The sequence below is a fragment of the Lontra canadensis genome, unplaced genomic scaffold (genome assembly GCF_010015895.1).
Source record: "Lontra canadensis isolate GAN:19392208 unplaced genomic scaffold, GSC_riverotter_1.0 scaffold52, whole genome shotgun sequence".
Classification (NCBI taxonomy): Eukaryota; Metazoa; Chordata; class Mammalia; order Carnivora; family Mustelidae; genus Lontra; species Lontra canadensis.
This window is the reverse complement of record NW_022631046.1, coordinates 8359084-8421035: the sequence shown is the minus strand read 5'-3', so window position 1 is coordinate 8421035 and position 61952 is coordinate 8359084. Positions and strand designations below refer to the sequence as shown.

The 61952-nt window shown below is 44.3% G+C and overlaps 1 protein-coding gene across 5 annotated transcripts; it reads right to left on the bottom strand.

Annotated features, from left to right (window-relative positions):
- Positions 1-27089: 27089 nt before the first annotated feature.
- On the bottom strand, positions 27090-44789 carry SOCS2 (suppressor of cytokine signaling 2). Of its 5 annotated transcripts, none has more exons than XM_032874224.1 (3): positions 44770-44789; positions 30246-30585; positions 27090-28591 (listed from the first exon to the last, which is right to left on the bottom strand). In XM_032874224.1, the coding sequence occupies exons 2-3, from the start codon at positions 30382-30384 to the stop codon at positions 28134-28136; spliced, it is 597 nt and encodes a 198-aa protein (XP_032730115.1). In that variant the 5' UTR covers positions 30385-30585; positions 44770-44789; the 3' UTR covers positions 27090-28133. The 5 variants fall into 5 exon arrangements, with proteins under 5 accessions (XP_032730115.1, XP_032730113.1, XP_032730112.1 ...); XM_032874222.1 differs by lacking the exon at positions 44770-44789 and adding an exon at positions 32932-32950; XM_032874221.1 differs by lacking the exon at positions 44770-44789 and adding an exon at positions 31924-32275.
- Between the last annotated feature and the right edge of the window lie 17163 nt (positions 44790-61952).

Here is a 61952-nt window from a genome sequence, read left to right as displayed (position 1 = left end):
ACCTCTCTCTGTCAAGTAAATAAAATCTTTAAAAAAAAAAAAACAGATATTTGGCAAGGGGCAGACACAATATAAAGCTTGCAGTAAATGCTAGCTGTGATGATGATGGTGGCGGATACAAATTCTACCTCTATCACCCCTCAGAAGAGCACCACACAATTAGAACAAAATCCAGAGGTAAAAAATAGGAAGCATATCTCCTTTCCTATTCTTGATTCCATTCTCTGATTCAAGGGACAGTCGTACAGTAGATATGCTTACAAAGGACATCTACCCATGACAATTTCATGTAATGCCTCTTTGTTACTTACAAATGCGCCTGAGGGGAAGGAAGAACATTTCTAAGGGGCCAGCTTCTACTTAGTCAAATTGTCTCACCCTATGCATTATCCCGAAACCCTCCAAGAATCAACAATTGTTAGCATTTTCCATATTTGCTTTAGATTATTTTTTTTAAATAAAGCATCACAGATATGTTTGAAGCCCCTGACTTCACCCATCCAACTTCTCATATGTATTGACCCTTCATAAGTAGTTGAGTATCCTCCCCATTGTATATTTATGTCTTAATAAGTATATGTATCCATAATATATAGTACAGCTTTGGCTAATTTTTAATCTGATATATTATTTATACACTACATTAACATTTGGTAACTATCTCATTTGGTTGACTGAAAAACAATACTACAACCATCATCTTTGTTAAATGTGGGGGAAGCACTGGTATCATATTTTATTCTCCACGTTTTTCATGTGTTTGAAATACATTATAAACATAATTTTAAATAAAAAGTAAGAGAATTTAAATGAACTACTCAGAAGTTGTATTGACATATACCATCACTAAGTAAGACCACTTGGGTGGTGGGCAGGAGTGGTAGGAGTGGTCATTTCCTAAACATTCTACCCTGTATGTGTGATCAATCAATCTAAAAAAAAAAAATGCAAATATTCTAAGCTTACCCAGCTGATAGATATGGTCATACATGACTAATCACTTTACATGATTAGTATAGTATAACCTTCTAAAGTACCCAAGAATAAGTTTTCCTTAAAACACTCAAGTATGGGGGCACCTGGGTGGCTCAGTGGGTTAAAGCCTCTGCCTTCGGCTCAGGTCATGATCCCAGGGTTCTGGGATCGAGCCCCGCATCGGGCTCTCTGCTCAGTGGGGAGCCTGCTTCCTCCTCTATCTCTCTGCCTCCCTCTCTGCCTACTTCTGTCAAATAAATAAATAAAAATCTTAAAAAAAAAAAAAAACACTCAAGTATGTTTGCCAGGAATAACTACCTATAAAATAATTTGTCTGACAAAATGACTTCTTTATTATAATTATTACAGTTAATTTTGATAGGTGATCAATAAAACTCTTTTAAACATAAAAATACTGGATCAGGATAAAAGGAATAATTTCTTGTTGGTCTGAGGAATAAAAATGCAGATTATTGGAGGTATCAACTCTTTAAAATAGGCATTCCCATATTTCACTGATCTATGGCCTATTTGCGCAAGGATAGCATCTACCCCTCACACCTTCCCCACTATTAGAAGAGTCACTGTGACAAAAAATCAACTTCTTTTTGAGAATCTGTGTGTTCAGAAGAACAGAAAGAAGGGGATGTATTTAGAAACTGGCCCCTCTCCCACAGGCAGAGCCCCCCTAAGGCCACATGTGAGCCCTATTGTTCCACCTCCCAGGCCAGAGCGGACAACTAGGGTTGCTGACCTGACCTGGGCTGACTCTCTGACCCAGAATTGGGACTTGAAGTACGGAGTCAGGGCCTCTTGGTTATTTAAGTCGAGGACAGAGAATGTGGTGGGTTGTGAGGCAGTCGTGTACAGAGAAGCGGATGGAGCTGACCCACAGAGAAGGAAAAGACAATAAGAAGGTGCAGAAGCAGAGACAAGCAACCGTGGGTCCCAGAGAGGAGGTGCCCAGAAGGACAGCTGCCTTGGGACTAAAGGCATTCGGGTCTCTCCCAAAGCCCCCAGCACTCGATCCTTGGATTCCATGAGCTAACCTTGTATCCTCAGAGCAAAACTCTTGTCCTAGTTGTGTTATCTCACGTATGTATGGTATATGTATACACATACATAATATATACATATGTAATGTATGTACATCATATATATACAAATATAATTATTGTTCATTTATTTTTGCTTAAGCTAGTCTCAAGTAGGTTTCTGTTACTTGCAAGCAGAAGAGGCTTGGCTCTTACAACTCCCAGGGCAAGAGGCTTGGCTCTTACAACTCCCAGGGCAGGCATTCTGAGGCCACTGCCTGCTACCCGACCTCGCCATGTAATTAGTGGAGATTTTATACACATAGCCACCAATGAGGACTCACCAGGAAATGGCCAGCACCACAGTGTTTTCCCTATGAGAGCTGTCAAATCAGAAACAAGGAGACTGTCTCCATGTGGGTGTTCCCCGAACTTTCATTTGGTAACCAAACCAACACATTGTTTTCCATATGCCACTTACATAAGATCAACCAATGGAAGTCAGAAATTTTCCATGTGCAGCTACTCTGATAACGCACGCCAATCATCTCAGTAAACACAAGATCCTGAATTTGATTTTTCTATTAAAGCGGTCAACAAGGAACAGGCAGCCACATTTCGGGTTCCGCCCTTGGAGCTCGCTCACACTCGGGATGGTTTCACTGACCATTTTAAGACTCCGATCTCCACAGTTTCTGGGTGCCCTTTAAACTGTCAAGCAATTACCCCAAATAACAGTGTGTTGGAAAAATACCTAGGTTTCTCTGTTAGAAGAGAACATGATGGGAATAAGGTAACTTTGTAAATCTAACAGCTTAAAAAAAAAATAACAAAACAATAAGAAAAATGGCATTTAATATCTCCCATAGAGATGCACATAATTTCTGGATTATTTCACATGAATCCAATTATCGACTAAAGTTCTCTGAAGAACCTGGACCAGATCCCACACAGTTAACATCCCGCCACAGATGCCGTGAAGGAACATGAGAAGGCAGGAATAAGAAGGGGTCAGAAACATGAACCATGGCGTTGGGCTGGACTGACTGGGGTTCCGAATCAGGCCCTGCATCTCAAGGCCTGTGTAACTTAGGGCAGGTGGCCTGACTTTTCTGACTCTTGGTTTTCTCACCTGAAAACCAGGGGTAACAACAATGATTACTCTGCGAGGATGAAGCAAGCTAGTGTGTGTGAAGCACTTACACTCCCCACCCATCACCACTCCTGCAGACGTTAATGGTGGCCCGCATTGTCGTTGTTGAGGTGCTTGTGACCACGGGATGGCCTCTGAAGCTGAAGGCTGTCGACACTCAAAGGTCTGGATTTCGAGCTATTTTTGCAAGCAGTTAACTACTAAAAATAGGAGGCAGTGTTTACTCTCATAGCTTCGGGGAACAGCTATGACTTGGTCTCTGACCAAGTAGATTCGGCAGTAGCACAGGCGGACTGGTAACTGCTTCTCAGTTCAGACCACATCCTGACTGGACTTCACTCCAGGGAAGTTTGGACAACCCAGAAAAGCTGGCCCAGCAAATGTCTGTAGACCGGTCCCTGCGGAAGGCTTTCCAAGAGGAGTGGACCTGTTGCCCTTCCTGTTTCATACAGGAAAGTACAAACATGGCAGAAGCCCCAGGTGACAACCTGGTTGCCAGCTGTAGTTCAGGGACTTTCTGGGTCCTTATCTTATCACCACCGTCACCCTGCATAATGCCAGGGCCGTGACTTGGTGTATTACAGAATCCAGGGTCTGATTTAGAAAAGAGCCTCTTCTTTTCCTAGGAGCTGAGCAGTAAATGAGAGTTTTGTTATAACCCACCCTGTGGACTATTTTGATGATAATCTTAAGAGTTGAGGGCCATCCACACTTGAACTACTCCTGGTCTTAGCGACCCAGCAAACATCAGGGGCTCATCTCCCAAAATTATACCTCCCAAAGTCTCTTAAAGACTTACCATACGAACTTTGAATCGTAATTGGAAACTGGAGCCATTTCCTGGATTTGATGTTTCTGATTGTAGAAAATATGTTCTCGTTCCAAGATGCTGTATAGCTCACATGACTTTAGACACACACACACATACACATACACACACACAGTATCGTGTATGTGTTCTACTAATATTGAAAGTTGACATCATTTTCTTTTTTTTTCTTTTTGACCCGTATCTTGCAATCTGTGATATAGGTGGCATTTGTCTGAGTCTATAGTGGTTAACAGCAAGTGATGAATGATGTCTAATCTCTTAAAGATTTTTAAAATTATATTTTATTATTGTTATCAAAATTGTGCTGAAAATTTCCTAATATGTGTTGTGTAATGCATCAAGAATGAGTACCCATGCTTTATTTTCACCCACACAATAGATACAAAAGCACTGAATGGAATCAAAGATCCTACAGTTTGGAAGGGACTTAAGGAAATTATCTAAAATGCTGGCTAATTGAAAAACTAATAAGATAATTATTTATAGACAAAATTACTGTCCACAAAAAATTCTAAAAGAATCTTCAGACAAACTATCAGAATCACAAAGGTTGCTGGACACAAATGAATATTAAAAAATCAATAGCAGAAAAAAAAATCAATAACACCATATCCCAACAGAAAACTAACAAAGGTATAATTATGAAACAAAAACAAGATTCCATTAACTATAGCAACAAAGACTTGGGGAACTTATAAACATGTCTAACAAAGGAAATACAAGGTCATTATGGAATAAAGCTTGACTGATGCAGAAAAAAAGACCTGAATAAATGAAGCATCTACTTTGTTCAAGTATGAGATGAGAAGACTCAAAGATGGCAATTCTCTCCAAATTAATCTGCAAATTCACTGCAATTACATTAAAATCCATATGTTTTTCCCCATGGCATTTGACAAGTTGATCCACAAGTTAATATCAGAATAAAGAACCCAGATTGCCCAAGATGACTTAGAGGAGCAAAGGAAAACAGCTCAATGCTCCAGACAGCAAGGCTTATTCTAAAGCTACCGTTATTTCTGAAGGATGGCATTGGTGCACAGACAGAAAAGTAGAACAACAAAACAGAATAGAGAGCCCACAAGACCCACACTTACAGGAAAACTTGATGTACAACAGAGATAACATTACAAATCAGTGGGGAAAGAATAAGACTATTCAGTAAATGGTGTTAGATCAGTTCATTTTCCAATCGGAAAAAAAAAATTAAGATCTTATTTATTTATTTGACACAGAGAGAGATCACAAGTCAGCAGAGAGGCAGGCAGAAAGAGAGGGAGAAACAGGGTCTTCGCTGAGCAGGGAGCCCAGTGTGGGGCTCAATCCCAGGACCCTGAGATCATGAGCCACCCAGGTGTCCCAGAAAATTTTTTTTAGAAATCCATACTTCCCCTCATCCATAAACTTAATTTGCATGCCAATTCAGTAACTAAAATAGAAAGCTCAACTTTAATATTTTGATGAACTCTGGGTGGGAAAACATAAAACATAAAGATCAAGATTGGTAAATCTGACTGTGGTAAAAATTTAAATGTAAACCATCATTTAAAAAGGTAAACAGAAGGGTGCTAGGTAGCTCAGTTGGTTAAGCATCCAACTCTTGATTTCAGCTCAGGTCATGTCTCAGGGTTGTAAGATCAGATCCTGTGTTGGGCTCTGCACTCAGCATGGAGTCTTGAGATTTATCTCTCTCCCTCTCTCTCTGCCTCTCACCCCACTGGTGCGCTAGCTCTCTTTCTCTCTCAAATAAATAAATAAAATTGTTAAAAAATAAAAATTAAAAAGTAAACAGATGAGCTAAAACTTGGAAGAAAATATTTTAATGCATAAAACCCAAAAGGGGTGCCTGGGTGGCTCTGTTGGTCGGGCAGCCAACTCTTGATTTCAGCCCAGGTCATAATTTCAGGGTTGTGGGTTCGAGCCCCAGGCCTGGCTCCATGCTTAGTGGGAAGCCTGCTTCTCTCTCTCTCTCTCCCTCTGCTCCTCACCCCACTCTCATGCTCTCTCTCTCTCTGTCTCTCTCTGTCTCTCAAATAAATATATAAATCTTTAAAAACAAAACAAACGTAAGAAAGGTGTTTTCAATGCATAAAATCTAACAAGGGATTATTATCCAAAATATATAAGAACTCCTACCCATCAACAAGAGAAAACCAAACAGTGCAGTGGGAAAGTAGGCATAGGATAGGAAGAAGGAATTCCCAGAAAAGAAACATAGGACCAAAAAACATAGTCACTAGTGGTCAAGAAATGCAAACTATGACAACAGTGGCCCTCCATTTCATATCCAGTTGTTAAAAGCACAATACCAAATGTTGAAGATGTGGGGAAATGGAAATGCTCATACACAGGTAGTGACTATAAACTGATATAACCTCTTTGGAGAACAATTTTGTACAAAATTGACAATGGGCATGCCCAGACAGCTCAGCAATTCTATCGCCATTTTTGTATCCCAGAGAAAGTCTGGTATCTTACCCATAAGAACCCATACTTGAGGATGCTTTTGGCAGAACTGTGTTTGGAGAAACAGATACACTTTAAAGTCTACTAACAAAAGAATAAACAGTGAGTCTGGTATACTCATAGAATGGGATATACATAGTGGTTAAAATGAATTAACTTGGGGTGCGTGGGTGGTTCAGTGGGTTAAGCCTCTGCCTTCAGCTCAGGTCATGATCCCTGGGTCCTGGGATCGAGCCCTGCATTGGGCTCCCTGCTCAGCGGGGAGCCTGCTTCCTCCTCTCTCTCTCTCTCTGCCTGCCTCTCTGCCTACCTGTGATCTCTGTCAAATAAATAAATAAAATCTTTAAAAAAAATGAATTAACTTTATCTATAAGTATCAACATAAGTAAATCTTGAAACACAGTGTTGAATCCTAAAGGCAAACTGCAGAAGGATTAGGTGATACCAAGCCTTGTCATCTTTTTTTTTTTTTTTAAGAGTTTATTTATTTGACACAGAGAGAGAGAGAGAGAACTCACAAGTAGGCAGAGAGGCAGGCAGAGAGAGAGGGGGAAGCAGGCTCCCCGCTGAGCAGAGAGCCCGATGCAGGGTCAATTCCAGGACCCTGAGATCATGATCTGAGCCAAAGGCAGAGGCTTATCCTGCTGAGCCACCCAGGCACCCCAAGCCTTGTCATCTTATTAGAAGGTATCAGATTCCTTCCAACTTATCTCTTCCCTGAAATACTGCAACAGCCCAATGGCTTACCCATTTGTGTCCCTTCTTAAGCCATCTTCCCCTTGGCAACTCTGGCACATTACTGCTTATACCTTTCATTGGCTTCCCACAACAGCCTTAATAAAATCCAAATTCCTTATTAAGGTCTCCTTGGCCTTTCCCAATCCCCTCTACCCAATCCCTACCTCCTACCCTTTGATGCCCCCTCCCTCCATGCCCCCTAGTGTTCACATCACCCCAGCCTCTGTGTGAGTCTTGGTCTTCCACGGACACTTGGAGCTCATTCTTATGTGAGGGCAAAAGCACTTGTTTGATGTTCCTTCTGTTTGACTTGTTGTTTCTTACCATTTAGGTTTTGATTTTAAATGCAGTATCTTCAGCAAAGCCTTTCCTCAGTGCCCTACCAGCCCCTTCATTCCCCTAACCCTGCCAATCTGAACCACAATATCCTATTTCATCATTTTCATACATTTACAGATACTCTCATTTATTCATAGTTATATATTTAGGAAAAGGGTTTTGCCTTATTCACCATCATATTCCAAGGGACTAGAACAGTGCGCACCACATAGTAGGCACTCAATAAATATTTGTTGATTTGTTTATGTCAATATTTAAAACACACAAAACTATGCTATAGGATGTTACAGGCACCTAGTTATATAGAAAAAGAGAAAACCAAGGACAATCACTGAGGTAGAATTTATTTCTGGGAAGGGGTCAAAAGGACAGAGAGTGGGACAAAGTAGCTTTAAAATCAATCCAATTTTTTTTTAAGTCACAAAAGAAATATAACAACACTTACTAAATCTGCATCATGTTAAATCTGAGTAGTAGTTATATAAGTATCGTGCTTTTCTAATCAAGATATTTCACAACACAATCGTGCTTCAAAGAGATATGAAATGACAAAGTGAAAAGAGATAGAGAACAAATTAGTAGTCATCAGGGTTTAGGAAGGAAGCATAGGGGCAGTGCCCATACATGGGAGCTCTTGGTGGTAACTGAGAAGTTCTATATCCTCCTCCTGCTCGAGCTTACAACCTCCAGGTAATAAAATGGCACAGAATCATACAAATACTTTATACCAACGTCAATTTTGTGGCCTGCATGTGCTAGTTACATAAGATGTAATCACTGGGGGAAACAGGGTGAAGGGTATACAGGTCCTCTCTGTCCCTCTCTGTATGATCTTCACAACCTGCAGTGAATCCATAGTTTTTGTTTTGTTTTGTTTTAAGATTTTATTTATTTATTTGTCGGAAAGAGACAGAGCACAAGCAGAGGGAGGGTCAGAGGAAAAAGCAGGCTCCCTCCTGAGCAAGGAGCCTGATTTTGGGGGGGCCAAGGGGATCATGACCTGAGCCAAAGACAGACACTTAACCAACTGAGCCACCCAGGCACCGTCATAGTTATTTTTTATAAAAAGAGAACTATGCAGCTCACCTTACCTAATACCATTTCTATCTGACAGATGAGACAAGTAACGCCCTGAAAAAGAGAAGCCATTTTTGGTAGGTGGTGCATGGGACACAGGACAGGGAGGCCTACAGAACTTGCAGTTTTCTTTGAACAATCAAGTCATCAAATGCATGGGTCTAGATCCCTTGACAGCCCTTCCTTAGGACTCTGAGAGTACATTGACTTCCCAGTGAGGGACTCGGGCTGTAGAGCATACCTGCAGATCCCAGATATTAAAATCGGATAAACCTGCCTCAAATCCCAACCCTACCACTTATGAAGGGATGGCTTCTACTTCCAACTCTTTGAGCCTCGGTTTCCTCATCTGCAAAATAGGGACAATGTGAATACATGCCACACAGGGCCTTTAAATCGAGTAACACATGCAAAGCGCTTGCATAAAACTTGGCACGTAGAATGGGAAGAGTGCAATTAAAAGTCAAGAAACACATCCTATTAACTGTGAAATAGGGACGCCTGGGTGGCTCAGTTGGTTAAGCGTCTGCCTTCAGCTCAGGTCATGGTCCCAGGGTCCTGGATGGAGTCCTACATCGGGCTCCTTGCTCAGCGGGGAGCCTGCCTCTCCCTCTGCCTGCTGCTCCCCCTGCTTGTGCACTCTAGCTCTCTCTCTCTGACAAATAAATAAAATCTTAAAAAATAATAATAATAATTCCAAATACGTTCACTATTTGTCCCAGGGTCCCACCTTTGCATGGTACTGTCCAACCATATAACCAGTTTTTGTGTTGGGTCAAGTGAGAAGGTTCCTACTGTGAAATAGTAAATTATGGCTCAGTGGAGGGAAGGGGATGAAGATGAGAATGAGGCAAATTCCCTTCACTGCTTATGTCTCCTCTTTGTTATTAGAAAGTGGTTGGGAGACCCAACCAGAGGAAAGGAAAAGAAAAGAACACAAAATAAAATGATTTATTTGATTGGTGTGAAGCCACCGACTACAATAAGATAGAATCACGCGTTCAACGCCAAAAGAATACAGACTCTATTAGACTGACCAGACATGGAGCTCAGAACTGCCATATGCTTCAAGTTCCCAAAGGCTAGACAGCAAGACTCTAGACTGTGGTTGTTTAAAGTTAAAAAGAAAAATGAGGGCCCTTCTTTTCTTTTGGTCAGGAACTAACTAAATGTAAAACTCCTGAAAAGCGAGGGAGTCTCTGCGAGGAGAGACGTTGGGCTCCGTTTTCAGTTGGCCGAAGAAAGGCATTCCAGCTCCAGACGTGCACACACACATAGGCAAGAAACTGGAGACTCAGTTTATTCTCAAAAGGTACATTAAAGTTGACAACAAACCCACTTGAAATTCTGAAATCAGGGCAACAAAGAATTGTAGAAAGAATCGGTCTCTCAAATGAATTTATAGTGACAAGGTCTGTGCTGTGTCTGAAGAAATAACCTAAATCAGGTGGCTGGAAAAGGGAACAATCTAAAATGCAACTCACTTTTAGAACTAAATCACAGAAATTTGTAAAAACTCTCTGAGGTTTTCCTAAAGGGACTTGGAATCAGTAAAATATGGGCCTAGTATAAAAAGAGAAAAAAAAAAGGTTGAGCATGTTTTTCTTTTCAGGAATGAGTGAGATCCCAAAAGCAAAGCCACCCCCTCACAAACGCCTCTAAATCTGTAATACTTATGACAAGAAGTGCTTGTTTCATTTTGACAAGATTTTAAGCACACTAGTAAATCTGAGTTTAATGCCCATCCAATATTTTGCGAAAGTAATGAAGTCAAGGTAGTAAAAGAACTCTCAATAAATCTCTACTTTTAAAGCATTACTGACAAGAAGAATTGGTACCCTGTGTTTCTGGCTGGCTTATTCAATTTGACATAGTAGCAGAATGTAGTAAAAGTTGCTTGAAGTACTGGTTACATAATGGTGAGATTCTTTTTTAATTTTTATTTAAAACACAAAGATTAACGACCTACAAGCATTAATTTTCCCCTTAACTCCCGGTGTTCAAGAGCTCGTATTCCTCCACTAACTCTCTTATGTAACATTCTTTCTAGCAATGTGAGCAAATACGTATTCATATTATCAGCCATCAGAGCAACAGAATTCTCTACAATGAATTAATTTCATATTAACTACAAAAAAAAAACACAAAAAAACAAAAAAACCAGAATTACTTTTAAGCTAGTAAGGTGAATAAAAGGAACCAGAATATTTCTTCTCATGGAAAAGAAAAATGGAAAAATCATATCCACTCCATTAGTATTTTATAAATTAAAGGACAGAGTTGGTAAAGAATAGCTTCTAAAGTCTTAAAGGACTTAAAAAGTTATAAGAGCTGGACAGTAAAAAATATAATAGCTAAGAAACATCTTTGTTTCACTTTTAAGCCTTTTTACAGAATATGTAGAAAGCTGTAAAAATGAAAGTACTGTAATATTGAAGGTCAGTTTTCATCAAAATGAGAGGAGCTTCAGGGTTTAGCTAAAATTTCCTATCTTAACAGTACCTGCATCTCTCCTTAAATTTAAAAATTTTAACTTGAATTACCTTCAGAATTCATAGTATAAAAATGTATGTATGAGAAAATGGTGAAAGCATCTGATCTTAGAAACCAATTTATTTTTCCCTTCTTATTTCAAAAACAATTTATTTCCAAATTTCCAAAGCAAATAATCTCCCAGGTGCTTCCTGCCAGTTGTAAAGAACATTCTATTTAGGGACAACATTGGAACAACACATTTCACCTCCTCTCTCTTCCGGCTGGCTTCCAATGTGTTGCTGGGAAATTAAGAGTTTAGAATTAAGGGTTTTAATTAGGCAAGCTTTCTATGCCTGTTGGTTTATTTCCTTTATTTTAAGGCATTAGTCTCTGCATGGTGTAGTGGAGTTGCGTACAGAACCACAGAGGGTCAGAAATGGGAATTATTTTTATTTCGTTCAGTTTGTTTGTTTTTCCTTTTTGCTGACACCTAGATCCTATTCTCATGTAACTGTGTTTTTGTTTAAGATGACTTTGGAGGGCAAGGGAGCAGGGTTTTAAAGGGGTCATTTTCCAAATAAGCAGGTCATTTGTGAAACAAAACACGTGTGAAAGTTCTGTGATTCCCAAAGAGTCGGCTATAATGGACAAGGTATTTTGGGGTGCTACTGTGACTTACACAGCAACTTAACAGCCACTCGAACCACAAGTGTTTTGAAATGTGACTTGCATCTTGGTATCTGGTTATACCTTGTTTTCACCTGTAATAGATTTTAACTATAAAAACCTTAAATTAAAAAGAAGAAAATGAGCTGTTTCTGGGTCAGTGGACGGCTTTAAGCATTCGAAGTCGTAAGCAGATTAACTGTCCCATGGGGGGGGGGTGGTTAGTCTCCAGATATGGAGACAAATCACTGTGGTTAGAACCACAAGCAAAATTATTTCCCTATCCAGAACTAGGAAACCAATTAGTTGTCCATAGACCTGGCCACCCCCTCTGGTATTAGTGAGTGGGTATGAGAGGGTAAGCGGTTGATCGGAAAAGAAACAAATACAAAACAAGAAAGCAGGAAGAGAGAACACAGATGCCAGAGGAGAGAGAGTAGGGATGACAGGCTCCTTTCAGGAGGAACTTCGTACCATGGCTCTGCTTAATCAATGTCCTTTGAACAGAACTAATGGAAGATGATATTATTACACTTTTTTTTTAAAAAAGGGGGGGTGTTTCTGATTCTGCCCTACGATTTCTAGAGACAGTCCGTTGATTTAACTGAAGCCACAGTCAAAGCATGAAGCCATGTGCCTGCCCCCTTGCTCTGATGTCTCTGGTGGGGCTGTGCTCAGGCTGTGCCTGAGCTTCTCAGACTGGGTGCTGCGCCAGGCCTCTGGCTGGTTCTAAAGGCCCCAGGGCAGGGCACTTAACATACCCCTTCCATTCATTTCTGGAATGGAAATTTAACTTCCAGGTCATTTAATTAGCAAATGAACAAGCTCATTTGGTCTCAATACTAAACATGCTGTTTAAAAATTAACAGTATTGAAAGGAAAACCTTCAACTATGCTTACAACTTAGAAGACGGTCATTTTTTTAAGGCTGAAATATTAATCGGTGCAATGCTTTTGGAATTGGATTTGGAAATATCTACTAAGATGTTAATGCGCATATGCTTGGACCCTAAAATTCCACTGCTTGAAACGTACTCAACATATATATTCCCATAAGCACACAGCAATGTTGGCACAGAGATTTTTTTTTCCTGCATCATTGTAACAGCAGAAAACCGGAAACAACCTAAATTTTGCCTGTTGGAAAGGGATTCGATTCAATCAGTGAAGGTGGCTTTAGAGATGGAATCCTATAGATGTTGAAAAGAACGTGGGTGAGCTTTTTGTTACATAAAGATACATAAAGCTATATAGATATGGAGAGATCCCAGATATTAAAATAAAAATACTAGATTGCAGAGCAGAATGCATAGTATACTATTTGTCCTTAAAAAAAAAAAAAAAAGATTTAAATATGTGCCTAGTCTGTGTTTTAAAATTCTGGAAGAACAAAAAAGAAACTTTTAACAATACTGACCTCTGGATAGGAGGTTGACAATTTTATTTTTCATTCCCTATGCTTCTGAACCGTTTCAATTTCTAATCATGGTAATAATAACCACGTTGCTAGTTTTAGAATAATTAAAAACTAGCTAATCATATAAGCTTATATTAAACCCACATTAGCAAGACCCAAACGGATGCTCCTGGAGGAGACAATCCACGGAAGCCACATTCTCATGTATATCGGGATGGCTAAGCCTGAGGAACAGATGTTAACCCATTAGATGCACAGCAAAATGTGAAACACAGTCGTTTCCTCTCAGTTCCCGGCTCAGCTGGTGTATTTCCAATACTGAGCGTGATGACATCGGTCTGTGTCTAAAGGGCTCCTTTGTCTCAACGCTGCATGGACGGACAGGTTGGGAGGGGAGCTACCCGGCCACAGCCACCACGGAGCTCGTCGCTCAAGCAGGGCTGGACACAAAGAACTTTTTCTATATCACCCAGTGGCCCGAGATCCCTTCCGCGGTCACAGCCTGTGTGCACGTGTCGCAGACCTTAAGAGCCAGCCCCTGAGCAGCTCTGTTAGAAAACTCCCAAGTAGACGGAAGGCAAACCATTACAAGTAAGCTTCCTCCTCCCGCAGACAGGCAGAGAGACAGACACACACACACACTTTCTTCTCCAGACTCCCGTCTTTTTCTCCTTCCTCTGACTGTTCCTAGAAATACCTACAGGGCTATTTCGTTTCTGGTCTTGTATATAGAAATCAAAATCAGCTTGTGTCCAGTCTCTCGGAGCAAGTCTTGGTTTCTAACCCCATTTATCAACCATACAAGTTCTCTATTCTGACAGTGCATTAACCTACTCAATAAATGCCTTGGGAAAAGTTGGGTTTGAAGGTCTGTCACTTAAATATGTCTTCCAAATATAAAATTTTCCTCCACTGTAATTACATTTCAATAATGCATTAAAAAAAAAAAGTCACTTTGCTCACAGAGCTTTCTGAGGCTTAACTACAGTGCCAACAAGTAAAAACTTGCTCTCCAGCCAGTCAGTGTTAAGGGAGAAGCCAGTAAGTTTAAAGAAAAGTTAACTCCTTGTATTCTCAGGTAATCTCTCTTACTTCTTCGCTAATAGTCTCTAACTTGTCTTTCAAATATTTATAATACAAATGAAGAAAAGGCATACAAATTGGGAGGCTAACTTTTCCAGAATGTACTTTTTCTCCCAAACCCTGCCCACCCTCCCTCCAAAAAACAGTAAGAAGAAACAAACAAATCTCAAGGTTAACCCCAAAGTAGTCTCTCTAATTACTGGGTTGAGAAATGTTACATAGAAAATAAGGGGGAAGTGTACCTTTTTCTAAAAATTTGGGGGCTCATCTAGTGTCAGTAGTTAAAGCTGTATTTTAGTGCATCAGTGGCTCTTAAAAAGTCCAGATAGTTGCTTATTTTTGCCGTAAATCCCTATTAACAATCCAGGACTTTGTCAACCTTTTCGGCTTTGGCACTAATGGAAGGCGCTATTAACAGCCCTCAAAACTAAAGTTCCTTTATTTCTTCTGCCACTTGAGAAAAAGTTCTGCCACAAAATTCTAATAACACTAAGTTCCTACAAATCAACTTGGAAACGTCTAAATGTGTTTTTCCTAGAAAAAGTGCCAGACATCAATTTTATCTGGCAACCATCAAAACACATCAGACCACAAAACTATACATTCCTGGACCTCACAAGAAGCATGACAAGGCATTTCGGCCAGCCAACCAAGGGTTTAGCCACAAACTCTATCTGCAGTCTACAACATGGGCAACAACTGAAATTCACCTCTGCTACCAAGCCAATGAACACCACTCCTACCCCCGCGGTCCCCTACAAGGGAAGGGATGGAAATTTCAAATCCACCGTCTCCATTTCTGGTTTGAGATTACAAAGGATTATTCGACTCACCATCATGCTAACCTCACTTCCACAGAAACAACCAGAAAGCCCCAGTAATGGAATTTTTATTTGCACATTCCGTGTTATTTTATATGAAGACAAATGACAGAAAACATGGGAATTTAGGTAAAACACCAATTTCCTAGAATGTCACGGTTGGGAGTATGGCATAATTGATGTACATGCTGACCTCAAAAGAGGAAATACCTTTGGAATCTATCAGTCATTTATTCAACACCTAAAATGAAAAACACAGTGGGGATTACAAGGCAGCTTCCCGCATGGAATTTGCCATCTAGGGAAGAGAACACGAGGCGAGTTCAAAACAGTAGGATTGGCAGGTAGAGAGGAGGGGGACTGAGAGATAGTTATTTTTCATGATGTCTTTCCATACTGCTTTATTTTTTTAAAACCTCGATACATGAATGACATTATTAAAGGCTTAAGAGCTGAACAACATTAGCGATGAGAAGGAAGAGACAGTTATGACAAGCAGTAGGAAGAATTCTGCTCTAGCCAGAAACCTGATGGGGAGTAGGGGACATGCAGATCTCCCTCTGCCTTATGTCCCAGATCTATCAACAAGTGCTGGCTCTCTCTAGAATCTCCCATAAATTCTTCCTCCTCATCTTCCTCCCCACCACTACCTTAGGCTGGACCACCTGCTCACAATCCCCTTCCTCTAGTACTTGAGTTCTGACCTTTTTTTTTTTTTAAGGATTTTTTTTTAGAAGATTTTATTTATTTATTTGACACACAGAGAGAGATCACAAGTAGGCAGAGAGGTAGGCAGAGAGAGAGGGCGAAGCAGACTCCCTGCCAACCAGAGAGCCTAATGTGGGGTTCGATCCCAGGATCCTGAGATCATGACCTGAGCCGAAGGCAGAGGCTTTAACCCACTGAGCCACCCAGGCATTCCACCTAGATTTATATTTGAAAGAAAAGCTTGATTTCAGTTAGATATTAATGACAAAAACAATGTAATTTTTTTTTCCTATCCAAGTTCGCAGATCCCAAGCATTCTTTCTAGGGATCTGTTGGAAACCCAGGGGCTGGATTAAGAAGCCCCAATCTAGGGTCACATCTCAAGACCAGCATCCGCACTGCCATCAAATCTGAGGCTATCATTCTCCAGGTCAAAAGTCTTCCATAGCTCCCCTCACTTCCTGGGGACAATGCAAACACTTCTGAAAGGCAAACAAAACCCTTGGAGCTCTGTTCTCTGCTCACCAACTTGGACTTATCCCCCAACTCCTGGAATTCCCTCACCCTGCTTCTAGCTCAGACCAACTCATGCTGTCAGCACCAGTCAAAAGCTGCTCCCTCCCTCTCTGCTGCCTTCTGTGATGCCTTCAAGCAGACAGAGCATTTCTTCTCTGCTTCTGCTGCCTGTTGGACATACCTCACTATAGGGATTCTCTTACTGTACTTTGGTCAATGACATGTGTCCCGCCACACCCAGAATCCCTTTGAGGCAGTGACTGTTTTTGAACTTTCGGCTGCATTGCCTTGTGCCTGTCACGTGCTCAGTAAATATCTGATGACAGACTGAGTGAATGAAGGACTAGATAAATGACATAAACATGAAGAGGGAGAAGTCAAAGACAATGGCACAGTTTCTGATTTGGGTTAATGTAGAAAAAAATGGAGAACGAAGGGAAAATTGTGTTCAAGAAGTTTTAAATTATGTACAAATTGTAAGTTTTTCAAAGATATTAACTCATGAATGCAGCAGAGCAGAACTGCCTGTGAAAACCCAGCTTTATTCTAGTATTCCTACTACACATAAATATGCTACAGAAAAAGACCCAAACTAGGAATAGGATGCGTTCTAAAACAAGGTTTGCAAATCCATTGTTCGAAATTTAGAATACAGTTTCCCTCGAAAGCGAGTTAAAATTAGTAAGATGTCCAATTTATCTCACAAAATCCATGTGCATTGTCATGTGCCTGACTGTCTCTATGTTCGGCTGAAAATTGGGAGAAAGTAAAACTGTCCAATGCTGTTACCATATAGCCAATTAAACAGAACAGTAAGCAGAAGAAGCGAATGGGCACATAATTTATCCAGAATATTGATATTGGAGAAAAGACAGGTTTAATTATAGCAGGGTGAGGAAGCCCGGAGAGATATTTATGAAGATCAGAAGGAACTTCTGGTTATTTCAGAAGCTTTTGAGGTAAGTAGCCCTAGCTCTTGAATATGTATAATTTCACTTCAAGACTTACACGACTGTTTCCCTTTGGCTCTCACAAAGGAAAGAGAGAAGCTGTTTTGCAGTACTTGAAAGTAAGTTTTGGAAGACAAAGGGGAAGGAGGAATGCAATTCAAGAGGCTATGTGTGTCCTACAAAGGTTACCTGAGGTCGAATTAGCCAAAATATTAAAAAAAAAAAAAAAAAAAAAAAAAAAGGAAGCTAGCTTTATGGGGCATGGTATAAGTGGGGACTATTCCTGCTGCTCTCTGAATGTTTCTGGTTTTCTCCGAACCCTTCCTGGGGACTGGGGAGGCAGGGCTGCCTGGCCCCCTGGTGTGTGGGCTGTACCATTTTGCAGAGAGCTGGCCAGTGGGTGGAGAGAAGTGACCGGGCTTGGATTTCTCCTTCCCCACTGGCTAGGCACCTCAGCCACGTTTTAGGAGGTGCCTGCTTTGGCAGCCTGGGTTCTAAAACGACTTAGGGGAATCCCCCCCACAGCTCCCCTCCCCACCTCCCGCCGTCCCCTGCCCTGTGACATCTGGCAGGTATGTATGGGCAGAGAAATCTGTTAGGATAGAAGCTGTTGCTGTTTTCCACCACAGAGAGCGTGGGGCCCTTTGTTCTGTAGCGTAACCTCGTTTATTATGAGCGACACATTACTCATCTTGTTTACCTCCAGAGAAAAGAAGAGAATGACAGGGATGACACATTGGCTGCCTTGGACAGAGACCTAAAGGAGAACAGAGGAAGGGAGAAGAGGAGTCCGTTGGATGGAAGGGATCTTCCCCGGTGGGTGCTCAGGACTTGGGCCCATCTCGTTTGACTTTCAAAATTAAAGACCCTATAATTACCTGTCGGGCAGATGGGGTCCTTGCCTTCTTGCTATTAACTGCATATGACTAGAAGGTACATGGGTACATGGCCTTGCATACATCATTGAGCTCACGCTAGCTGGAGCCCTCAGAGCTTAAAGGCATTTGCAAGTTTGAGAAAGAGGATGCAAGAGTGAAAAAAAGCTTGGATTTGGGAGTCATACTGGCTGGAGTTCAAATCTCAGCTCTCCCTCTTAAGTCACTAAATCCCTCTATGTGTCCACCCCCTTATCTCTAAAATGGAGGTGAAAACAGAACCTACTTCAAAGGTTTGTTGGGCCGCCAAATGAGGTCCTATTTGTAAAGTGTCAAGGGCAGCATCTGGCATTACTAAATGTTCTAGCTTTTTCCAGTCCCCTGGAAGCCCAAGATCAGGCTTGTTATTGAAGGGCCGCCTCACAGGCATGCCCTGAGCTTAACCAACCCCCATGGCCTACCAAGTGCAGCTCCAAGCTGGATCTCGTGGGAGGGCTCAACCATGACTGAGTTCCCCCAGGTACTTCCGCCAGTAACAGCTGCACACCTCCAAAGGTGTGCCCCGCTTTAAAACAGATCCAGGAAAATCCAAATACGCAAGGTGGATAGATTGGGGCAGGATCAATCATGCTCCAAGATTCTTTTCTTTCTTTTTTTTTCAAGATTCTTTTCATTTTACCAAAGAATCCAAGATTCCAATAATCTTTTGCAGGTTTTTTCTTTTTCTTCTTCTTCCTTTTTTTTTTTTTTAATTAACTGCTTGACAAAGAAAAGGAAAACAATAAAGCTCTGTGGTTTTCTTGTCCACTGAGGATCAATCACAAATGAGAATAATCTATAACCTATGTAGGTGGGGAAAATGACTTGTGAAAGTGCGACCAGTGCCCACGATTTTCTAGGAGCCCATGTCTAACCTTGCTCAGGGAGCAAAGACAGCCCTCCCGGTCCCTTGATAAAGAAAATGTATCCAAAGAGTTAATGTGAGAAGAGATGACACATCAGATTCCCGTTTCTCCATCACAACCAAGATCTGAAACCCCAAACTCGAACTCCTCGATTACAGGGTCACCCTCAAAGATCCGCAGCTGGGGGGAAACACAAAATTCTTCTAACTAACCAGGATGAAAATGCAATCAATGGACTCCAGCTGTGAAAACGTCCACAGTTAAAAGGGAATTATTTTTCTCAAAATAAATGAAAATGTATTATGGCATAGAGGTAAGATCCACACTATAAGTTTATGTTGTAACTGAGACTCCACAAAAATGCGGAGACTGCCTCTCCCGGGGCCACCCCCATCCCAGTGGGAGAGAGATTGTGCGCACATCTGCGCACTTGGGGTACTTCATTGGAAGGGATCAAAAAAGCAGGAAGGTGCCAAGCTTCTCCTTTTACAGATAACAGAGGCCCTAAGAGATTCGGTGCCTGTCCCCATGTCAAACGATCAGAAATGGACCCGAAGTTTTCCCAGTCCTGAAAGAAGATGTCGGCTACCTGCATTTTGACCTGAGCCCATACTTTCTAATGGATTACATTCTTTCCAGCTTATCTGTGAACTCAGGCAAAAGACCCTGCAGGCAAAGCATCCCATGATGGGAACCAAAACTTCCCCTGAAGGAATCAGGACTGCCCCGAAGCTAGCAAGACTCTGAGTGACTGACCCCAAGACAATGATTGGCCTTTAGCTGCTCACAGGTCTGTACCTACCGACTTTTCTCCCACATTTCCTCACAGAAACCTTCGAGTGTTCCAGGCACTTTGGAGGCCATCTTTGAGATGTTAGTCTGATGTCCTTCTGGTGTGGGCCTCCCTTAAGTAAATCTCTTCCTTGTTCCACCACCCCTCCTCTCTTTGCCTTTGGATTTTGTCAGTGGCGGGTGGCTGAACCTAGTGTGTTTGGGACCCCCTGACCAGGTGCTCCCACACCCCTATGCCCCAATTACAGTTGTAGTTCAAGTTTCTGCTCCTCACCACCACTTCCTCCTTTCCTGAGAATGGAATCAGCCAAGTCCCCCAGCTTGCCCGGTGTGGAAGCCAGCCTTCCAAGGGAGGCATCCACATGCAGGACCTAAAGCCCCAGACTCCAGGGCAAATGTGAGCCTGCACATGGGGCAGGGGGCCAACATCTGCAGCCCTCCCCATCTCCTCCCAGTCTTGTTTCCTCCTCTCCCCACTCCTAGCAGCTCACACCTACCCAGTCTCCTTAACTCCACTCTTGCTTTGTCCAGAACATTTTCCAAAGGGGCTCCAGAAGCATGACATAAAACACAAACCTAGTTTAGTTACTGCCCCTTTCAAAAGCTTTTATCCACGGCCCTCCAGATAAATCCCAAGTTATTAAGATCTGCAAGATCTAGCCTGATTCACCCCTACCCTCCTGTCCAACCTCTCAGAGAAACCACTCCCTCACTGAGGAAGTCTGAAGGCTCCCTGCTACCTTTCAATGAGCAGACACAAGGCACCTTCCCCTGAGGTCTTCTCCAACCCCGCAAGGCAGGGTGATGACACCTGGTCCACAGATAACTATTATTGCCCTTGACATGGCATTTTACAGTAAACCGTTCAAAGAATTTAAGCTCCTGTGGAACGTGGGATCCTGAGACACAGACCTTGGTTCAAACCATGACTTCACCAGTTTTTGGTTAAGCTATTTTCTTTCTCCAAGCCTCAGTTTCATTTGAAATAAATGGGGAAATACATACCTTGCCAGTGTGTTGCAAGGGTTAAATGGAATAACAAGGCAAGCCGTAGAACATTCTAGAACATACGAGATTGTTTGCTAAGGATTATTCCTCTCCTCTCCATCTCTCCTCCTGGGTATCAGAGCTCAATCACACAAGAACAGTTTTTTACTCTTTTGTATTCCTCCTGAATAATATAGCGGGCATGCAATAAATGTTGGCAGAATAAAGGGGAGAGGGAGGAAAGAGGGCTGAAAAGGGAGGGAGGGAAGAAAGAAGGAAGGAAATTCAATGAAATGAAATGAATGAATGAATGAAGCTAGAAGCGAAAAAGAGACACTGATCTGTTAGAGCTAAAAGAGCTATTTTATACATTAGTCATAGGACTTTAAGAATGTCCTGTTCCTCCCTACACCCTCCTAACTCTGCAAGGATAGCGGCAGGCACTACTGTGTCGCTAGGAAAAGATACTGAATCAAGAGACTAGCCAATCTACCAGGAAACAATGAAGTTCAATATAGGATTGGCAAACATATTCTTTTTAAAAGATTCCATTTATTTATTTGAAAAAGAGAAAGCTTAAGCATGATGTGGGGGAGGAGGCAAAGGGAGAAGCAGACTCTCCCGCTGAGCAGGGAGCCCCATACTGGACTTGATCCCAGGACCCTGAGATCATAACCTGAGCCAAAGGCAGACGCTTAATGGACTGAGCCACCCAGGTGCCCCACACATATTTTTTTAAAACACATTCCTCAATTTGTTCATTCCCGTTCTGCTCTAAACACTGGAACTCTTACAAAGGAGGATACAAATAAACTGATCTTACTCTAGTGAGGTCTCATTTATAGAGGACAGAGAATACCTCCATCAGTGATGTTGTTAAACCAATCACGGGGGAGGGGGAGCCCAATTTGTTGTATCTGCCAATTTCTGCAGCGTAACCCACTGAGGCTGATTTCAATCTGCCAATGATTTACTCATAAGGGTAGAGCTCACAGAATCCCTAAGTACAGTGGACCAGCCCCCCTCTTCTCCCTTTGGGATGCATTCCCAGACCCCCAGTGGATGCCTGAAACAGGGATAATGCTAAACCCCACCTATGCTAGGTTTTTTCCTACACATACATACCTACGATAAAGTTTGATGAGAAGTCAGGCACAGTAAGAGATGAACAATAAGGATAACAGAGTGACAACAATATTCTGTAATAAAAGTTGATGTGAACACGGTCTCTCTCTCTCAAAATATCTCATGTACTCACCCTTCTGGTGATGATGGGAGATGATAAAATGCTGACGTGAGCAGAGGAAGCAAAGCAAATGACACGGGCATTGAGGTCATGTTAGGTTACCAGGGACCTTCTGACCCCATGTCAGAACAAGGCTCATCTGCCTTGGGGACCGCAAGGGGTCATGGGTAACAACCACAGCCCACAGCTAAGTGCTGGATAAGCAGGCACGACTGGATTTAACACCAGGCTCTCAGGAGCCCCGGGGCGGGCCACTGATTCTCCAGCCCCCTTGCCTTCCTCGCGCCTTAGCCACCCTTGCTCATTAACAGCCTCACAGCCTAATGGCTGAGGAGCATAACAGGAGAGATCAGAGAAGCAGCTGATTTTTCTGTCAGTGGTTCTAGCAAAGCAGACTGAACGGGGAGGAAGTAGACACTATAAGCTAGAACGCGTTTATGGGTTTCTATTATCCCCATTCTCTCTGCCCCATATTACTGCAAGTAAGTGAAAGCAGATGCCCTAATCAAATGTGCAAAACACAAACACGCTTTCTGACCAAATACCGACTCAAAGGCCACAACCTGGAAATAGAAAGAAGGAGAAGACAGCTATTTCGGAAGCCTCAGAAAGGTCAAATTCATCAAGATGGCACAGGAGATGTTAACATGGGACTTTCTCTGGGAAGAAACAACATGGAAAATATTTTTTTCTGAATGTTAAAGATCACAGCAGCCTTCTGGACCCAAATCTAAACAGGAAAAAGCGTACCAAACTAACAAGGGAAAAAACGTTTGGCAAAACATATATTTTTGTCTTAACGCGGTTGGAGACCGGGGAGACTTAGAAAAGTTTTATGAAGTTCTGGGATGAAGTCTCACCCTCTCTTCCACAGGAAAGGGGCTCCTTGGGTGGTATTTATGCTTAGACAGAAGGGGAAGGCGGCCTCGCACTCTGGATTGCCCTCCCCTTCCCTGGGTTTCTAACAGAGGACACCCCACGGAATACTTCACAAAAATGTGCTCCTGATCTCTACGGCAAGGCAGTGTTCCTCCAAGCGAGGGACAGAGTTCAGAGTTAAGAGTTGTCTATAAAAGCGGTTTTCTTTTTATGGCTCAGTAAATGTTTGTTGATATGAACCCCATTCTCTGTGACCACACTTGAAGATCCAGTCTGATCCAAAGCTCCTGAAGGCGTAGGAAGGAATCTCTAGGTCTGCTCCAAGATTTCAGCTTCCTTACTACCTAGGCATTTGGGATTTCGGGGCTTTTGGCGTCCTAGGGTTGCGACAGCTGGTACTCTACTTTAGTAGTAAAGTTAAGGAGCCTGAACTCAAGCCACATAGAAGAGACAGTAGAAGAAAATCAAAATGTGAAGGTGAGAATATGAGGAAAAAATAGGCCGACACAGGAGGAGAGAAACAAAATGACCACAGACTCATTCTTACAGAGGTGAGGAGGGAGGGAGGGAGGGCATTTCCCTTGCATTCAAACAAAGGGAAGTTTAACAATGAAGGAGCTCCACTACTGACTTTAAAAACAAACACACACACAATGCCCATAACAAAAGTGTGGCATCTGGGGCTCCCTACTTGTTTCACAACCTGAAAGGAATCAGAGATTGGGAACAGATTTAATCTTCAGGTATTCTAAATCACCAGATTACCCAACTCAAGGAGAATATAATTGCCCTCTTTCACTGGAGTAAATAAGGCTAGGCAGGGCTGAGTCAGATGAGCTAAAAGACACATTTATGACACAAGGGGGAGAGAGTCAGGCAGGAATTCACCGTGCCATCATGCCCGGGAACAGGGGGAAAGAAGAAGGGGTTCTACCAGTGAGGATTGGTGGGGGGTCACTGGGCACCCACAGCTGCATGAGAATCCCCTGTACAGAAGGCAGAAAGGAGATCACAACACAGCATGGATGACAGGTTTTAGATTTTAAAACCACAAACAGATTAGAAGCGTAGAGGGGTTAAAATCAATGCCGCACTCTAATGTGGGTCGAGACATCATGAAACTCCGCAGAAGCTTTCCCCAGGGTTGGGGTGGAAGGAGCCAAGAACTGGTATTATCTCACACAGCATTCCGAAGGCCTGTTCTAAATTTTCAGAGGAAGAAAAATGTGATGTTAAAAGCACTGGAGGGGGGGCGCCTGGGTGGCTCAGTGGGTGAAGTGTCTGCCTTGGGCTCAGGCTGTGATCTAGGGGTCCTGGGATTGAGCCCTGCATCAGGGCTCCCTGCTCAGTGGGGAGTCTGCCTCTGCCTCCTCTCCCCTGCTCACGCTCTCTAATAAATAAAATCTTAAATATATATTTTAAAAAGGCACTGTAGGGCTTGCAAGGTAGCAAAGAATACTGAGATTCACGCACAGGGTAGAAGGATGCAGCTTTTACAAATACGTAAGCCAAGGTTAAACTATCTAGGCTCCAACACCAGCCCCTGCCACTGAGTTGCTAAACTCTGTGTTGTGTGTGTGTGTGTGTGTGTGTGTGTGTGTGCGTGTGTGCGCGTTAGGGACAATCTCCTGACCTCCCTGAGTCTGAAAAGCCTTCTTTGGGAAAACGTCAGAACTAAAATATAGGATCTGAAAAGTGACTTCAAGCTTTAAAATTCTAGGAAATAAAAAATTGGGTGAGGCGACAGGCCTCTTAGTAAATGAAAGGCCTGGAACGAATGACAACGCTTTTTTGCTTTGAAGCATTAGAACCCAGACCCGACCCTGACCACGGAGACAAGACAGGCCTCGGCCCAGCTGTTCGATGGAACCACAGTCACTCAACCCCCACCAGCCTGTGCCTAAACCGACAACCGAGAAGGGCACGGCGTGGTCTCAGGACATTCCATCCCTTGGATTATTTGATGACGTCTCTGTCTCCTACCCTCCTACCAGGGTACAATTTTCTAAAAGCAGAAAAAAGTCCTTCCCAAGAAAATAAACACTCCAAACAACTGTCCCATTCTGTTACCTATTTGGATTACATAATTACTATGAAGTCAAGACTTTCTTACTGACATGCCAAAAAAGAACTCAGCTCATAAGCTAAACTGCCTTTTCTTCACTGTCCAAAGCTCTAAAAAAAAAAAACCCAAGTCCCTAAAAAGCAGACCCTGGACCCCACTACGATGAAAAAAAAAAAAACAAACAAACAAAAAAACTCCACTACCTCAAATCCACTGAGTGGAAACTCACATCAAAATATTTTAAGTCCATGGAGATAAGTAAGTTCTGTCTACTCTATTCTTTTAATGGTAACAACCATAATACATACCCTAATCCCCCAAAGTGCCCTCCAGAGGGAAAGAATACTGGCGATTTTTCCTGGGTCTGTTGAGGATAATTTACTCAAGTGTACATCCTAACTTCTTGGTTCGACTGTCGAATGGGGCTAGCAACAATTGGTAACTGGCAGCGTTTTCCGGCAACAAAGTAAGACAGTTAACCCTCTCCTGACTTACCCCCACACCAGGAAGAAAACCCCACCAGGCCAAGTTGATGGGAATCCCGCAGAGTACATTAACTAAGGTACCCATACTCTTCCCGGTTGAGGCAGCCGTAAAAAGGAACTGAGGGTTCCTTTTACAGCCTGTTCTCCTGTTCTAACTTGTTCGTCTGGATCGATGTAGAAACAGCAGCAATTTGCTCTTCATAATTCCTCTCCAGGAATAGAAAGGGCTAGGATGTTCCTGGAATACCTCCCCACTACAAATCAGAAGGTGTACCTCCTGTGATCACTGAACTTTGCTCATTCCGTCAGGGTGAAGATTAGATGAGATAATGCATGTGAAATGCTGACCGAGAACTTGACACACAAAATGCTCGATACATAAACAATAAAGCTCGATACATAAACATAAACGATGTTTGTAATTACCACAACAACAGCAACAACACAGCGAAACAACCCCACACTCCCCTGTCCTAAAAAAAACTGTCTCCTGATGCTTATCAACTTACTTGGAACAGGGAAGATTGAAATGTAAGGTAATCGTTCCACAGCCCAACCCAGAGATAGGGTTTGCTATCTTCTGGTTTGCTCATAACTAGCCACCTGCTAGTTAGGAGACCTACGAAGACCTTGCCATGGTCCCGTGAGTACTCATACCCCACTAGTCCGTCCAACTCTCATCAGTGACAAGGATCAGAGAGTCTGAATCAATGAGAACAGAAATGCAAAAGACCTTAAAGAAATTCCAAAGGCCCTGGCACCAATCCTGTGGAGAGGTTTTGCCAGAAAAGTCAGACACCCCATACTGAACAACAGGGCAAATTAGGCACAGAATCTGAAGACCCTAATGAAAAGGTCCCCATCACCGACCAGACCCCAGAAATATCCCTCTTCTTTACATTTTTGGCTACAAATAAATCCTTCCAATGGCACACCTAGCAATCTTTTGTTTTTGGCTCTGCTGCTTGGACATGCATAGTTATGTTTTCCTTACAGGCACAAAACCATTTTTCAAAAACTTCATGAAAATATTAATATTTTCATGATTTGGGGATAAGCAGATTTTACTATAATTTACACCGAATTTTCTAATTCACTTTGGGGCACACACATGATCTGCAAACATTCACTTTCCCAATGACGCACCAGAGTATGTAACTACGCAGGACATTTTTTTTTCAAACGTGGCAAAATGAATACTTTCTGGAAATAGCTTCACCTGCAACAGTCATGAGACGGTGTGACAAAAAAATAAATAGCCATAAAATTTCTAATTTTGATTTTGTATTAGGCCTACTCAACCCATAAAATAATAGGATGTGTCACAATTTTTGTAGGTTTCTAAACCATGTTTTTGGAAGCACCCAGGGCATTAGTGTGATGCCTATTCAATGTGTAAAAGACCAGGCCAAGACAGGACAATTCTTGTACTTTCTAAACCGTCCTTTCCAAAATGCAAAATGCGGCCCATAACTCTAGAGAAAGGTAAATCATGTTCTACACCTTGCTAAATATTTGGTTGATTTCACGTGACCTAGGTTTTCTTGGCAACTATTACCATGAACGTGTCCGTTCTCTACAATTCAAAGCAATAAGTGCAACTTGTAAAAGTCAAGGTTTTTCTTTTTATTTAATACATTCTAATCAAATAGTAACAGCAGTAAATAAACACTTTTGAAAAAAAACAGGCAGGTATCCCCCTATATCTGGAAGAGAATTAAGTCAAAATATTCTACATGGTAGAAGGGAGACAACCGCTAATGTCCATGGTTAGACAATTCAAGGACAACTTGAAAATTTCTACAGCCATTTCCAAAAAGTCAATGGCAACAGGTGGGGGACACAGCTACTTGAAAGGATCAAATGTCTGTATCTACATGGTTTTGTTTTCAGGGATTGAGTTGCACCTGTAGAGCACGACATTCTTGTCTTTAGCCTTAAAGGAAAAGACCAAGTCTTTTCCATGTGCACCAGTTGGAAATAGTTCTGAGATAAGGCTCCCTTAAAACAGATTATACTACAGTACTCATTCACATGAGAGAGTTCATACATGTAGTAAGAAGTCAAATACAGGATTTCATGGTCATTTTTTTGGTTGATTCGGTTAATTGCATAAAATGAAGGATAAATACTCACAAGCGTATCTGTTTAACAAAACTCCTAGGTACATCAAGAACGCAAAAAGAGAAAATGGCCTAACGGAGACTCTGACCACCGGGCATCTAAAATTGAAGCTAAGCCTGTGTCAGCTGGAGTTCCTTCCACTGCTTCCTTCCGTCCTCCTGCATCCCCTTCTCTCCTTGCTACGGGGGCGTGGACCTTTGACCTACTAGAGAGGAACCTCAGAAAGGTGAGGTCTTCCGAGAAAACGTTCCTTTCAGCCTTTACTCGGGACATTGGATTCTAATGGAAAAGGATTAACGGGTGGGTCTTGGTCAGCCTTTACAAAGGTCAGCATCACTCCTGTGAAAATCTCTGGGGGAACTTTAAAAACCTAGCTACCTCCGCACCCATTTAAATTAGATGGACTTCAGTTGTTCTGAGAATCCCGAGGAGTTATCCAGAGCACTCACTCAAGTTTTGGTTCTCTTTGACATAGCTGCATTCGGAGAGACTCTAGACGAGGCAAGGTTAGAAAGACAGAAACACTTATACCTGGAATTTATACTCTTCCAAGTAATCTTTTAGTCTCGTTGGTAAAGGCAGTCCCCAGATGGTACCGGTACATTTGTTAATGGTGAGTCTACAGAGATGTTGGAGCGGCCGCACGGCTGTGTAGAGCGGTTTGGTCAGGTAAAGGTGGACGGTGCCGTTCCGGGGAGCTTCCGGGCCCGTCCGCTTATCCTTGCACATCTGAACATAGTAGTCAATCAGATGAACCACACTGTCAAATTGTTTAAGCTTGGACTTGACACATATGATAGAGTCCAATCTGAATTTCCCATCTTGGTATTCAATTCGCAGATTAGTTGGTCCAGCTGATGTCTTAACAGATATTGTTAGTAGGTAGTCTGAATGCGAGCTATCTCTAATCAAGAAAGTTCCTTCGGGTGCCTCTTTTAATTTCTCTTTGGCTTCATTAACAGTCATACTTCCCCAGTACCAACCTGGGGTTTTTGTTCGAAAAGAAAAAGGAGAGAGGGTGAAATAGTTATTATAAGGAATTTTTTAAAAATAGGGTCAATACTCGGCAACAGTTTCTCTAGCTCTAAGTAGAAATGGGTGAGGGAAAGTTTCCCAGAGACTAACACTTGGGGGAGAAATTTAATGAGAAGGTGGGTCCATTTTACCTTATGAACCCACACTGAGAGTCCGTTTTCAGTTTTAAAAAGTTAGCTTTCTGTTCTTTACATTCTCTGAGCATTTTTCTCCTCGTGAAACAAAACATTTGCAATGATGACAAAGCAGGATGCTTCTAGCACTATTCAAGTGAAATCAAAGTAACTTAGAAATAAATCAGAAGTTAGAAATAAAAGTCATGCCCTTACAAAAGTGGAAGGCCCGACTCCAGTAATTCCGACAGGGTAAAAACTGAAAGAACTTTTTGGAAGGTTGGTGTCCACCGCCCCCTCTCCCCGTATCTGTTCTGGGCTGCATCTCGGTTCAAAGCCCCTGGAAAGCACTGCTATTTACGTCTTTTCAAAGTGCAGACCCCGTACGACAGCTTCTGCTTGTTGCTTTGATTAAAACTGCCTTACCAGGCATTAAGAAATGAGGGAAACCCCAACTGATAATTAGTACTTCAAGTTTACAATGGGCAACTCTTTCTCGGACTTTGCCCTAATCCAAATCACAACCGTCAGTCTCCCCAGCATTCTCGATTTGATCTGCTGCGCCACCTCAGGGTCCACCCCGCTTTCAACAGGGACTTCGAGACACTCTGCATAAGAAGTCTGACAGTGTGCTCCCCACCCCCGCCCCCAGAAAACTGCTCAGATACTTGCAATCCCCCGGGCCCCCGCGGAGGGAAAGCCGGTGGTCGCACTCAAAGACCGGAACTGCAGGTGACTTTTCCCTATTCCCAGGGCCACCAAAACTTCAACTTTGCCCCAAACGGAAGCTTTGAGGATCCAGATTTTGAAAGCTTGCGTAGTTTGCCAAATCTTTTCTTTCAGACCTGAGCGAGCCCCGCATAGCGCAGGACTGCCTTTGAAACCAGCAACTCCCTGGGCGAGCGTCTGCTGAAGGCCGCGCTCTGCGCAGTGGCTCCGCGGGCCGCTTTCCTCCCGGCTCTACGGCAGCCGCCTGCACGGCAATCTGTCGGTCCTTGGAAATTGGCAGCCAAGATCCCGAGCAGCCGGGGCTGCTCCGTTCGGGAGCCGGATGCAGCTGGAGCGGCGGGCAGCGCAGCGCCCACTCGCCGCCCTCGTTCCCCGCGGAAAGGGAGGCGCCTGGCACTTTCTCCCGCCAGGGTTCAAGCCCGTGCACCGACCCCGGAGCGGTCGCAGCAAACAAAGGTTCCAGAGCCCTATGAGACTATTTCCAAGAAGCCCTTCTCGCGGTCTGCCCTTCCCTAGGCCTCCGAGTCCCTCGAGAACCACTTTTCTTTCGCATTCCCCAGGACCCTGGGCGGTGCGTGCATCCTCTCCGCGGATCCCCTGCCCCGAGGCGGGAACGGGAACCGAGGGGCGCTAGTTCCATCCCATTCTTTGCCCCCATCGCGGCCCCGCTTCCAAGCCGCGCTCCCCGCCAGCAAAGCCTGCAACCGCGTCTTTGGGGAAGCACCCCTCTCACACGCGTGGAGGCTGATCGGCTCCCTACCTGTTTGACTGAGCTCCCGTAGGGCCTTCGCCAAACGCGCCGCCTCGGGGGACGGCTCCTCCGCGGATCCCGCGGTCCCCCACTGGTTCTGCGTCCCTTCCGCGCCATTTCCGGAGGGCTCGAGGCACCGCAGGGTCATGGGAGAGGGATCACCGCAGCAAAGACAGGTGGCCACCCGCGATGGGGTCAGAGGGGGCAAGCGTCCTTCTTGGAAGTCAGGGTCTGCGGGGTATCCGAAATGGTGGAGGAGGAGGGGATTGGGGTGCTTGGGGTTCTTCCTCCCCAGGTCCCAGTGGACGGATGGCAAAGTACCCCGCAGGCGCGGTCACCCAGAGTTTGCCTGCAAAAAGAAAGTATGGGGTTGGGTCAGTCCAAATTGGACCCCTGCGGCTGGGGTGTGGGTGGGGAAATAGAGACGTGGAAAATCCCGGGGACGACTCCGCGTCTATGGCCCTGCACCATTTAACCCCAAGCATCCAGGGACTGCCCCGGCCCAGCTGTAGAGAAAGGACAGAGAGCAGGGATCCAAGACGCAGGAGTTGCGGAGGGAGAGGGAGTAGGGAAGGACAGGATGAGGGTGGGGAACAGGGTGTCTACCAGCCCGGGGCTACTGGCCGAAATCGCAGACTAGCAGAGCAGAGTCACCTGTGGGTAAGGTGGTAAATACGCCCTAGTCAAGGACAAACAGAAAAATTGTAAAGGAAAGAACAGGAGACATCCCCACATTTGCACTCCTGTATCTCACACTCTGTACAGCCCAGGGGCTCCGGGACGAAGCACCCTGAGCCGCCAACCCGCGGAGCCAAGGTGCGGAAGCTGCCGCACCCTGGCCCGGAGGCTGCCTAGCTCCCCCTCCACCAGCTTACCAGCGCCCGCGTGGGGCGGAGGTGGGGGGCGCCGCCGCGCGCAGTGGCGGCCGCTCTCGGGGCCGGGAGGCGGCGGCTACTATTGCTGCCGCCGCCGCCGGCGCTGTCGAGGAATCGACCCAAGCGCTCAACCCTCGCGGGGGCTCGGAGCTGAAACCCCGGCCGGGGCAGAAGAGGCGGCAGGGAGCGCCGCTGGACGTGTAAGACCACGATCGCCGAGCCCTTACCTCGGCCGCCGCCTCCACACCAGGCAGCCTCCCCAGCGGACATGGGGCGGGGGACCCGGGAGAGGAAGGGTGTCTGCCCGAGTTTCCCCTGTTGACTTTTAATTTGGGAACGAGATGCCTGGGGATGCGCTCTGCGGCAGCCAGAGTTCTCTGCGCGGAGAGCAAACAAAAGCGCCAGGGATCATAGCCTGGAACCCCCGGGCTCCGAAATCCCCCACCCTGGGCAGCTGCTGGCTTTCCCTCCGGCGGCGACTAAGGGGGTGGGAAGAAGAGAGGGAGGAGGAAGGAGCTAGGGCGGGAGGCAGGCGGGCGGGGAGGAGCGGCAGATCAGGTTATTAAGAGGATTATTAATTTGGATGGCAGTTTGGAGCGGGGGAGGAAACTCCGGAGACTTCCCGACGCCTAGAAGGAGCCTAAGCAAGCAGGCAGTAGCGCCCGGCCGCGGGACAGAGCCGAGGCTCCGACTGAGTCCCCGGCGGTTTGGAACTGCGGAAGCCCAGGCCGCCCGGCGCTCGCGGCCGCGCCCGGGTGCCCTCCCCGGCGACCCTCCTTGGGGAAGAGCCTTCGGGCTCCCCGGACCAGTACCTGCCGCCAGCCCCCGGCCGAGCTCCTCCCGCACCCCGGCTGCGGGCGCAGGGGATCCTGAGGCGGTGCGTGCGGGGCTCCGGGGCGCACTGTTCGCGGCCCGCGCAGCGCCGGTAGCGGCGGGCGCGGAGGCTCATGCTTCAGGGGAAACCCAAGGCCCGCGAGCCGCTGTGGAGGCGGCGAGACATGGCAAGAGTTAAACGTCTGTCCTCGGAACGGGGTGTGCGCGCGACTTCCCAGCCCCGCGCGCCTCCCTCGCTCCCCGCCTCCCTCCCGGGTCCGCGCTCTTCTTGCGCCCCGCCCGGCGGCTGCGGAGGCCGCTTTCCAGGAACTTTCCAGGAATCCACCTCACGTGACCGTGGCCCCCGCTTCTGCTTTAAAGAGGCTCCGGCACTAATGCGCAAGCTGCAGGGGAGGCGGGCTCAGAGCGGTCCGTGCGGGGCCAGGCGGCGTGGCCGCCTGAGAGTCCGTCCGCCTTCACCGCACAGCTTCCAGTGCTCGCAGGCGCGCAGGAGAAGCGCCCCTGCCACCGCCGTCCCGGCTTCGGCGTCGGGAGCCTGCACCCCCACCCTCCGCCGTGCCCGCTGTGCGCGGGGGTCTGAGAACCCAGACCTCCACGGCCCCCCGCGGGGCTCTGCCTCTCCCACCCTCCCCGCGCCTTCTCGACGCGCCCCTCCCGCCTGCACATTTTGTGAGCACGGGGTGGGAGGTCCCTGACAACGGCCCCTCTTGCTTTACAGCACAGTCATGGAGTTGGAGAGGCCCCTTTCTAGGCACTCGCGCTCCCGGGGGAGCGGCCCGGAGGCGGCGCCCTTGCCCAGGTCCTAGAAGGCGGCGAGCCGGTGGAAAGCTGCGCCTCCTTAAGCAGCTCTAGCGGCTCTCAGTCTCCTCCCCCAAGCGCTGCCACTCGCCTTCTCCCGCACCAGCCCCGCCGGGCTCCTCCCCCTCTCCTGCTCCTGCTTCTCCGTGCCGCTCCACCGTCTCCTTCCGGCTGCCCGCGCCGCTCACCTGCACTGGCTGCTGATGGGGGCGCCCTTACCTGCGCGCCCCGGGGTGCTGGGCGGCCCGCCTCGGTGCCTGCGGTCCCGGACCTCTTGCCTCGGCAATTTCCCGCCGGCCTGGCGCCCAGTGGCTGGGAATTCGGAAAGATCCCGTCACTTCCCTGCGCGGAGACCCTCACCTCCTCCCACCAGGTGGGAGGCCACCTGGCCTCAGTTGGAACTCCGCTCCTTGCCGGCATGCCCTTCTCAAAATGTGACCTACTTTAAATGTGACCTACTTTTTGAAAACCATTAACACTCAAGGGAAAACCGGATCCAAAATTTCGATAACCATTTTTCTTTGAAGTACTATTCTATTGCATCAGCGCTCAAAAGCTTGAAAGGTCAATGGCCACTTTGAGTTGTAGCAGGGGCTATGGGGAAGTTGGGCGAGGAAGGGGGAGGAGCCGTGGGGGAGGCGCGGCTCACAAACTGTGCCTGGTGCCCCCCCTGCTGGCCCTAGGAGGGAACGTAAACCAGCTTCCTGCCTTCCGGGCCGGGAGTCAGGGAGAAATTTTCTCAACAATTTTCCAGCTTTTGAGTAAATGACTAGGCAAATGGTAGGCAGGTGAACCAAGAATTGCAGGGGCATGTCTCATCTAACGAAGGGCTTTGTCGACGATAGAATCATGTGCATGGAATCGTGTTTTGTTTTTTTAGAGCCTTCCACGTGGAGGGCAGAGCTAATTCAACCCTAGTTAAAACTCCCTATATAGTAGCTGAAGGATTCTGTCCAAGTCATTTTAACTGTCTTTGGACCCTTGGCCTTTTCTATAAAATTAAGGTACCTGAATCCAGTCCTGGCTCAGGGACTGGGGTGAATGAATGAACAAATCAGACTCCATGTAGAGTTTGTGTATAGTCTGTGGCCCCGGGAATCTTTAAGAACTACTAGTCATCTACTAGGGTTCATTGTATTCTAAATTATACCATATGGCTTCTATTCCTTTCTAGAGAATCCCAGATGAAGGATGTACATTTTACAAAGATAAATTTCTACTTAATTGTCAGTTGAAATGAATCTGCCAGCAACCCTCCTTAATGGGCTTTTCTGTTGCCTCCTAACCTGCAGTTATTCCCTCTTTTGCACACACTGTTCCCTCTTCCTGGGATGCCCTTCCCCAGATTGGGTGTGTGGCCAGCTCTCATCATTTAGGTCCCGGCTCAAAGTCTACCTCGACAGACAGTCATCATCCACAAAAATTACAGTGAGCACAATGCCAGCTGTAGGGGCACCAAACTTTGTAGCAAAGTAAGATTTCGACTTTTGTTTCTGAAATGTCTCCAGCCATGCCCAGCATTTTGTTGGCCTTTTTAATCCCCGATAAAGACATAGGGGAGCCTCTTAGGAAAATATTTATGGGATCATGTTAAGTGAGAAAAAGTAGAATATGAAATTATATCTATGCTATGATTACAACTTTATACAATTATGTATGCCTGTGAGCAAAAGCAGAAGGAAATGTGAAGAAATGAAAGCAGCTGTTTTTAGGGTGGCAGGATATGGGTGAATTTTTAAATTTGGATTTCCTAATGCTTTTCCAGTATTTTTTTTTTTTTTAAGATTTTATTTATTTGACAGAGAGCACAAGCAGGGGGAGCAGGAGAGAGAGAAATAGGCTCCCTGCTGAGCAGGGAGCCGGATGTGGGGCTCCATCTCAGGACTCCGGGATCATGACCTGAGCCAAAGGCAGATGCCTCACCGACTGAGCCACCCAGATGCCCCCTTTTCCAGTATTTCTGATACAGTTATCATTTTCCAAAACTACATATGGATCAGTGTCTTCAATGACTCAAAGGGAGCAGAGTATAGTTTGTAGAGCTTAGGACCCCAGTCCTGATGGCTCTCTCTCCTGAGCTCCCAGACCTGCCACTCAGCATTGCCTTCCAGGTACCTAATAGACATCCCCGGTCTAACATGTCCCAAACTGAGACCTGATGATTTCTTAAAACAACCCCCCTTTAAGACAAAAGCAATTCCTCCTTCATTTCCCCCCATCTCTGAAAAATGTCATTTCTAGACTTCGGTTGCTCTGGCTAAAAGCCTTCAAGTCATCCTTGACTGCTCTTTTTCCCAGAGCCCACATCCCATGTGTTGGCCAATCCTTCAACTCTGATGTCACAATAAACCCAGAACTGAAGCCCTTGCCACATTTCCAGCATACACTGGCCCAAGCCTGGCTTACCAGTTTCAGCCCAGCTGGCGGCTACAGCCTCTTGCTGGCACCCTTGTCCCTCCCTTGTCAGTCTTCCTGACAGAGTGGTGAGAATAATCCTGTTTAAACCAAGCCATGGCATGTCCGTCCTCTGCTCCAATCCAAATGGCTACATCACCCCAGAGTGAATAACAAAATCCGAGTAGCCACTCACAACATCCTACAAGATCTGGTTCCATTTACTTCCCTGATCTCGTCCCCTACTGCTCTGTTCCTTAATCGTTGCTTAGGACGCAGTGGACTCCTTGCCGTTCCCAAGACAGACTGCACTTGCTCTTTCCTCAAAGCCTTCTGTGCTGCCTCCCTGACCCAGGACGCTCTTCCTTCAGACAACCGCATGGTTTGCTCCCTTACTTCCTCAGACCTCTATTCAGGGCCACCTTAGTGAGACTTTGCCTGCCCACCCTATTCAAAATCGACCTGCCGCCTCCACAAGCCTTTTTCTCTCTTTGCTGTTCCAGTTTTCTCCTTCATGCTGATCACTATCTAACCTAGCTTATATCTTATTTACTGGTCTGGTTTCCTGTCTTTCTCCTGCACTAGAGTGTGAGTTTCATGAGGACAAGTATTTGGATTTGCACTGTTCCCAGCTATGACTCAGCAGCTCGAACAGTCCCCAGCATGTGGCAACCATTCCATGTGACCGCTGGATGAGCCAATGGCTGGGTGGACAGTGCTTTAGCAGGTGGCTTTCAAGCTGCACTGCCCAGGCATGGGTCCTCACTCTGCCACCACTTGCTACATGAGTGAACTTAGGCAAATCAGTCAGCATTGGAGTTCCAGTATTATGGACATAGGGTGCACCTGGGTGGTTCAGTCATTAAGCATCTGCTTTCAGCTCAAGTCATGATCCCAAGGTCCTGGGATCGAGTCGTCACTACCGCATTGGGCTCCCTGCTCCGCGGGGGACCTGCTTCTCCTTCTCCCACTCCCCCTGCTTGTGTTCCCTCTCTTGCTGTGTCTCTGTCAAAAAAAATACAATCTTAAAAAAATACTGGAACTTACCTTATAGGGCCGTGGTGACAATAGAATGTGATCACTATACCTCGTTATCTGTAGCTCTGTAAATCTCTATCTCATCTCTGTTCTGTTCAGTGGGGCAGATGCCTGGCTGCGGTGGGGAACCATCATTCTACTTGAAGAGGGAAGGGAGGGTGATTTTCACAAAGCTGGAGAATTCCTTCTGTTGTCCGCATTGGGGAATTGCCGAGGCTCGAACATCTCTGCGTGCCAACCTCAGACTGGCTGTCCTTGGTGTGCAATGCAGCTGTTCTGGTACGGGAGTTGGCAAACGCTCTACACTGAGCTTTTGCAGAGCTGCAGAGAGTTTTTTAGTTCTTGTCTTAGGAGTGGGGGAGCTACAGGATGATCATTGCCACCATCTCTTCCTTTTAAACTTGGCCAGGTCACTGTCACCACCACAACAACCACCACACATCTCCCACCCTCACGAATCCCTGCAGTTCTGGAACCCATGCCTCTAGAGAACAGGGGACACAGGTTAGTCAACAGAAGTATCTCATTCCCCTGGACATGGGGTTTCTTTCCAGAATCACAGCCTAAGCAGGTTATTTTCTTAGGATTTGATATAAGTGCTACAAGAGGAATGATCCCTCCCTTCTGAGATGACGGGGAGTAATGACCATGGAAGCCAACTTTTCTGCCACGTGGGAGCCCATCAAAGAATAGAAGCAACAGAGAGGAAAGCAGGGCTCAGGTTTGAGGGAGAGGAAGAGATTCCTGAGTACTTGACTCTGATATGCCTGGGGCAGCCCCACCCTTGGCCTTCTCAGATACCGGAGCTAATGAGTTAATTTTTCCCTACCTTGTGTGTTTGGGTTGCTGTAACTTGTAATCAAAGATGCTCTTGTGGGGTGTGGTGAGTTGGATGGGGAGGAATCCATGGTAGGGAATGGGAAGAGAATTGAGAAGAAGAAGAAGAGAGCCGTCTTCTACGTGATGAACATCTCTTACTTCTCTTCTGGTGCTTCTCAGTACCAATTCCATTTTGCAATGTCCTGCTTGCTCGAGCCCCATAACGGAGGATATTCCCTGGTGTCCTGGCTGGCTTCAGTGCTCTGGGTCAGGGACTGCAAGAGGGAAAAGCCAGGAAGATGGCTTTCCCCTAGACTTCTAGGACCCAGGAGCTTGGGAGATGGCCATGGCCTTCATCTTTCTATGCACAGAAGTTGAGGGGAATCACATTCTAGGATAGTGGCTTTTAGTATAAGGTCAGAGATCTCTCAAAAATTCTAGTAAAATCTATGGACCAGAGTGGGTCATATTTGATCCTTTAGGCTATTAGGGTTGGTGTGCCAAGATTCTTTTTTTAAATGAATCAAATTAAAATTCTGGAGATTTCACCCCAAAGTGATCCAGATTTGAGGGAGATCCATTCCCTCAAGGTGGTGATCAGCTAAAGCAGGGTTGTGGCTGCCCCTATTAATGGCTCATTCACCATAGCCCTCCTGTTTACCACAGTCCTCACCATCCCTTGTTGTCTTCCCAACACTGAACATTACTTGTCATCTGTCATCACCTTTGCACTGTTGTCTCTCTTATGGTGAAGAACTATTTCTCGGGACCCAAGTCTCTACCCGAAACAAGGAAATAAAAGATCCAAAAGACTGGGTATTTCAAGACCAATTGGTGAGACCTTATTTCTCCAAGAAAGTGAAATATATTCCAGTATGTCTAATAAGCCAAGGGTGGCCATGTTGTCATACCTGACCTATTTCATTTTTTTGCATGCCTATTTGCATACAGTCTCCATCCAAGACTTTCTCTGCAGAAAAATGTTCTGGAAGCACAGATTTAGGGGATCAGTGGACAATCTGAAGGCTGACTGTGAATCCCGAGGGTCCTCTTGACCTCAGGTGAGAACCCTGTCCTAAGGGTGATGGCTGCCATGGATATCCTGCTCCGGAGAGAAAAGTCTGCCTTCCTCGTGGTAGGGATTCTCTTTATTGCAACTGGTCTATATAGTCAGAAGATCATCAATTATGGGACACCTGGGTGGCTCAGTCGGTTAAGCATCTGCCTTCAGCTCGGATCATGGTCTTGGGGTCCTAGGATCAAGTTCCACGTTTGGGTGGGGGGGGGTCCCTGCTCAGCGGGGAGCCTGCTTCTCCCTTTCCCTCTGCTACTCCACCTGCTTGTGTGCTCACTCTCTCTCTCTGACAAATAAATAAATAAAATCTTTAAAAAAAAAAAAAAAGATTATCAACTATAAGATGGGTTCCAGAAAGGACATTATTTCAGTAGTGCAGAATAATTTTCTTCATCTACTTTCTTCTCCCTCACAATGTTCTAATCCTCTGACTTCTTCGTTTCTCAAACACACCAAGCCTAAGCCAGGGCCTTTGTACTTGTTCTCTCTGAAATGTTCTTTCCCCAAAATTCGCATGGAATCACTTCCTCACTTTGTTCAGGTCTTACACAGAGATGCCTCCCCTTTCTTATCAGTGACCATTTCTTTCTCCTGCTTTGTTTTTAATTTCAGCACCTACTACTACCAGACATGATAATGGTTTTTATTTGTCATTTGTTTCATGTCTCTTTCCCCTTGGAATATAAGCAGAGACTTTGTCTATAAAATCACTACTGTGTTCCCAGTGCCTAAAGAAGCTTCTGGCCCCTAGTAGTATAAAATTATTGAATGAATGAATGAATGAATGAATGAATTGAATGCATCTACAAGTAAGGAAACTGAAACGCTTCTACTCCCTTCTTTCTGGCCTGAGTGCCTTGATCTTCCCCACCTAGATGTGCTTCTCACCCTAAACTGTGGTTTCACCTTTGGACTCTGGTCTTCTACCAAGGGGAACTTAGCTGTTTTAGAACTTCTCCTTAATCTCCTGGAGCCTGATGTCACAACTATGATACTCAGTAGACAGCAACGTGAGGGACTCACCCACTTATGAAACATTCATGAGGACTTAAATGTTCCAGGCCTTGGGACAAATATAATTCAGCCCACTCTTTTTTTTTTTTTTTTAAAGATTTTATTTATTTATTTGGCAGACAGAGATCACAAGTAGGCAGAGAGGCAGGCAGAGAGGGAGGAGGAAGCAGGCTCCCCGCTAAGCAGAGAGCCTAATTCAGCCCACTCTTAAGGGGGTCTCCGTTTAGTGAGAGAGACGCCGCTGACCATTCATTCTAACAAAGGGTTAAAAGTCATGGAGAAAAGCGCACACTGGTTTTGCAAACAGCTGGGAAGGAAGCACCACTCCAAACCACCTTGGGAAGTCCAGAAAGGCATCACAGGAGAGGGGATCTTATTCAAGTCCCTTAACTTCTCTGGATTCTTGTTTTCCCACAAAAAATGTGGATTCCATGACCATTAGGTTTCCTTCTCATTCAAATCACCCTCCAACCCCTGTTCCACGACCTCCTGAAGAGCAACTGCCGGTGTCATTAGACCCAAGCCTGGGTGGCTTAGGTATGTTTGATTTTCCAGAGAAGTTCACAAAGGTCAGGGCCTGGAATGATGATGTGGTAAGTGGAGCAGTCCGAAGAAATACCTGTTAGTAAATAACAAACACGGCTCCTGGCTTAGTCATGGAATTCTGAGAAGAACCAGCCCCCAGTGAACCAGTCTGGAGATTGGCAGTCACGGATGAGACTAACTTTAACCTAAGGCATGTGGCAACTCGGAATAACACAAACAGTCACCACCACCGGGAGCCACAGGACAACCTCCATATACTTTCCACACTGAAAGGCCAGCGTGCTCACCTAGCACATTCAAACGACAATGGTCATGCCCCAGATAATGGAAACCAATGTAAAACCTTCGATTCCCCTGTATATGATGGCTTAAATCTCTCTTCACCAATATATTATAGCCTATACCCGATTTTATTCTTAAAACACTTAGTGGTTAAAAAAAAATGCCAGTGTGCATGTGAATAAATAAAGCCAAAGTAGATTAAATAGGTTGTTCTGTACTTATAAACAAACCGTCCTTAGGAAAACAGTATAGGGTTTAATATGAACAAAGAAAACTCTTTAAATGGAAAAGGAGCTTGGAGGGTAAGTTACTTTTCAAATAAGTCCTTCAAATCACTTAAAGTGCTATTCCAACAAATGTGGCTGTAATATTTTCAAAGGTTATTGACAGTATTTGAACAAAAGCAAGTGATAAAGAGTCAAGGGGGAAAGTTAGTTTCCTTTGTTTTGGAAAATATAAATATATAAAGCCATCAGAATATATAAAGAAGATAATATATGAATGACCCATTTGGATATATTCCAGGAAGGTCAGGTTTGTAACAATGAAGAAATTGTTACACTTTGTATGTGCCAATAATTCTAAAATAACACAAAAATGAAGTCTTATTTCTTATAAAATTAAAAAATTAAAAAAAATAACTCTGTGAACATCATGCTGGAAAGTCCTGTCATTTTTCCCTTTGGCTTTTCAGTGTTGCTGAGAAGGCTTTTATTTCAAGTTCTCCTTTTTTCTTCCCTCCCATTTTTTTAAAATGTATTTAATGCAGAGAGAGATCACAAGTAGGCAGAGAGGCAGGCGGGGGCAGGCAGGGGCAGGCGGGGGCAGGCGGGGGCAAGCGGGGGCAGGCGGGGGCAAGCAGGGGCAGGCGGGGGCAAGCGGGGGCAGGCGGGGGGAAGGTGGGGGGAGGCGGGGTGGGGTGGGGCAAGAGGCTCCCTGCTGAGCAGAGAGCCCAACCTGGGACTTGATCCCAGGACCTTGAGACCATGACCTGAGCTGAAGGCAGAGGCTTAACCCACTGAGCCACCCAGGTGCCCCTTTCCTCCCATTTTTAAAACCAATACTTAAAAGAGGCAAATTTGTCTCACAATGTCATCAGATAAATCCTTGTATTTCATGACAAAGTTTTAGTAGCCCAAAGTCTACCATGCCTTCTGTTGTGCCACTAGCACCTAGTTTCCCCTGCCCCACACTCATTACCAACCAGATTAGTTCTATTGTAATCTGTTGATTCCAGCCATTTAATAGACACAAATAAAGATGGAATAATAATGATGATATAATAAATAGAGATGGTATGAATAAATAAATATCACTGATAACAGCTGGGAAATCAGAAGACAGTTATGACAATGTCTCACACAGAGATAAGTTGCTACAAAAGAATAAAACATTAAATCCTGCTTAAAAAAATGCATAAGTTGTATAGTCCTATCTCTATTTAAGAAATAGATTACAGATTCAGAAAGCTTCACTGGTAAATTTTACCAAATGCTAAGAGATAACACCTATTCTTCAAAAAATTTTCTTAAAAAGTAAACATGGGCATTTCACAATTCCTTCCAGGAAGCCAGCATCTTTCTAGATACCAAAGAGAGATAAGATGGCAAAGAAAACTACAGACTAATATCTCTCAAAAGCACAATCATAAAATATTAGCAAATTGAATCAGAATATATAAAGAAGATAATATATGAATGACCCATTTGGATATATTCCAGGAAGCTCAGGCAGGTTCAATACTCAAAATCAGCCAGTAATTCACAAACACAACAGATTAAAATAGTAAAATCATATAGTTATCTTAATATATGAAAAAAAAGCATTTATAAAATTCAACATACATCCATCACAAAAAAAATTTCAGCAAACTAAGAATAGAAGGGAACTTCCTCAATCTGACAAACTTTATCTACAAAAGAAAAACCCAGCTAACACCACATAATGGTGATAGATTAAATGCTTTCCCCCTAAGATTGGGAAGAATACAAGAATGTACATTCTTACAACTTCTTTTCACTATTGTGATGGAGATGCTGACCTGTGCATTAAGACAAGAAAATAAATAAAAGTATATAGATTGTAAAGGAAGAAGTAAAAATGTCTTCAGTTGCAAACAGCATAATCATCTACATAGAAAATTCTAAGGGATCAAAAGTACAAATAGTTACTACAATAAATATGTGAGTTTAGCTAAGTTTCAGGATACAAGGTCAGTACAAAAAATAAATCGTTTTTCTATTCACTAGCAACAAACTATTGGAAATAGAAAATGTTAGAAATATAATCTACAACAGGTTTAAAAGCATGGAATAGTTAGAGTTAAATGTAATCTAATATGTGCAAGAGTGGTACATGAAAAAGAAAAAAAAATTTTTAAGATTTTATTTATTTATTTGTCAGAGAGAGAGAACAAGAGAGCGAGCACAAGCAGGGAGAACAGCAGGCAGAGGAAGAAGTAGGCTCCCTGCCGAGCAAGGAGCCCAGTGTAGGGGTGGATCCTGAGACCCTGAGATCATGGCCTGAGACAAAGGTGGATGCTTAATGACTGAGCCACCCAGGCATCCCAAAAAAGAAAATTTTTAATGCTGAAAAAAGTTAAGGAAAATTAAGCAAATGAAAAAAGAGGCCATGCTCATGGATGGGAAGGGTTGATATTGTGAAGCTGTCATTCTCCCTAAATTGATCTATAGCTACAACACAATCCTAAACAAAACTTAAACAACCCTTTTTGTTGTGTTGTAGAAATCAACAAACTGATTCTATAGGAAATGCAAAGGACCTAGAAATCATTTTTGAGAAAGAATAATAAAGGTAGAAGATTCACTCTGATTTGATGATTTCTTTTCTTTTTTTTTTTTTTTTAAGATTTCATTTATTTGTTTGAGAAAGAGAGAGAGAACGCACAAGCAGGGGGAGCAGCAGAGGGATACTCAGAAGCAGGCTCTCTGCTGAGCACAGAGCCCAATGCGAGGCTTAATCCCAGGACCCCGGGATCATGACTTGAGCTCAAGGCAGAGACTTAATTGCCTGAGCCACCCAGGAGCCCCTTGAAGATTTATTCTAAAGCTATAATAATCAAGACAGAGTAGTACTGACCTAAAGATGGTAATATAGATCAGGGAAACAGACTAGAGTCCAGAAATAGATCCACCAAAATATAGTCAACTGATTTTGAACAAGTAATTTGATGAAGAAAGGATTGTTTTTCAATGGTGCAGGAACAATTGGGACATCTGTACACCAGAAAAATGAACCTTGGCCCTTACTTCATACCATACACACACATTAATTTTAAATGGATCATAGACCTAAATGAAAGAGACAAAATTATAAAGCTCTGAGAAAATACTGGAGAAACTCTTATTACCTTGGGTCAGGCAAAGTTTTCTTAGATAGGACACAAACATCACAAAAGGTAAAAAAAAAAAAAAAAGAAAGAAAGAAAGAAAGAAAGAAAGAAAGAAAGAAAGAAAGAAAGAAAATTGATACATTAGGACTTCATCAAAATGAAAAATTTCTGTTCTTCAAAAGATAATATGAGTATTTCTCAACAAAGCTGTTTTAAAAAGACAATGTTAAGAAAATTTTTAGGGGTGCCTGGGTGGCTCAGTCAGTTAATCATTTGCCTTCTGCTCAGGGATTTGGGGACAGGGTCCCGCATCTGGCTTCCTGCTCCGTGGGGGCATCTGCTTCTCCCTCTGCCCGCTGCTCCCCTGCTTGGGCTCATGCGCTCTCTCGCTCACTCTCTCTCTCTTTCAAATAAATAAGACCTTTAAAAAAAGGAAAAAGAAAAATTTTTTAAACTACAGACTAGGGAAACTATTAGAAAATTCTGTATCTGATAGTAGACATTCTAGATACAAGAATACTCATAAAGAACCTTTACAACTCAAGAAGAATATATAAAAATCCAATTAAAATGTGGTCAAAATATTTAAATAGACACTTTCATCACAGAATATATATATATATAAACAACAAATTAGTTATTAAAAGATGCTAATTTGAATTTAGAGAAATCTAAATTAAAACATGATAAAATGCCATTGTGCACCCACTAGAACGTCTAAAATTTAAAAGACTGACATTACCAAACACTGGCCGGCATACGAAGCAACTCAAACTCTCAGATTGCTGGTGAGAAGGGGAAATGGCAAAACCACTTGAAAATAGCTTAGTGGTTTCTTATAAAATCAGACATACACTGCTTCTGTTTAACAACAATATTACCCCCAGGTATTTATGCAAGAGAAATGATTTCATATGTCTACACAAAGGCCCGTACATGAATGTTCATAACAATCTTAGTCATAATAGCTATAGACTGGAAACAACCCAAATGCTCAGCAACAGGTAAATAAGTTAAAAAATTGTACTATATCCAGACCATAGAATAATATTCAGCAATTAAAAAAATTTTTGAAAAAAGAGCAAACTACCAACACATGCAACAATTTGAATTAGTCTCAAGAGCAGTATGTTAAGTATGAGAAGCCAGGCACAAAAGGCTAGATATTATAAGATTCCATTTACCTGATTTTTTGGAAAACAGATTAGATGTTGCCAGGAAATGGGAATGGATGAGGAGACTGACCACAAGAGAGCATGGGGAGACTTTTGAACTTGGTAGAAAGATTTTACATCTTGAACAAGGCAGCAATTACATGACTGTATACAACTGACAAAATTTATTGAACAATACACTCTAAAGGCGTAAACTTTATTTTATGTAAATTATTCCCCAATAACCCTGACTCTTAAAAAGGTAAAACTGAGGAATAACTAACTTGGAGAGGAACAAAAAAGGAGGAAATGCTGAAATTTGGACATTATTCAGTCTAAGAAGTCAATGTACCTGGAAGATTCCATCATTGAATAACCTTCCTTTCCTCGAACCCACATTTTGGCACCGGTACAGAGTGCTCACCCTAGAAAGACAAATAAGAAAGGTTACGAGTGATTTTTTTTTAAATCCCTACTACTTAAAGGTCTTGACACATACCCTCAACCCCCACCTTAATTCAAGTGATTCAAGAAAGAGAATAGTTCAGGATCATTGAAATTAAAGATAAGAAAAGATACTGATTTACCTTTAGTACAAAAACAGATTAAAAATAGCACTCTTGGGTGCCTGGGTGGCTCAGGGGTTAAAGCCTCTGCCTTTGGCTCAGGTCATGATCCCAGGGTCCTGGGATGGAGCCCCCCGCATGGGGCTCTCTGCTCAGCGGGAAGCCTTCCTCTCCCTCCCCTCTCTGCCTGCCTCTCTGCCTACTTGTGATCTCTGTCTGTTAAATAAATAAATAAAATCTTTAAAAAAATAGCACTCTTAATAGATCTTAAATGCTATAACCACAAAAAAATAATACTACAGGACAGGAGTGGTAATCATGTTCCAATATATAAATGTATGAAATCAACCTGTGGTTTACCCTAAACTTACACAATGTTATATGTCAATTATATCTCAATTTTAAGAAATAAAAATAAACAGATAAAAAACAAAAATACCACTCCTACATTCTTCCCATTGCAAGGACCTTTTCTTATCTGTCATTTCACTGGCCTCTTCATTCTTCAGGTCTCAGCTAAGTCATTATTTCCTTTGGGAAGCCTTCGGTAACCACCCAAGCCTGGGGTCCCCCTCTGAATGTTCCCAGGGCATCTCAGCTTCTGGGTAAGTGAACACCCACCACTTCTTTGTAATTGCTTGTTTTCCCCACTAGTCTTATATTCCACAAACCAAAGGCCGTATCTTATCTGTCTTATTTACTGTAGTAACTGTACTAGTAGTATCAGTAATAGCAGAATAGTAGTAATGAGAATATGGACTAATGTTTATCAGAAGAATACCTGTTAATATTTAAAGTACCTAAGGGTTTTGCTGTATTAACCGATGTTTTAAAACTTTTTAAAGATTTTTTTTTTTAGCTCATGTCTACACCTAACATGGGGCTCAAACCTGTAACCCTGAGATCAAGAGTTACACGCTCCACCGACGAAGCCAGCCGGGTGGCCCTGATATAGGAACTCCCATCTAGACTTCACAGTTACAGGTAGAGCCTATTATTCAAGGTAGGTCCTATTATTATCACATTTCACTGATGAGGAAGCTAAAATATAGAGAACCAAGGGACTCGCTTGAGGTGGACATTCTAAGAAGGGTGTCGATAAACAACCACCGCCGTGTACTGTTGTTTACTGCTCCCTAGTTCCTAGCACGGGGCCCAGCAGAGAAAAGATGTTCCCTAAATGTTTGCAGAATTGATTTGAGGTGAGGAGGTTGTAGTCGAGCTGGCAGCTCCTATCTGGCAGAGAGGAGAGGACAGGCAGGCAATCTTGCAAACACCGTGTACCTACACCAGGCTTATGCACAGGGACACAATGGTGAAAACACTCTCCAGCAAAGCTGTCCCAATGCCTGAATGGGCTCCAGACTCTCAGAGCAGCTCCAGAAAGATTTCCAGGTATGATTCATTTTATTTCCAGGAGCCATGCTCTAGACACAGCCCTAGAATCCCCCTTCCTGACTGATCTCACCCTGTGCTAACAGGTGACCTGGTAGTCCTCCTACTTCCCCCTAAAATAACTCCATACCCCCCATCTCACCCCTTCCTTCAGGGGCTCTCTCTTGAGTGCATGTTATGTGACTTTCCTGGACAGTTGCTGAGGAGAGGACACACCACTGTGACTAACAGCGGTGCCCCAGATGGGGGCTGTTCACTCTGCACGGGAGTGTCGCTTGTGTCTTGTGCTTTTGGAAGCCATAATCTGATCTTGATGAAAGAAAGTGGCATGTTTCCACTCACTCCTGTTGGAACAGGACAGAGGGGTGGTGAGAATTGGATGTCCTATTTGTCCTTCTCTGAATAAATAACTCTGGGAGTCCAAACCCCACTCCTTTGCTGAGCGGCCATAAGCATGTTACTTAACTCTCTGAGTCTCAGTGTCTTTGTTTCTGATGTAGGGATAATTCTCCCACGTAAGAATGTCGTGGGGAGGTAAATAAGATGGTACGTGTGATGGTGATAATACAATTTATAAATAATACAATACCATTTATTTCTTCATATATTGTAAAGCTTGAGCCTAAAAGTCATAGCACCTGACAAAGAGTAGGTGCTCAATAAATGGTTATGTTTTTGTTTTTGTCTTAGTTTCCCATAAAGATGGTAGTCTCACCCCCTAAACCAAAACTTCATTTTAAACTTCATTTTGGTCTCTATTTTTCATCCTAGAAGCCCTCCAGATGTTCTCCCTCAGACACTCCCAGGTAGCCACCATGTCGATTCTGCCCTAAGTACTTTTCCATTGCATCACTGTGATGGCTGATCTTATATATCAACGTGACTGGGCAGAGAAACACCCAGATACCAGAGAAAACATTCTTCCTTGGTGTGTCTGTGAGGGTATTTCCCAAAGAGATGAGTATGGGTAGACCAAGTGAAGGAGATCACCGTCTTCCTCTCCCATATGGGTGGGCATTGTCTAATCTGTTGAGGGCCCAAATAGAACAAAAAAGCAGAGTAAAGAAGAAATTGTTCTCTGCCTCAGCTAGGATGTCTATCTTCTGCCTTCGGGCATCACACTCCTCATTCTCAACTCATCCTGGGACTTAAAACCATCACATATCCCAACACCTTTCCTTAGGCCTTTGGACTTGGACTGAATTAAACCATTGGCTTTCCTGGTTCTCCAGCTTATAGACAGCAGAGGATGAGACTTCCCAACTTCCATAATCCTATCAACATGTACATATATATATATGTATATATACATATATATATCTATCTTCTGTTGGTGTTGTTTCTCTGGAGAATCCTGGCTAACACAATCACCTATGTCTTACTGGAATCTTCAGGCAGGAGCTCCTAGGATGATTGTTTCAAGGAATCTCTTTTATTTTGCGGGGGTGGGGGGGGAGAACTACTGTCTGAATGACAGCCTCCTGATGTCAGTGGATCAATTCCCATCTCCTGGGAACGTCCGCCAACAGTTTCCTATCTTCCTTGGAATGCAACTTTGCAATCAGTGCTGTGTATCCTATCCAGATCCCCTTTCCCCGGCAGGTCTAACCAGCCCATGACTTCGGCAAAAATTCGCTGCTACAGGCTTACTGCTGTACCCTTCCCTGCACAGTTGCCCTTGACCCATGGGAGCCACCTTGCCCAGAAATATTTGGGAGGTTAGTCTCCCCCCGGGCAGCCCATAGCCGATGGCTAGCTGATATGGGACATAAAGGTTCATTCCTCTTACCTCAAGCTGGAACAACTTCGTGAGACTGCCTGGCATTTTCTGACTCCACTTCTGACACTGAATATAAGGTTTTTCCCAACACCAACCCATTCTCCAACACCAACTGGGTGTCCGCAGCTCAATTCAATTCTAATACTACCTGGACTTAGTTAGTATGAGATCCTACAAGTTAAAGGGCTCAGTCCCACAGGACTGCCCCCACTTCAGATGCCAGCAGCAAGTAGGGCCCCCAGGTGACCAGCACTTCTGCCTAATGGGTTACAGATTGGGGGGGGTCCCCACGATGCCCCCCACCTGGGTTCAATAATTTACTAGAACAACTCACAGAACTTGAGAAAGGGCTCCACTTACTATTCTAGATTATTATAGAAAATACGAATCAACAGCGAGATGAAGAGGCACAGAGGGTGAGAAGTGAAATGATCCCAAGAGTGGGAGCCTCTCGGGCGAAGGGGCATGCCCCCCTTCCGGCATGGAGATGTGCTCCCCACCCCGGAAGCTCGTCCAACACCACGGTCCAGGGGTTCTGCGGAGGTTTTATTCTGTCTGCATGGTTGATTCAATCACTGGTCATGGGGGACCGACCTCCATCTTCCGCCCCCGTGCCTTCCCGGGCAGTGGGGGAACAGCACCGAAAGTTCTAAGCCTCTCGTCGTGTGGCGGCCTTTTCTGTTGACCAGCTCCCAACCTGAAGCTAGCTAGGCCCCCACAGGGCTCATCTCATTGGCAGACAAAAGATAATCATTTCTAAAGGTCCCAGGAGAGCTGTACCAGGTGTACACTTTGACTGTATCACAGGAAGCAAGCGTCCTTGTGAGATCCTGGCTCTAACCTAGGACACGCCTAGAGCTTTCCACTCCTCACACGTATTCGTGCATCCTTGGTGTGAACTTTGGCGCTCCCTGGGATCGAATCCGCATCTAATTTATCCTGGCCTTCCTGTAACACCTTCACCATGCCTTACACACAGGCTGTTGTCAAAAAATGTTGTGGAAAGACTATTTCATATTTTGAAATCACTTACACAGCTGGGCAGAACTGTGAAGTGGCTGACTTCTCTTCTCTAATTTCCATTCTGCACCTCCACCCCCAAAACTGGGCGCACGAACGGCGCGATTCTCCAGCATGAGGACGAGGGCAAAGGGCTTCTATACGTGGCTGGAGAACAGGCAGGTGTGGCTGTCCCTCCAGCCAGTTCTGTCGGGGGCCAGAGAGACACAGCAGCTCGGTGCCTCGAGTGGTTCCATTCTTTCCGGCTTTTCTGCCCGATCAAGTTAAATAGTCCCTAAGAGTAAATAAATGTGGCAAAGATAAAACAAATATTTTTTTCCAATCGGATTGGTTCGTTCCTTGTGGGTTCAGATGAGGGAGAACCAGAATGTTTTGATTAAAGCTGCTGTTGCCATGAAATGATTTGCTTGTTTACTAGTGAGCTGTCTTACTTCTTGTCATTATCTCCCAAAGTGGGAATTCTTGGTATTATTGAGTGGACAGCTCGGAATAGGAAAATGACAAGGTTCCTTAACCTAATGTTCCGACCATGTTACAAAGTGTAAAAACACGGACTCCAAGGCAAATCCAAGGCTACGTGATCGCAGAGTAGGGAAAACAGAGAGGCAGGCAGGCTCTCTGTGTCCCGTGTACGAGTCTTTCCTGATTGTGTGTTTCTGACAACTTAGTTTTCCACTTTCCTTTCTTTTTATATATCAGATGTGCATCTCCCCCAGAGGCTACCATGACTTGGCTTCCCGTAGGAGGAGATGCGGTGTTGTTTCACTGATTCCCACAGTATGGCTGGCCATGGTTCAGCCTAAAAGGTCTTCATGGTCCCATGAGGAGCTACAGACCCAATGGTGGTGGTGGTTTCGTTATTCACCATCCAGAGCAATGGGGACCCTGGACGGCTGCAAACGCTGATGTTGACAGAAAACATTTATTGGATCTGCCGGGCATCGTTTTAGGACTTTCGGTGTATTAACTGATTAATGCCTCATCACAACTCTGTGAGGGAGGTAACTTTAATATCGTCATCTTACGCACGAAAAAACTAGGCCTGGTAGATGTTAAATAACTTGCCCAAGCAGAGAAGTTCTAGGTGACAGAGCCAACTTGGACCCCACATATTGTGGCTCTAGACCCAAGGGTTACAAATCACCACACATATTGCCTAGTAGTGTTAGTCCTAATAGCAACCGATCACATTTGAGTCTTAATCGTAGGCCAGCCACAACGCTTAGTCCCACGTATTAACATCAATCCTCACAAAAACTTGATCAGATAGGTATCATCCTCTTTTTACTGAGGCACAGAGAGGTTAAGTAACTCTCCTAGGGTTACCCAACCAGGAAGTGAAGGAACCAGGTTTCGTCTGCTCTGGTCTATTTGTTTGCCTGCCTGGCCTTAATTCCCCCCTGCCATGAGGCCTGTTCTTGGTTTCTCAGGATTGGGATATAGACCCTTCTGGAGCATTTCTCTACCTGCCACTGGAAACCTCCCCTTCTCACTCTTGGATCACATATTCTGGGGGAGTCCCACTCAACAACCCTGGCTCAAAGGACAGGTTTGGGACTTTACTGGAATTCCTGGAAAAAAGGGGCCCCCCTCATCCCCCAAATTGCTGACTGCAGCTCATCTGCCCTGTAGATGGCAGGGCCACTCCCGGAGCTCTCAGAGCCCTTTCTGTAGGGGCTGTTCGAGATTCTGATGATGCTCCCTGCTGCCAGGAGGTAGCTGCTGGGCTCACCTTCGCCAGGACGTGGGGTCCTAAAAAACGAGGTCTCCTCTTCCTGCTGCTTCTTCAGGGAGCTACTCTCTGGAACTTACAAGCTCCAAAACACAGAGACCGCTAGAATAAGATCTCTTTCATGCTACCCAGCTTAGCCCTGCTCAGTACCTTGTTTAGTCTTTGCTGGCTTGATTTGAGCATCAGGAACACCAATGTTAGCATTTTGACCTCTCTAGCCTCTTCTTTGTCATCCGCAGCATCCCGAAAGTTAAAAAAAAAAAAAAATGCAGGAAAACATCCGTTTGCTAGGATCTACCTGCAGGGCTTGTTATTAGTTGGGCTTCTGCTGTGTGAATGCTATCTAACAATGACTCCAAAATCTCTGTGGCATATCGGAAGCATTTCTTTTTCTTCCTCCCAGGTCTGTAGGGCTGCTGGGACAGCTCTGTGTTGGGCCACAGATTAGGATCGGGTCCACTCCACATTTCTCTCATTTTCCTTGGACCAGAGGTGCCCGGGACAGTTCTCCTCATGGTGGAGGGCCAGACAAGAGGCCAAGCCAAACTACAGGAGCACGTGTAAAGTCTCTGCTCAGCTCATGTCCACTCATGTATTCCATTGGCCAAAGCAAGTCATATGCCAAGTCCGACACTGGAGGATGGGGGACATATACTCTGATTCCTCCAGTGGGGGGCACCGTAGAGCAACATGGAAAGACTGGATGCATTCCAAGGGGGTGGGGGAAGAATTGGACTAATCCACTCCTATCACTGACACCCTCCATTTTGATAGAGAAAAGTACATAAAAAGGTCATTTCAGGATTTCTGCAAAAATTTTCTGAAAGCTTTTTCCAGCAGTTACCAGGATTAGTAAGATTTCTTTCTAAATTTATGGTCCCAGAGAGCAAGGATTAGTGCTCAGAATGGCAACCCTTGGACCTATAGATTCCAAGATGATCCCAAATCCAATTATAATAACCATGTTCTTTCATTCATTCAACAATGTTTATCGGGTCCTGTTACAGTTCTAGGTTTTAGAGGTAAACCCGTGAACTAACCAGCACTGCCTTCATTGTGTTTACACGGTGCTATACTTCCTGTTATTTGCCCATAGGGCAGATGACTTGCATGTACAGCTGTTAAGGGGAAATCAGACGCAGACACAGGTAACAGAATGCGCCATCAATAACGTGGGGTGGGGAGCCACACGCATTTCCCAGCAGTCAGCAGCAACTCCACGCAACCCAACCTCTCCTTTCAAGGAAACAAATCAGAATGCAAGAGAGTAAGAGCGAGACTGTCGGAGAGCTCATCTTAAACCCACTCTGCATTGTAAAGATAATCAGTCTTTCACAACTTGGCCACTTTAGATACTGCTCTCGTCTCTACAGCGACAAAAAGACAGACATCCACTTCAGAAAGGTTTTCAACCGTAAAGACTGAAGTCAAAGAGCAAGTCGAGTTTCTGGTTAACATCTCCCAGGGGCTCTGCAAGTATTGCAAGAAATGCCACTCTGGGACAGCTCCAGCTGAACCCCAGCCCCATCCTTTGAGAGAGCTGCTTCCTCTGAGGCTACTGCTCAGAGGAGTGGAAAGATGTCAGATGGCTGATCTGCTTGAAAGACGGGAACAGGGGTAGTTCATCCTTAAACAGCAGGGATCCCGCCCTGGGAGGGAACCAGCCCTTTTTCTCATGGGCTCGCTTTACAAAGATGTGTGCCCTTGGGCCCAAGACCCTGCCTCACCCTCCCACCCCAAACCGGACTCTGTTTCCAAGCAGGCCCAGCTGGAGTAAGCGTGTAACACCGTGTGCAGATGCCTCCCTGAGACACAAGGCACGACCGGCTCTGTCACACTTGTTCCCCCGGGCTCCGGACACGTAGTTCTCAGACCTTAGCGGGCATCAGGACCACCTGGAGAGCTTCTTAACCACAGACGTGAGGGCTCCACACTAGACTTTGGGACTCATTAGGGCTGGGGTGGGTCCTCAAATTTCACTTCTCTAGTAAGTTCCCAGACTCTGGATGCTGCCGGTCTGGGTACCAGCCTTTGAGAAGTACTGCTTTAGGGCATTGCCTCTGGTCCTGAAAGGCCACCGGAGCAGGGCTGTCCTCAGAGCTGAGAATGTTCCCAAACAGACCCTAGTTCTCCCACTTCTGACCTGCCCGACTTCAACTTCCCTCAATTCCCATTCACTCCTCAACTCCCTCTGCTAGTCCCCGTGCCCCCACACTCCACTGAAAGTGTTCTTGCCAAAGTGGAAAAATGATATGCCTGCTGCCAAATTTCACGGACAGGAGACATCACGCTTGGGCGTCTCACTGGTTGCGTCACAAGTCAGTGCGTCCAAATTGAACCCAGCACCTTCCTCCCCACAGTGTTCGTCTGGTGTTTGACCCTGCTCCGACGCCTCGGTTCCCTTCCTTCTGATGAGCATTCCTCTTTGTCACAGCAGCTGCCCCTCCCAGTTAGCACAGTTTGGCTGTGACTTCCAAGTCAACCCTCCTGGCACCTTGATTTGGGACTTCTGACATCCACAACTGTGACACAACACATTTCTGTTGTTTGAAGCACCTCAGCTTGTGGTAATTTGTTATAGCAGCCATAGGAAACTAATACATCCTGCTTCCATTCTAACAGGGCGATGGGGGGTAACAGAGGACCCCTGCTTAGGAAATTTCACCTAAGACAAAGAAAGTAGGAAATTTTAAAACTTTCTCGGGACAGGTCTGGTCTTGAAAAATAGTCCATTTGCCAGCCTATCCAATATGAAGACAGTCGCCATTTTGGGCACAGATTCTTAAGTAGGACTATCTGTCTCTTAGACCAGTCCTATTTTTCTGGTACCTTGAAGCTGTAGGGCATTCTCTCTCTGGTAGATAGGAAACAGGCTTTCTTTGTGAAATAAATTAAGAAAAATTTCTAGTTTCACTGAACATCTCCTTTCCCAGAAAGTTTAAGATTAATTTTCTTTGTAATTTCTGATAGTAAGTACTGATAACAAATTTCCTTACCAGCTTTTGTAACCCCAATGCTGTCATGGAACTTCCATTGCTGTGGGAAATGGTTCTGCTACGTGGCTGTGATGACATCAGCCTCTACAAGGGAGAGAAGAGAAACAACAGGAAATTTGGCTGTTAACTGATAGATGAAGGAGGAACTGGTTTTTAAGTAAGTTCCCTTAACTAAGCAGCACTCTCAATTACTTGGCTTTATTTATTCAACCTATTTGTTTCCATTAAATCACTTGAAGTATAAGTCCCTAGTCAGAAAATCAGGGCATAGACTGCAGAACCCATCACTTTGGGGCCCTAGGTCATACCTCATGTTGGGCATGAGCAGAGGGGCTAAGAAAGACCCAGGCACAGGGCAAGGAGATAATTTTTTTAAAGATTTAATTAATTTATTTATTTTTCAGAGAGAGAGAGCAAAAGCAGGGGGAGCCACAGAAGCAGAGGGAGAAGCAGGCTCCCCACCGAGCAAGGAGCCCCATGCAGGACTCAATCCTAAGCTGATGACCTGAGCCATAGGCAGACATTCAACCAACTGAGCCACCCAGGAGACAAGGAGATAATTGGAAGGAAGGAAGGAGGGAAGGAAGGAAGGAAGGAAGGAAGGAAGGAAGGAAGGAAAAGAGAGAGAGAGAAAGAAAGAAAAGACAGAGAAAGAGAGAGGGAGGGAGAGAGGATGAAAAAAAGGAAAGAAGGAAGAAAAGAGAAGAGAAAAGAAATACAGGTGGCTAATGAAACAGTTGAGTGGGGTGACTTCACTAGTTATATCAGTCAGAGTTTGCCAGAAAAACAAAATCAGTAGGATATGTACATATTTAGGAATTGGAATTTTATTTTAAGGCATTGGCTCATGTGGATACAGGCAGTCTAAAACATGCAGGGCAGGACAGCAAGCTCGAGCCTCAGGGAAAAGGTGACCAGAGTATTTTCTCTGAAGGCTGTCAACTGATTGGATGAGGCCCACCCACATCATGGAAGATAGTCAGCTTTACTCAAAATCTATTGATTTAAATGTTGATCTTCTCTACAATATGCATTCACAGCAACATCTAGACTGCTGTTTGACCAAAAAACGGGGCAGCACAGGCTAGCCAAGTTGACACATAAAACTAACCATTACCTTAATTACAAAAAAGCAATATAATTGACAATAAGCTATTTGTCACACAGCAGGTATCCAGAGATTGGAAAGAACTACACCCTTTGTTGAGAGAGAACAAAATACCCGCACACCATTGTTGGAGGCACGACACCAAAACTTTTCTATAGGGCAGTTTGGTGGTATTAAAGTGTCAAATGTGCATCCCCTTTGACCCCACAATCCCACTTCTAGGAGTTAATATTCAAACAAGTACAAAGTGGTAGGTATGTGTAGATGGGCCAGCAATGTTACATATAATGATAAAAAACCAGAAGCGGCTTCAATGTCCACCGGTCGTGAGCAGGTTAAGTAAATTATAGAACATCTGTATAATGTACACACTAGACTTAAGAGTGAGGAGATTCTATATTCCTGACATGAAATGATCTTCATAGTATGATGTTGCATAAAAAACCAGGTTTCAGAACATCACATAGAGTTTGATTCCATTTATGTGCAATTAAGTTAATTGGTATATTTCCTAGAAAAGACATTTACCAAAATTTTAATTTGGTTATCTCTGGGTGGTGGAATTTCAGGTTCTTTTTGTTACCGTTATTGAGGGCTTATTATGGGCCAGGCGTTCTTTTTAAGCATTTTACATGGATTCAATTCAGTTAATAACCTGTATTATTTGCATTTTTTTTAAAGCAAAAGCATGTATCATTTCCCCCCCAAACTACAAAGCGGTTTTTAAAAATAGTCCTTCTGTTCTCCTACATGAGAGGGAGCCCTTGTTTCCTAAAGCCCCACAATTCTTGGAACAACTGAGAGTCTGAAACTGCTGTATGCAGATCCCACCAAGCGTTATTATTGGGAATCTCTCCATTTTGCAAAAAACTGACTTTCTCTCATTGCTGTTAGAGTGTTTTGCTGGTTTGTTTTCATGGTCCCTCTCTTGTTTATTATGGATTGAGTGAGTAACATGTTCCCTTTTAGCCCTCCTTCTTACTTCTAACCCTCTCCCATAGTCAGCCCTTCTGATGTACTTAATTTGCATCCTTTTCTTTCTGCGTGTCCTTCTAAAATATGCATTGTTTAGGGTTGCTTGGGTGGCTCAGTTGGTTAAGCGACAGCCTTCGGCTCAGGTCATGATCCTGGAGTTCCAGAAATGTCCTGAATCCCACGTCAGGCTGCCTGCTCAGCGTGGGGAGTCTGCTTCTCCCTCTGCCCTTCCTCTTCTCGTGTTCTCTCAATCTCTCTCAAATAAATAAAATCTTTAAAAAATGGACAAAGTAAAATATGCATTGTTTAATATGCTTGTATTTTTAATCTACCCAAATGCCCCAATGGTCTGGTTTTATTGCTCATTCCTGGGTCCTCCACCCCCCACCTCCTTCTTCCCATCCAGCACCAGTACTCAATGTTCTCACGGTTTCTGCAGTTGCTGCCTCAGGGATTTCCGGAGCTGCAAGTGTCCTTCATCAACCCTCCATCAACCACTCACCCCCAATCCTGTGGCTGGCCCCAGCACTTAGGCTTCACCTAACAGTCAACCCTGGTTTGTTTTATTCTGTTTTATCTTTTCATGAGCATGGCCCTCTCCACTGAGAGAGCTGGTGCAACTTCACTCCTTTGCCAGCCTGGGGACTGCAAATCTAGCAATGAGCACCCAGTCCAGAGCATTCAAGACATCTGGACAAGGCACTATCTCCCAGCAATCCTACCTCCAAGTTACCCCCCTACCCTCCTAAGTCACTTTCTTTTCTCCACTGGGTTGAAACAGCCTTGCTTTCCAACTTGGGCTAATGCTTACATCTGGAGGCCAGATCGTCAGCCCGAAGACTCCTTTAGGTCTCTTCCAGAAGCCCTAACATGTCCTGCGCCATGTCCCTGCCCGAGAGTTCAATATTTGCAAAAATAAGAATGTAGGGGCACCTGGGTGGTTCAGTGGGTTAAAGCCTCTGCCTTCGGCTCGGGTCATGATCCCAGGGTTCTGGGATCAAGTCCCACATCGGGCTCTCTGCTCAGTGGGGAGCCTGCTTCCTCCTCTCTCTCTGCCTGCCTCTCTGCCTACTCTCTCTGTGTCAAATAAATAAAATCTTTTAAAAAAAAGTATGTGATGAGTCCCCACTGTGGCCTTTCTATAATTTCTGCCTTCTACTTATCCCTTTAGCTGTCTTTAACTTTAGTCTGATTTAATCTGCAGAAAAATGCTAGGGATGGGGCACAGTCAGATGAGGATTTATCCCAAAGTTAATGAAGCTTGAGTTTCAAGGCCCCTAACTTGTAAAGGCCCTAGAAGCAGTTCTAATAATGTGTTCACATGGGGCATGTGTTTTGATAAATTTGCAGAATTTAAAAAAAAATTGCAGAATTAAGGTATTTTAACCACAATCAGTTAAGACCTCTGTCTTTGCTCTCTGGTTTTCCTTTCTTCACAATCTCTCTCCTGTCAGAGAGCTTCAGAGAGGGGCCTTGGACATTATGGGATCCAGCTAAAGGAAACATTGGGTTGGGGATACACATAGTAAGGTTTGGTGGATGTATTCAAACGTTTCTTAAGCACAGTTGTGTCTCCTTCTTACAGTATTTATATCCTAAAATTGCATTCTTTTTTTTTTTTTTTTTTTAGATTTTATTTATTTCAGAGAGAGAGAGAGAGAATGAGCGCAAGCACAAGCAAAGGGAGAGGCAGAGGGAGGAGCAAACTCCCTGCTGACCATGGAGCCCAAACTGAGGCTCCTCCTGGGACCCTGCGATCATGACCTGAACTGAAGGCAGACACTTAACCAACTAAGCCACCCAGGTGTCCCAAAATCATATTCTTTTCTTAAAGAGGGGTTCTAAAATTATAATGCTTTCTTCCACTTCCCAGAGCTGAGTCTTCCCACACAGTGAAGCCCAGTGTAATACACTTCAGAGCTCATGTACCCCTGAGGGTGACCTTGGTTGTTGACAATGGTTTTGTCCTGATCTTAGTTTTGAAACATTCCTGTGGTAGGTAGACCCCTGATTTACACTTAAAAAGTGCAGCCCTTGGCTCATAGCATGGCTTCCAACACACATATCTTTTTTTGGTTTTCGTTCTGGGGCCTCTCCCCGTCATCACCCTACACACACACACACACACACACACACACACGCATGCATTTTTATATCTGCCGCATTTGAATCTCCTATTTAAGCATCACAAGCTGGAGAGCAGAATGGCAGTGAGCCAGTTTTAAAAACTGAGCTAAAATGTACAAGGCAAACACTTTCAAGAATGCCTACAGCTGCCAGTCTTAACCTTAGCGGGCAAGTGTAGGAAATAGGCTTACGCGGCAGGCACTCTGTCTAGGTCTTTGGAATCGAGGCTGTTTAATGAGGTAAAAATATTTCCACCTCTTCACCTAACAAAATGGTAAAAGGATGAAACTCTTAAATTAGAAAAGTTCCTCAAACTAACATCTCAGCAAAATTTTTGGCACACAGAAGAAGTGCTCAAGAACTATTAAGTTAACGGAATCTCATTTTTAGAGGAAAGCACCTCCAGGACGGCAAATGGACTCCATTTCCACTTAAAATGTCTTGGAAGAAAGGCTTTTCCATTGGCCTATATTCAAGATCAAGTTTTTTGGTGTGCTTTCTTTCTTCCTTTTTTTTTTTTTTTTAGGGGAGAGAACTGTTTTTATCTCTTCTCCCTCTACAATGCCTTTCCAGAAATGTTAACCCTACCTATAGTTTTAAAAAAATGTTAACCTTCATTTCTCTGGCAGTAATCCATCCGTCTGTTGATTGAACAAATATTTATTGAGTACCTACAATATTTCAGGCCTTATTCTAGGTACTTTTATTTATTTATTTTTTTAAAGATTTTATTGAATTGACAGAGAGAGACACAGAGAGAGAGGGAATACAAGCAGAGGGAGTGGGAGAGGGAGAAGCAGACTTTCTGCGAAGCAGGGAGCCCAGTGCGGGGCTTGATCCCAGGAGCCTGGGATCATGACCTGAGCCAAAGGCAGCCGCTTAACGATTGAGCCACCCAGGTGACCCTAGGTACTTCTTTCACTAGGGGAATTTTCCTATGTTATTAAATCTCTTTGCAAATGTGATTTAATATTATAACATTTTATAATAAGCAGGGCCCAGAGTTAATTCAGCCATTCTCTTTTTGTTAAACATTTAGATCATCCCTAATGTCTCCCTATTATAAGTAATGCAGTATTGATCTTCTTTGTAGTAGATGTCTGTCCATATCTATGATTAATTCTACAGGACAGATATCTACAAGTGGAATTACTAGATCAAAGGGTATGAACACTTAAGTTTCTTGATAAATACTTTTGGCAGGCTTTCCAAAGCATATTATCACCTCTGACTTTCCCAGTTCCTCTTCAACTGAGGAATCACCCACCACTATTTAAAGACAGGAGAGCATAATCCATTCCTTCTATAGAGGCTTGCTGATTCTTAAAATAATTTTACTTCCAGATGGCAATAAAAGTAATCAGGCTGTTTTCTTGAATACCTCTAGTCCTTTCTGCACCACACTCATTTTTTTTAAAGATTTTTTTTTAAATTTATCTAACACAGAGAGAGGGATCACAAGTGGGCAAAGAGGCAGGCAGAGAGAGGGGGAAAGCAGGCTCCCCGCTGAGCAGAGAGCCTAATGCGGGACTCGATCCCAGGACCCTGAGATCATGACCTGAGCCGAAGGCAGAGGCTTAACCCACTGAGCCCCAGGCGCCCCCACACTCATTTTTTTAAGGATCACATTTCCACATTCTTTTTGCAAAGGAAAAAACACTTAAAGAATAGAGAGTAGCCATATACTCGTCTGTTCAGACAAGAGTCAATCCGGGGAGGAAATCATCCATGAGAAATACAGAATCATGCAAAGGTATGTAAGAATATAGTAATCATCTTCATTATTGTTCATATTGGGGTTTGGGGGGAGGGACAATGTGTAGCTAAACACATCCCTGGATAGCTTCGCTCACAATAACAGAACAGTGGGGTAAATGAGCCTTCCTAGCTCATCAGCATCTCTGCTCTGGCAAATCAAATGATAAAAATACCTCACAGAGGTTCTTTTCAACGTAGAAGTAAATTTCATTGCATAGCACTTGGTCCTTTAGTATTTTCTGGAATAAGTTCATTCCCTCTCAAGAAAAATTTCTGCTTTCCAAGAGAACCAGTGCCACCCTGAGAATGTCCCCAGAACATGGTGCTCAAAAAGATACACTAGGGGGAAAAAAACAGAACCAGGAGCAAGTCCCCTTTGGTCTAGTTTGAGGGAGAATATCTGCTAACTGCATTGCCTTGTTGTCTTATTTGTATCAGAAGCCCCTCTGAGCAGGAATTTTGTTTTTAAAATGGTCTGCTTAGGACAAGAGGTATGAAGATTGAAATTCAAGCTTTTCTCTTTCCTGGAAGCCAGGCCACCTAAAGGGAACTGACTGCCTGGGAATTTCCTCCCGACTCAGTCCAGGTTGTAGCAAAACCCCCGACGAGGGCAGACTTTCTTCTCTGGCTGACCAAAAGGCGTTTTACCAAAGAGGAGAACAGAATCTGTGGTGCGTGAAGAATGACCACCATTCGTTCACCCATCAACGAGGTACTGAATGTTTAGTACATGCTAGAAACTAGGCTGGGGGGACACTGTGCGAGTAAAATGGGCAGATAACCTGCCCTCATGGAGCTTGCTCCTGAGTGAGGAGAAACACTAAACAAATGATCACGCCCATCAATATAAAACCGTAGTCTTGGTAAGTGCCAGGGCATCAAGAACACAGACCATGAATGCGTACGATATGGAATGAGCTTAATGGGGATGGCGGGCAGTTGTGGGACGGACTGTGTTTCTGTCAGAGGGAAAAACATGAACAGAGGGACTTAAGTTCAGAGAGTGAGGAGAAGGGGGCGTGTGCAGACTCCAGATATGTGATCAGGGCCATGCAGGGGGTTTGGTCTTCATCCTAAATGGGTCTTTAGATTGTTGAAGCCCATATTTCTTGACAATTCCACTCTTAAGTATCTACCCAAGAGAAATGAAAACTTATGACCTCGAAAGACCTGGATGTTTATAGCAGCCTTAAAACAGTCTAAAACTGGAAACAATCCCAACGTCCATCAACAAAAGACTGGATAAAGAGATTGTGGCAATATTCATACTTAATGTAAAGGAATGAACACAACACCATGGAACACTCTCAAGAAATTTCCATTGAGGGGGCGCCTAAGTGGCTCAGCCAGTTAAGCATCGGCTTTCACCTCAGATCATGATCCCAGGGTCCTGGGATTGAGTCCCTGAGTTGGGCTCCCTACTCAGCAGGGACCCTGCTTCTCCCTCTCTCCCCTGTTCATGCTCTCTCTCTCAAATAAATAAATAAATAAATAAAATCTTTAAAAAAAAAAAACTTACATAAAGTAAAAATAGGCACAAAAAAGTCCACACTCTGTGATTATATTTGTATCAAATCCAAAGGCCAAGCAAAACTAATCCATGGTGATAAAAATCAAAAAGTGGTTGCTTCTGGGAGTGAAAGACGGGGAGGGGCCAATGACTAGGAAAAGGGAGCAAGGGAACTTTCTGAAGTAAAAAGATATGAAAAAGAAATGTTTTGTATCTTGTTTGGGGTGGTGACTTCCCAGGCACATTCAATTACTGAAACTCCTCAAACCGTACTAAACATCTGTGCATTGTGTTATTTGTGTAACATATATCAAAGTTGGGTGTTTGGGGTTTTTTTAAGTATAGTACATACTATAAAGTGTTTAAAGCACAGCAATGACATGGGATTTGTCATGTGACAAGAGTCCCCTGGCATTTGTTATATGTGCCAGATATTATGGGGCTTAAGCTAGTAGCTCACACAGTTACAGACAGGGCTAGGATGCAAATGAAACCTGCTAACTCTAAAGTCTGGAGAAGGATAAGAAGGGGCCAGTATACTCCTGAACATCAGTGCGTATCAGCCCCT

Bases quoted from the DNA above. Each gene is read 5' to 3' on its own strand.
- SOCS2 (XM_032874224.1), bottom strand. From the start codon at position 30,384: ATGACCCTGCGGTGCCTCGAGCCCTCCGGAAATGGCGCGGAAGGGACG. The intron at 28,592-30,245 runs GTAGGGAGCCGA...CAAAAACCCCAG, and splicing joins ACGGGAGCTCAGTCAAACAG to GTTGGTACTGGGGAAGTATG.